Here is a 72,089-nt window from a genome sequence, read left to right on the forward strand (position 1 = left end):
TCTCACTGCCACTTTGCAGGAGGTTCAGTTTCCCCTAAGGAGAAGGGTTAAAGGGTGTGACCACCAGTTTGCTTTCTAGGCTGTTGTTTCTCCCACTCCTTCCCATACTGGGAATTCATTGCTTCTTTCAGGCACTCAACTACTTGTTCTGACTCCTAGTCAGGAATACTATTCTTTTGCTAGTCTCTTGCAATTGATTTAGAATAGGCCCAGGCTCTGCTCATGCCAAGAGGTAGATGCAAGAAGGTGACAAGAAGCTCAGATTTGTACCAAAGATCAATCATATAGCAATAAAATTTAACTGAAATTAGTAGTTGAATAATTTAGGGTTTGTAGCCACTAATTTTAGGTATTTATTTGTAACACAGATCTAGAATCATGGATTAGGAAGAGAATTGTGAAATAGATTCAATATAAGATGCAAAAGGCACCCCATAGACATAACAGAAGCTGAGAGTGTGAAGGAACTATTGGTACAGGTCCATCTAATATCTTAGAGTGTCCTTGGATAGCAGGCTGTTAGAATATCTAAAGGAGAAGGACTTCCCAGGCACGAGTGGTTCACACCTGTAATCCTAGCTACTCAGGAGGGTGAGATCTGAGCATTGTGATTCAAAGTCAGCCCAGGCAGAAAAAACTGCTGGAATCTTACCTCCAATAAACAATTCAGAAAAAGCCAGAAGTAGTGCTGTGCAAAAAGAGGCTCAGGGATAGTGCCCAGGCCCTGAGTTCAGGCTCCAGGAGCTGCAAAACAACAACAATGATCATAAAATAAAAGAAGGATTTAAAGATTTGTTATGGAATGAGGCTTATGTGTAATTGCTTAGGGAACCTAGGAGGAGACAATTTGGAACACAGTGATAAATACTCATTACCAATAAAGGATCCAAGGCAAATGCCAAATTCCTCTACTCAAAAACGTCCAAACTTATCTTTTCTTGTAATTGAGGAGAGGCTTCTTTTACAGGATTTCTTCTTATATAGGTAAAAGTCAGTTAATGAACCTCATCAGACTTTCCTGTCAAGATGTAATGCAGCTAACTCTATGGAACCTAATCAGGGCTAGGAAAGTACTGACATTTATACATTTGTCATAATTTTCCTTATAAATATATAACACTGTCAGGTCTAATGACAGACTTCCTATTTTAGAGTTGGAACATGCAACCTATTGAAGGAAATACACATGGATCTCTCAGAGCAATTTCTCTACCACAGAACCATTTCAGATTTCATCCTCATTACCCAAAGAGCAACACATGAAAGCGATGCCCATGGAGGTGGTTGTCTGGATTTTGAAGACTGTGATCTGCACATATATATTTATGAAAATATTATGTTTTTATACTAATGAATGTGTAAAATAGTATAGTAACAGATAAAGAATTGAACACCAAAGTGCACACACACACACTCAAATATAAGAATTTCTCTATATCCTTCCTATTTACCTATACAGACAGTACATGACTTTTTCTTGAATTGTCCTGCAAGTTCTTTATCTGACTCTGGTAGCTTCACATTCTCTGATCTCAAATTAGCCAGATGATATGTGTTCAACAACATTGCCTGGTACAGGCAAAAGTATCCACCTGACAGCCAGAGGAACTTGGATTTCAGAAATGCCATGAATAAATGTGAGGCATACCAGTAGTTTTGAAATTGAATAGATTACATATTTATTAGAAAGGCTGGAAGAAAACACTTCAGTGTAGGATGAAAGACTTGAAGAAAACTACAATTTAAATTATATATATAGCCAGCACCAGTGGCTCATGTCTGAAATCATGACTACTCAGGATGCTGAATCTAAGAGTCACAGTTCAAAGCCAGCCCAGGCAGAAATGTCCCCATGAGATTTTTATCTCCAAATAAACACTCAATAACTGAAAAGGGTACTGTGGCTCAAAGTTGTAGAGATCTAGGGGTGGGATGTAGCTCTGTTGCAAAACACTTGCTAGCAAGTGCAATGTCCTGGGTTTGATCTCCAGTACCAAAAAGAAAAGAAAAAATACAGTTAAAGCTGGGTGCTGGTGGCTCACACCTGTAATCCTAGCTAATAAGGAGTCTGAGATCTGAGGATAGTGGTTCAAAGCCAGCCTGGGCAGCAAATCAGTGAGACTCTTACCTCCAATAAACCAGCAGAGAACTGGAAGTGGCACTGTGGCTCAAGTGGTAGAGTGCTAGCCTTGAGCTCAAGAGCTGAGGGATAGTGTCCAGGCCCAGAGTTCAAGCCCTATGACCAACAAAGAAAATACAGTTAAAAAAAGTTGTAGAGAGCTAGCCTTGAGCAAAGAGCTCAGGCATAGTGCCCAAGCCCCAAGTTCAAGCTCCACAACCAACAATAAATAAAAATAATTAATAAATAAATTACATATAGTTTATTACAAACTCTGTACAGGGAAAATAGGATAGGACAAGTGGCAACAAATGACTACAAGTTACAAAGTGCCATGCCATTTTCTCACTCTGAGAAGATGAATGATTTATACCAAATTTCAAAACATACTGTAAGTTATACACAGGAAATGAAATAACCATGCATTTTACAGACAGTATTTTCAAATCAGTATCTTTTCATTTACACTAAAACACACTGCTTTCAAAATTGATTTGTTTTTGTTATTCCAACTCACTTACCAAGGAAGGAAAGGAAATGGAAATGGAAACATTCAAAACCAAAGAACCTCTGAATATACCAAGGCTCATGCCTGCTTGCTATTATTTCTTTGCTAGGAAATATAACAGGATGATATAGTCTACAGGTAAAGTAGAAGAACAAACTCTCCACTGAGGCTGCAGAATGACTGATGAGGATGGGTCATACAACCTTATCTAGGAAGTTTCACAAAGAGTTTGCTGTGGTAGGTTGAGTCTAGTAGATAAGTGTAGCCAATCTTAGAGAGGAAATTCATTGTAAAAGGCCATATAGAGATGAGGAGGATAACTTGAAGGTGAATATGTGATTAGAGGGCCTTGCTTTCTTGAAGATAGACGTTTTTCGAGTAGGTTTTATACTGTTGAAAATGAGACAGTTAAGGAAGGGATGCTTATTTTTTTTTAGGTCCAGGAATTAGAAATATTATAACATTATCTTTGAAAATTGATAGTAAAGTAAGTGTATTTACAATTTCTATTGCAACATATAGTTTTACCCAATAAATGGTTGTTTATTCTGAATGGGTTTAGAAATGAAACACCATAATATATTTGAACTCACAAAAATAATGACACACAACTTGCCATGCATGGAATTAAAAAATATGTAACAAGACTTATGTCTGAATTCCCAGCTGCTCGGGAGGCTGAGGTCTGAGGATAGCTGTTTGAAGCCAGCCCAGACAGAAAAAAAATGTGAGTCTCATACTACCAATTAGCCTCCAAAAAAAAAATAGTAGGAGATTGATGTGTGGATCAAGTGGTAGAGTACAAGACCTGAGCAATACGGCTCGGGGACAGCAACTGGGTCCTAGTTCAACCCTCAGTACTCATACAAAACAATAAATTATGTGACTAAGGCATGTGGTGCATATTAGAGTTCTCATTCCTTATGCCCTTCATAGTTTATATAACACAAAATTCAGTTTTGTACATGTATTAATTATAGTTACTATAGTAGTATCAATTATTATAAATATATTATATATATTACTTATACATTATATAACATTGATGATATTATAATATATTCCTACATTATTCATAGTAATTATAGTAATATCAGTAAAATCGTATATGTTTTAGAAAAGGGAATAAATTTTCTTTGGTATAACGAGGAAGTAACAGTCACAAAAATTATTCCTCTTGGATTTTATATATATATATATATATGTATATATATATAATTATTTCTTTTGCATTCAAGATACTGAATGATAAAAGCAAGTTTTCATATGCACTGGTGTGTCATTGGCATGGGATTGTTCTCCTAAAGTCTTTACTCCAGGCAGAATAAACAGTGGAAGCTTGAATGATTGCCATTCAGGAATTTCTTTAGAAAATGAACCAATCTTGTTTTGATTATTAACAAATTTGTACCCAATACCCTTTTCATTTATAAAATATTTTCATTCTATAGCAATTTTATTGCCATTATAACTATAATTAGAAAGATAATGTGGATGCATCTGCTCCATATCTCTTAAAAGGTAATGTGACATTCACAGAATATCCAGATAAGCATGATGGAAAACTGGACTTGAATTCTAGGTCTGCAACTGGTCAGTCTTAGGTAATTGGGAAATTTGGTTGGCATTGCCTGCCTAATTCTTTAGATAGATAGATAGATAGATAGATAGATAGATAGATAGATAGATAGATAGATAGATAGATATAGATATAATGTAGTATTGAATAAAAAGCACAGAATCTTTTCTCAAGTATGTATATTTACATTTTGAAAAGGTAATTTAAAAAGTGTAGCCATTATTGTGTATTTCTTTGAAAAAACGAGTGCATTTCAGGAGTATTTTCACTTCAGCTTCTATAAGAAGATGGGAAATTGTATCTTTTGTATGTTTGCCATGTGGTATTACATGTGTTTTCAAAAATACATACACATTTTAAATAATGGTATTTATTTCATAGGTCACAAACTGAATAATTGGAGTGGATGACCCTAATGTCTTATTTCAGTTGCCTGAATCAGACCGAAAAGAGTCTAAATTTCCTAGTTATGAACATTTCTTCATGCAAACTTAACAACATAGAATGGATTATGAAAGTATAGCCTTCACATACCTCTAAAGCTTTTATATATCTTAGAGTAATATGCACCTACACTAGTCAGCACTCATGAAACACTGATATATTATAATTGTGTTCATATCAGAAATATACTTTAGCTTAAAGTAAAATGAGATGGGTTGTATACTCAACCAAAGAGCAATGATCACCCACTGCAATTTTTCTCAGTGGGTAAACTCTCCCATGTATTTTACTGACTTAACTTCTATTTTGTGCTTTACCATTATTGGAGAGGTCCCATTGTGTCTACATAACAATGCTGTAACAGCCTGAGCTGCCTTTCAGTTGTACCTCCATTGTTGTGATCATGGTCAACTCTGCAGCTGTGAGCACATATTTAGTGGACACTTGATCTTGTCAAGCCCTGATTTAAAATCCAGCTTTCGCTTCTCATTGTCACAGTGTTAAAGATACCACTCCTCTAGATTTATTTTTTATCTTCTTGTATTTCAGACACTGCCTTAGATGTTAGATTTTGAAGTAGAATTTTTGTACATTTTTATTGTAAAAATACTGTCCAGAGGGGTTACAATTAAATGAACAAGGTAATGAGTACATTTCCTATCGAGCATTGTTGCCTCCTCCTTTGTTTTTCCCCTACCATCTCTTCCCTCTCACCTCCACAACTACTCCCTCCTCCCTGCCAGTTTTAAAGTTTATTTTCAATGTAGTGTCTACATCTCATTGTTACAATGGGTCTACCTGTATCCCTATTTAAGCATTTATTTAACATCATCTTATATGGTCATATGTACATAGCTTTTGACCTTTTTGCTTGTCCTAGAAAGAATTAGAAATTTTACTTTGCATTTGATCTGTTGAGGTGTTAGTGATGCCTGATGAACTGCATATATAATAATGTTAATAATGCGATGTTCTGGCATATATTTGTTTAATTTTTACAATTGAGGATGTAAATACACATCACTTACAAAACTGTTTTCATGCACTTTGGTAATACTTTATTGTGAACTTTCTAAATGCCAGGCATGGCAGCACATATTCAAAATCCCATCACTTCTGTAGCTGAGACAAGGCTGGAAAGTTCCAAGCCACCAGGACTATATAGCAAAAAGAGCAAAAGAACCTTCCAAAGGTTTTATTACATACTTTTTACACTTAGCCATTATGACCACCATAATGGAACTCCACTTCTTCACTAATGATTCACAGGATTACTGCTGATGATTGGTATCTTGCCAGGTGCTCATATATGTTTGTGTATCTTCTTTGATAAAGTGTGTTTCCACAGTTTGTATTGAGGAGTTCAGAATATCAGGTCGGTCCATAACCACAACTCTGGAACATCACAGATGATGGGATACCTTGCCAAAGAACTGAGAAATCACAGAGAGGAATAGGAAAGTGGGACACCAGGGGACCCAAAGGCTCACCACCAGTTTTTGGTGGTCCTGCTTAACAAACTTTTTATCCAGTTTAATATAGGGGTGTGGCTAAAGGTATTTGCACAAACTAGGTCATCAATCTATCTTGTGGTTACAACCACTAACAAGAGGTATACTTTGTATACATAGTGACAATTAACTATCTTACTGTTAGGGAGCAGAAGGGAGGAATACATACTTTAGCCATAAAATATCTCATCTCATCTCCAAGATCTTACTATTTTAGTATCCTAACAGCTGTATTTTAAACACACTTAAGGTAGTAACTTATAGCTCTATCTTGCCTTGACGATTTGACCTTTCCAGGGTACATGTCTCAGCCTTTTGAGTCTTGTTTAAGATGGCTTTCTAATCTTTTATCTCTTTCCAGATCTCACAGCTCAGCTCTAGAATCCCTCACAAGTACTCTTACAGTTGTATATTTTTGGAAAGGATTTTTTTCTAGGATAGGCTTCACTTTTTAAACTCTTAAGATTCCTTTTCTCTCCCTGTTCCTGTATCTCCCCCTTTGTGTGTGTGTTTGTGTGTAGGTTGTGAGTGTGTGTGTGGGGTGTAGTAATGAGATTTGACTTTGAGCCCTTGAACCCTTGGTGTTTACACTCATGCCTGATGCTTTACCATGTGAGCCAATGTTCCACTAGGCCTTTGACTGATCAATGGAACATCAATGTCTCATGGATTTGGCTACCCCAGCAAGCTGTGAGCCATGATCCTCCAATCTCAACCTCCTGGCCTTTTAGGAATAGGGATGAGCCACTGGCATCCAGATCTATTGCCAAGTGATTTTTGGTTTTGTATTGCTGTTGTTGTGTTCATCCAAAATCTGTAAGGAAAATAAATCATTTATCATCAGGACTATTCACATAAAATGTGCAGTGTTGAAAGATTAATTATGTTTGACATCCTGTATGATTTTTATCAGTTTACAGATACAGTATGTAATTTGAATTTTTGAATTCTATTGTTGGAAACAGTTGAGTCACATATATAATTTGATTGTTCTTGATTTGGTTTTATAATGTGTTATTTCAGAACAGAGTGTATTAAGGCTTAATTTTGCACTACTGAAACAAGACTTTTATGATTATTCAATGTCTTGTAAATTATAAGTTAATCATTTCTTGGCATCATGTGAGTGCCCGGTAGTTTCCTGTAGTCTTTCCAAGTGTTTTAGGACACAATGCCAGACACTTTTCTGAAAACATTTGAATTTACTGTTCTGACAAATATGTAAGATTGTACTTTATAATTCTCCTGGGATTTTCACTGTACTTCTCTGTACTCTCCAGTGATAAATTCATGTGACAGTTATGTTGATATTCTCCCGTGTTACATTCATCATTGCAACTTGGGAACTACTAGTATGCACTCCTGTACTTCAGTCCATTCACGCCTTGGCCTGCACCACTCTCACAGCAGAGAGCCATAGATTGGGAATATTTTCTTCGCTGTTTATCTTGGACATCTGTCTTTACTTTCTAGCAATGTATTAATTTAATTCACTCTCTAAAGTCTAAGAATGCCTTGAAAATGATTACTGTATTTCCATGGGTTTTTTCTTGTTATTTGGCTTCAGGGAAGAACTTAGGTCAAGCAGATTGCAAACAAGCCTCAATAAATGTTATTCATTAGATAATGTTAACTTCATGGTCTGACTGCCTCCTTCCTTTTCATTGTTTATTTTTCAATGTAGCCGTTTCTTGTAGAAAATATTTCTGTGCCTACTTAATATTAATTCCTACTGTAAGCAGTAATTAATTTTATTCCAACATCAATTCACAGTACCCTGTGAGTTTCTTCAGGATATTGTTTTAGGGTACTTCACATTCTTGGCTATCTTTTAACCATCAATGCATCCAATGATAAAGGCATATTGCTTAAATCATCATTTTGATCACTGAAAAGGAAACCATACTGCAATCTCAGTATATGGCAAACAATTTTCTGGTTTAAAGTTATTTTAGATTAAAATTGATGCTGCAAGAATGAACATTCTGTGTATAATTTAATATATTTTCCTATTTATTTTGTTTTAGTATAGGTTCCAATATAGAAGTATAAAGTTAAAGCATTGCTATTGCTTAGTTTAGATTAATATTTCCAAAAAGTTCAAGAAAATTTTCTATTTATTCACAATTTTCAGTCAACAGAGTGTCCATTATGACCAACGGAGAGAGTTTAAAATTGTTGTGTTCCTTAAAGTAGTTGCTGGGTAATCAAATCCAGTGCTTCATGTGTCAGTCTACTGTGTGCCTATGAGCCTGACGTGGCCTGTTGTTTTATTCTCACTCAATTAGAATAAAGAAAAATTTCAGTAGGAAGAAATCATTATTTGGTTAGTTTATCCAATATCTCTCTCACATATACAGAAATATAATTAATTCTACACTGGCTGAAAATGGTATTCTTGCATTATTTTTATTAGTAGTTGCTGTTTTTTTTATAGCCTCTCCCTTCCCACTCGAAGTCCTGCCTCTATCCTATCCCCTCTCACAAGTTCAACTTGACCCACTTCCAGTCAGCCCCTCTTTCGAAACCCTGTCCTGCTGCACCTGAAATCCCACCCCCAATTAACCTACACCCTAGTAGCCCTGCTATAAACTTTCAAAGCCCTGTTTGCAACCAGCCTCCTTCCTCAAGTCCCTGCTCTGCTACTTGGAAATCCCTCTTCCACTCCATCTACTCTCTTCTCTGCCCCAAAGAAACATATCGCCTCCCTCAATACCCAACTTGTTCCACCCAGACCCTCACCTCCATCCAGCTCCTCCCTTGAATCCCCACCCTTATCTCTGGATGCCCTGCCCCTAACTAACCTAGTCCCTCCAACCCCACCCTTCCCTTTCACCCTACTCTCAACCAGCCTTCTCCCTCAAGCTCCTTAGAGGCTCCAGGGAACATTTCTCCCCTTTGCCCTTCCCCCACCCCATAACTAGTCTACTCCTACAGCCCAGACAACCCATTCAAAGCCCTTCCCTGAACTACACTCCTCCCATGAAGCCCTGTCCTGCTACATCAAAATCCATCCGCCACCCTATATTTGCCCTTGAAGCCCTGCCTTGTTTCACTGGAAGCTACTGGCACAGCCCACCTCATCCTTGGAAAGCACTTCACCAGGTACTTCCCTACCTCCCCATCTTAAGTCCTGCCCTTCTCCCCCAATAATCCAACCCTCAGCTGAGCTCCTCATCCAACCCCTAGTTGGGGTTCTCTGTGGAATCCACACTCCACTCCACAGGATACCCTGCATATAATTATCCTAAACCCTTGTAGCCCTACCACCTTCTGAAAGCCCCACCTCCAACTAGCCTCATAGCTCCAAGCCCTGCCCTTCTCCACCAGAAAATCCCACCATCCTTGCTCGTTCTGGAAGGCCACATTGTTCCACTGGAAACCATTCCACCAGTTGGCCTCCTTCTGGAATGCTTACCAGGCTTGACTGGAAGCACCTGTCCATCCCTATTCTCTTCTTTGAAGGTTTGCCTTGCCCTACTGGAAACCCTGCCCACAGTAGGCTTGCTCCTTAGATATCCTGCCTCCTAACACTGAAGTCCCCAATCAATCTTACTCCATCTCTCCAAGTCTTGGCTGGCTTCACCGAAAACCCCACCCTAACTAGTCCTTTGGATCCTCAAAGCCCTGTCCTGACAAGGCTCATTCGTCCATTGCTGCCCCCTCCTGCTCTGCCAGAAATCCTTCCATCTTACCACATGCCAAAAAGTATGGGGTTTTCCACCCCAGAAATGCTGTCCTTTACTAGCCCAGTCCTTCATAACACTGACTTCCCTCTCAAAGCCACACCCCTCAATAAACCTCTCCCCATCAGCCCAGCCTTCCTCCACCAGAAAGCCTGCCTTCCACCAGCCTCTTCCCTCAAATTTCCCACCCTGCTCCACGGGAAATCCCATTCTACCTAACCCATGGAGGCCCACAGCGCTCCACCAGTAACCCCTCCTCTAAGTAAACTCTGTGAGAGCTTGAGGGGCCGGGAAGTCCTGCCCCATGCTGATTCCATCTTCATGCATGCCAGGCCACTTGGGGAAGAGGGGTCAAAGGGTGGCTTGGGGGACAGGCCACCAGATATAGCAAGAGGGGTTTCTGGGGAGGGGATGGAAAGAAGGAGATGCCGCAAGAGACACATGACAAGAGACATGGCTCCTGGAGCAGAGCAGTGCCCGGCTCTCCTCAGGCTTGATGGCCTGAGGAAGCTGGATCAAGGAGAGGTCTGGGAAATCCCAGGCTGTCAGAGAAGGCTGGAGAAGTCTGGGCAGGCAGGGAGACCTGGGGAAGCCCTAGCCAGCTGAGAGGACTGCACAGAGCTGAGAGGACTGTGAGGAGCAGGGAGGCCTGCAGAGAGCTGAGAGTCCTGTGAAATGCGGAGAGGACTACAGAGAGCACAGAGGCTTGTGAAGAGGTGGAGAGGCAGAGAGGCTTGCAAAGAGGCCAATGGAGAGTGGAGAGGCAAGGCTTGCAAGGAGGAGGAAAAAGGAAAACAACTTGCCCCCTGGAGGTTGCAGTTGCTCCTAATTCTAGTAACCTAGGACAGGGTTGCAGACACATTAGTAAAACACCTTTGACATCTTTAACTGTGCTTATGTGTATTTTCTCGCTCACAGGTCATTACATCTCCTCGCTTGCAGCCCCATTCTTCTCTTAGGACTGCAAACAACATCTTCCCCGGTAACCCTGCCATTTTCTACTGAACATGGGGCTATCTCTGAGCCTCCTTCCTAAAGCCTTGTCCTGTTCCACTGGAAACCCCACCCCTACAAATCCAATACTTCCTACCCCCTCCCAAATGTCTCAAAGCCCTACCCAGACTGGCCTCCATTCTCAAAACCCTGCCCTGCTCCACCACAGAGGCTGTGGCAAAGCAAGCTCCTTCCTGGAAAACTCGAGAGGTTGACTGGAAACCCCAAACCACCTCAAACACGAAGGTCTTATCTAGTAACTGTTTTATTCCAAATGTGATTTTAAGTTGGTATACAATTCATATTACTCAACACGATAAAACAGTTTTACAAAAAGGGAACATCCAAGTGTGATAGCTATTAGATGCCTTAGTCTAGTTTGGGGTTATGGTACCAGACAGATCCATATTGTGTGAAGGAATTACCTTTTATTGTAAAGCTTTCTTTGCAAGTATTATTAATGTTTCATAAGTGATCATTTTATTTCTAGAAAATTTATGCACATTTGTGCCCATTAACTTTAAGAATATTAGTTATTTTGGTTGAGGAAAGAGTATTAGTGTACAAAATCTGACTTTCAACTCATCTGTCTAATGAATAATTTCAGAGTTCCTTTCCATACTATGTACTGGAGTTTTAATAACAGAACTTCTCTAAATTCCAGAATGAACTTTCAGATTCTTCCTTCCACTAAGGTTCCCTTTGGGAAAAAAATGAATTGGGATTATACAGGTAAAATGTTAGAAATAAAAATGTATAATTATATAATTATATAGTTATATAATAACAGGTGAAGAACCACCCAATGTGCCTTTTATTTTCTAACAAAAGGAACTTAAGGATATTTAACTATAGACTTTCTGAAGGCTAGAAGACAAAAATATACGATATGACCTGTGTATTTCTGAAAACAAAACCAAAATAAGGAAAGACAATAATGAAGCAGAAGGGAATCAGGAACTTTGTATGTGTGATATATAACTGGAGATTGTAAGAAATACAATGAATCAGGTAAAAATACCTTTGGTCAAAATGTCTGTTTCATTGTAAATCTTACTTTTGTTAACCTCTGACTGAATATTTGTTTCAGCAGTGATATGCCCAGGAGCTGTGTGGTTAGGCAGTTTCATCATTGCAAGATCATCAGAATGACTGTCTCCCACACACTTTACCATACCTCCTAGATATGCAATCCTGTTGGTCCAACACTTTAAGCCCGACCTGTGTTTTATCAAAGTTCTGTATATGTATGTTATTGGTTTATTTAGGCTTTATTTTTATTTATTTAGATGTCTTCTGGTCCAGGAGGAGGCATCAATAACAGTTCGTTGGTGGTGAACACATGTATGTATCCTTGGCTGAAATCTGCTCTTGTTTTATCTAGTCTGCTCCTAGAAATAAATGATGACAATTATATCTAACATGGTATAGTGTCACTATTAACATCTATCACATGCTGACTATATGTTTTTTATATTTCTTTTTACCACTCTCTTTCTCTTTCTCCCTTCTTCCTTCCTTTCTTCCCTCCTTCCTTCTTTCCTTTGTTCCTATCCTCCTTCCCTCCTTCCTTATCTCCATTCCTTCCTTCCTTCCTTCCTTCTTCCTTTCTTTCTTTTCCTTCCTTCCTTCTTTCCTTTCTTTCTTTCTTTCTTTCTTTCTTTCTTTCTTTCTTTCTTTCTTTCTTTCTTTCTCTCTTTCTCTCTTTCTCTCTTTCTCTCTTTCTTTTTTTCTTTCTTTCTTTCTTTCTTTCTCTTTTAATTTTAATTTAGATATTTTGTTTGTTAGACAGGCATTCTACAAATAAGGACACATCAACAATCTTTTTCATTTACTAACTTTGCTCATACATTATCAGTTTTGTTGATGGCAAAACAGAGACTAGGCTAAGCTCATTCTTACCTTGGTCAGCCAGGTAGCTGGGATCACAAATGCATTCCAACCTGCCTGGCTTTAGGGAGATATGGAAATCTTATTACCTCCCTTCCCAGACTGATTCTGAATTGTGATCCTCTCAAATTCTACTTCTTCAGTTAATGATGTGACCTTCAATAGCCTGCCCTCTCTATAGGTGATCCAAATGAATGATTAAAGCAATAATAGTCTCTTTTTGCCAGTCTTGGGGCTTGAACTCTGGGTCTAGTCAATGTCTCTAGGCTGTTTTGGCTTGACACTTGATCCACAGTGACACTTCAGGTATTTTTCTGTGATTAATTTTGGAGATAAGAGTCACACAGACTTTCCTGCCCATGCTGGCTTTGAACCATGATCCTGGCATCTCTGCACCCCAAGTAACTCGGATTACAGGTGCAAACCACAGTTGCATGCCTGCAATTTGAGTTTAATCACTGGCATAAATAATAAAATAGTTTTTATGTTAAAATATAGGGTAAGATTGAAAATATAATTACACTAGTCAGATATTTTAGAAAGTATTTTTGTTTCACATTAGTAACTCATCTTTACCCCAATTAAGGGATTATTTTTCTGTTTGTCATCTTGTATGTCATTTGGAAAATTAAACTTCATGTCTTCCAAGTGGGATAAAGGATTATGAATGGCCTTATGTACCAGCTCACATCTATGATCACTATCAGAAATCAGAGATCAAGAGTATCACACTTTGGACATAATCTGGACAAAAGTTTACAAGTCCCAATCTGCACAAATCAGTGAAGCATGGTGACTCATGCCATTAATCTCAGCAACACAAGAGGCATAGGTAGGACTATCATGGTCCATGCATTGTCCACACAACAAAGAGATTTTAAGATAACCTAAAAGCACAAAAGGCAAGAGGTACCAAAAGATTAGAGTTATAAACAATAAATACATGTAAAATTAAATGCATATTTAAAATCATTAAGTTTAATTGGAAATTTGATTTCATACCTATTTCTTCACATTTTTGTTATTTATGGGGCTGAATTCTGGGCCTAGGTGCTATCCCCCAGCTCTTCAGCTCAAGGCACCTGCTCTACCTCTTGAGCCACAGCACCACTTTCTTTTTTTTCTGCTTATGTGGTGCTAAGGAATCGAACCCAGGGCTTCATGCATGCAAGGCAAGTACTCCACCACTGAACCACCTTCCCAGCCCCTATTTCTACACCTTTTATGTTTTCATTAGTTTGCCTTTCTGCTCTTGATTTCACTTCCACATATGATTACTCGATTCCTGGTGTTTATTTTATTGGACTATAAGTTTTTCTAATAAATTATATCATTTAATTTCTAATATGAATCTATCATATTTCACTTCTTAAAATTATGTACACCAAGTTTACCCAATTGTCTATTGTCTATTTATAGATTAATGCTGTCTTCCTCAGGTGAAAGAAAACATACATTCTTAGTTTCTCTTGGCTTAATCTAGTTTTCACCAGGTCCTACCATTTCCTTAAAATGATGCAATATCATCATTTCTAATAGATAAGTAAAATTCCATTGTGTATATATTCCACCTTATCCTGGTTTATTTTTCAATTGAGTGAAAATGTCTAAATGTCATTTCTTGTATTTGGTGTGATCCATCTCTCAATGTAGCATTTAAATTTGCATAACTTTTGTCTTTTTGTGTTTCCATGTGTTTTATGTTTTGCTTTTGATTTTTATTCTTTATGCCATTTCTGGCATTTGCATTAAGGGACTTGCACTCTCCTTTGACATTTTGCACTCAAAGCTGGCATTCTACTACTTGAGCCACAGTTCCGTTTCTGGATTATTGCTGGTTAAGTGGAGATGAGAGTCTTATGAACTTTCTGTCCAGCCTTGCTTCACACATCAGTTCTCAGATATGCACATTCAGAATATCTAAGACTATACACAAATGTCAGCCTCACCAGGGAGATTCTCTGTGTTTTACCTTATTCCTGTTATTTTACTGATATTAAGTAAATGGCAGCAACTTTTTATCATTTCCCTAATATTGTGCATGCAATCTATTCTGTAACAAAAAGTGCCTTTATTCATTCCTTGGCCTGATGGCTTACATTTTTATATATGTCATTATATAAATCATTAGTTCAATATGATACATAAATCTGCTTTTTTTTATTTCTGTCAGTTGTGGAGCCTGAACTCTGGGCCTGTGCACTATCCCTGATCTCTTCAGCAAAAGGCTAGCACTCTACCACTTGAGTCACAGCACCACTTCTGGCTTTTTCTGCTTATGTGGTGGTAGGGAATCGAACTCATGGCCTCATGCATGCAAGGCAAGCATTCTACCACTGAGCCACCTTCCCAGCCCCTACCTACCTACTTTGCATCGGTGGCTCAGGTCTGTATTACTAGCTACTCAAGAAGCTGAGATCTGAGGATCACAGTTCCAAGCCAGCCCAGTCAGAAAAGTCCATGAGACTCTTATCTCCAATAAACCACTCAGAAAACCAGAAGTGGCCCAGTTGCTCAAGTGGTAGAGTGCTAACCTTGAGCTGAAAAGCTGAAGGACAGTGTTCAGGCCCAGAGTTTAAGCCCCATGACTGACAAAAAAGTGGCCCACCATTGTAGAAAACTTTTCTAGAAGGACTTTTTTTTGGGGGGGGAGGTGCTAGTCCTAGAGCTTGAACTCAATGAACATAACATCTGGGCACTGTCTTGGAGCTGGTTTTGCTCAAAGTTACTAACCTACCACTTGAGCTACAGCTCTCTTTCCAGCTTTTTGGTGGTTAATTGGAGATAGGAATCTCATGGAATTTCCTGCTTGGACTGGCTTTGAATTGCAGTCCTCAAATCACAGCCTCCAAGGATTATAGGTGTAAGCCACCAGTGCCTGGCTTAGAAGGACTTCTTAAGAACTAAAAATAACATGAAGGCCTATGAACAGTGATTTCCTTTATTGGAATTCCAGGGTCTGAAAACCCCCAGACTTCTGCGTTCAGCTGTTTGTGAGTGCCCAGACCCCACACTGGTCACACATTAGTCAGACAGATGTGTGGAAAATGAGTCAAAGAAACTGGGCCTCCCTTTCCATAGCTCTTTTGAGATATAGTGGTCATTTTGCCTCTCTCATGAGAGTCTCATTAAGTCTGGTTCTTCAGATAGATAAGCCACTGTATAGAGAGCAAATTTCTTCTTAACTTTCATTTTATAGATGAGATTGCTACAAATTGGGAGGACCTCTATCACTACTACCTCATGTGTTCCCAGTGGGTAGTGGGTGCTATTCCTGGTCCCACTTTTAATTGACATGCTTTGTATATGAGGAAACTCCTATATAAATGTGGCTTTACTTGCTGGATTCTGGAGAAGCTTAGGAACAGGAAATTGTTTTGATTGTCATTCTGTACACAGGGTTTACTGTTCATCTGAAGACCTTGGAGAAGATGATCCTATTGGCTGGTTTGAGCTAGAAGAAGAGTGGGATGAAATAGATGTCCAACTGCAGCAGTGCCGAGTTGCCAAAGTAAGCATTAGTGAGCACAACCCTCGCATGTTCTACTCCTACCCTCTTCTTATTGTGTATACTCTGTGCTAATTGTAGGCCAGCCCTAAGTCAAAACAGAACCTCAGAGGTGGAATAATTCTCAAGGAGTCCCTTGAGAATGTAGTGGGAGAGACAGATATAATATGGCTGTGATAAAGGGATATTCAGGGGCAGTTGGAACCCACAGGAAGAAGATTCAAAACAGCCTTGAATGCACTAGGAAAAATGGTGTGGAGTAAATGGCTAGAAGTTAAGCCATCATCCTTGACTTGATTGAGATGTGTGGAAGAGTTCATCTTAGGCTGAGAAGCAAGTACACAGGCATATGTGCAAGAGATGTGTTTGCCTGGCAGTGAAAGAGACTGTCAAAGAGCTATCTGGCCACTTAATTTTTTTTAACTTCAAGTATCAATCTGAGGCTGAGACTTCAATAAGAGAATTAAGAACTATCTTCAAGGCTTTTTATGCAGTAAAATACTAGATTTGGAAAAGCCGTTAACGAAGGAACTTTTAAATAAAAAGCAATTTGTACAAAAATTGGGCTTTTAAATAGTCACAGTGGCTCATGCCTACAATGTTAGAAACTTGGGAAGGCTGAGATTGGGAGGATCACAGATGAAGATCAGCCTAGGCAAAATAAAGTTGACAAGATTTCATCTTGAGCAATAAAAAGCATCCTATATATACATTTTTCTAATTTGGGAAGGCGAAGGGAAAAAAACAAAATCCTTAAATAGAGATACAGGTTGACCAATTGTAACAATGAAATATACAAGATGAACTTTACAACCCCATGCAGGGGAGTGGGTGAATGGTAGGGGAAAATCAAAGAAGGGGATAACAATTCGATAAGAATGGTAATCATTACTTTTCTCATGTTACTGTAACCCCTCTGTACAGTATCTTTATATTATATATATATATATATTTTTTTTTTTTTAAAAAGACAGTATGTTGGAAATGAACTTTTAGACTTGGTCCGGGGAATTCAAGGGGCCAAGGGAAAGTGGGAGAAAAATGAGGGAGGGAGTAAAAATGTTCAACAAAAATGTACTCATTACCATATATATCTATATATCTGCAACCCCTCTGTATATTACCTTGCCAATAAAAGTAAATTAAAAAAAAATCTGGGCACCATAGTGCATACCTGTCATCCTAGCTGTGCGGGATTTGCAAATAAGTGAATTTTGGTATTGGCTAACTTGGGCAAAAGATGAGACTATAAAATATAAAAATTAGAAGAAAAAGATTGAGGTGTTTCTTTCTTGAGAAAAGAGCAAAGATAATTTATTGGAAAAAAAAGAGACAGTATAAAATAAATGTCAACTGGGCAATCATATGCAAAAGATTAAAAAAAAAAAGAAAATCTAGACCCAGATCTTATATACTTTATAACTCATAGCTCAAATTGATTATGACCTAAATATGAAACCTAAATCTAAAACTTTAAAAACATTTTTGTTGTTATTATAAAGGTGGTGTACAGGTGGGGGTACTGTTTCATAAGATGGATAATAGTACATTTCTTCCTGGACAGTCCTTTGTTCTCTCATAGTTTTTCCCTTCTGTACCCACCCAAAAGCTGTATGTATAGTTCATTTTCAACATGGTTTCTACTGTGTACCACTGCTGCATTGGTTCACTCCATGTCTCTCCATATTCTTTCCCGATCGACAGACCTGTTGGAACCATCTCTTCACTGTGATGGTAATTATTTACTGAAAGTGTGGATTCTTTCACTGAAGTCGATTACGATGAGATTTGTTACTTTTTATTTGTTCTGAATATTTCAATTTGAGTTTCCCAAATGTTTGTTGATAGATTTCTAAAACCTTTGTGCAAAATAGCTATCAAAGGACATGACCCTGTGCTCATTTCCAATCTGTATTGTATAAGCTTTTGTCTCACAAGTCACAGTTTAGTCTCCAGCTTTATGACTTGCCTACAAACAAATTATGAGAAAATTTTAAACAAATGCATAAGTAAAGTTGGCCAGGCGCTGGCGGCTCACTCCTGTAATCCTAGCTACTGAGGAGGTTGAGATCTGAGGATCGCAGTTCAAAGCCAGCCCAGGCAGGAAAGGCCATGAGACTTTTATCTCCAATAAACCACCACAAAACTGGAAGTGGCACGGTGGCTCAAGTGGTAGAGCACTAGCCTTTAGATGAAGAGCAGAGGGACAGTGCCCAGGCCCAGAGTTCAAGCCCCATGACAGACAAAAAAGAAAGAGGAGGAGGGCTGGGAAGGTGGCTCAGTGGTAGAGTGCTTTCCTTGCATGCATGAGGCCCTGGTTTCAATTCCTCAGCACCTCATAAGCAGAAAAAGCCAGAAGTGGCACTGTGGCTCAAGTGGCAGAATGCTAGTCTTGAGTTGAAGAGCTGAGGGACAGCACCCAGGCCGAGAGTTCAGGCCCCATGACTGCCAAAAAAAATAGTTGATAGTTGTCTCACCCCCAAGTGTACTCATTACTTACCTTCAATGATGATAAGCTTATCTTGTTTCATCTATAATATACCTCACCTACTCTTCTTCCTCCTTCCCAGTATTATTTTAGAGAAAGTATATGACCATTTTATTCATCAATACTTCAAAATATACCTGTAAAACAATATTACTAAGTTTTGTTTCTCCAGTTTTTTTTTTATTGCTCAGTTTTTAGATACTGTCATGTTACTCAGACTAAGTACTGGAGTAGAAGGGTGCTTTAAGTATTTACAAGTACTCTGTTAGCAAATGGAATATTGTCCCAATTCTTTGCATTCACCAGGTAGCTGATAAACTAATTTTTACTTCATCCTACACAAAAAAGTAGAGGGCACATGGCTTCTTGAATAACACTAGTGACTATTAATAGACCAACCCTGTGTCCTTTGTTTTTATCATCCCTTCAGAATGCTATGGTGAAGGTTTTGTTTTCCTTCTTATGCTAATGAATTGAACTTCACTAATATTTTACCTGACTAAGCCATTCTTTGTCCAGCATCCTTCTGTTCATGTGACCCACGCCCCTGTCTCCCTTACTGTCTCTGTCATGTTGGGTCTTCTTTTTTTTTTTTTTTTTTCTTTTGTTGGTTGTGGGTCCTGAACTCTGGGCCTAGGCACTGTCCCTCAGCTCTTCAGATCAAGGCTAGCGCTCTACCACTTGAGCCACATCCATTTCCAGCTTTTTCTGTGTATTGGTGCTGAGGAATTGAACCCAGGGCCTCATGCATACAAGGGAAGCACTCTACTCCCACTGAGCCACCTTCCTAGCCTTCATGTTGGGTCTTCTTGAACCTTCCATCAAATGCCTTGCACAGCATTAACTATTTGGTACATTTATTTTAAAACAGTAAGTTTCTTCAAAATTAACTGATTAACCCTGTCTGGAGGCCTGAATCCTATGTTTGTAAGCATAGTCTGTAAATCTACATTATAAAGGGAAATCTTTAACATTGTTTAAGCAACAGAAAGCTCACAAAAAAATTCTCTATCCCTGCCTTTGTCTCTTCCTCTGAAAGTGCATATCTTATAGAAGTCAGCTTCTTCAACTATTGGGTCAAACCTTCCAGAAGGAAAACTTGCAGATATTACTTTTGGGCATAAACTAAACTTATCTGCCAGTTTTGTTTAAGTAGTAGGTTCTTCCCTCTCCTGATACTGGACAAGGGTTTAGTTCACTGCCACAAAGTGGTCTGCTGAATCTGCTCTCCTCATACTTGGGACAAGTATGTGATGTTATTTCATGGTACCATATGTCTGTGGAGTGTCATGAAGTAAATTTTCTAAATGTCCTTTTCTTGGCTTTCTAGAAGAATATCACTGAGAAAGATCATAAGCAGTCCCTGCAGCTCACATTCCATTCACTGTGCACATATTTTAGGTAAGTTTGATTCTCTTCGATTATTGAATAATTCTAACCTCTGTAGTTATTTTTCTTTAATTAGTCCTTCCTTCTGTGCTTTTGGAGTAGTGCTTCTCCTACCCAGAATTTAGAGAGATTCTCGAGTTCCTACTAGGCATGAGAATGACTAAAATAGTGATAGACTGATACTTTTCTCAAAACCTTAATCCAAGGCCCTTATAAGACAAGGTAGTATTGAACCCAGTGAAAACTTCTTCAGACCTTCAGTCTCTAATTAAATATCAAAGACAAAAACTAAAACCAAAAGAGTTTGGGGTCCTCAGTCTTCCATTACAACAACTGAAAATGCAGAGTAGTAATGTGTAGAAAGAAACATTCCAGGAAGAGAGTATATGGAGACTTACAGTCACATCAGAAAAGCAGATGGGACTGTAGAGTTCCTTAATGGAGGCACAGACTCTTGAAGGAGGGAGGGAACTGAGCATCTGCTTACAAGATGGACTATCTGGTCTGGATGACAGATTTAGGGCTATTTGTATAAAATGCTTTCAGAATCAGTTAACGAAGATGATGATAGGTCCTGGAGGTGTTGCATGAAGAACATTTGAAGATACAGGGATTGTTAGCCTGGATTGTTGAGTTACCAGTCATGATATCAGATATATTGAACACTGATATCAAGGTAATTTATGTGTCTGTGCTTTTGGAAGGATATATGGACAGACCGTGGCATAGTCCTAGTTGTAACTACCATTTCTCTTCCTGACCCAGACCCCTATTTCATAGAACTGATGCTGACATCTCTCTGTGTTCTTTATTTGAACCTGACCAGGAAAAGCCTCTTCCTACAAACAGGTGTGAGTTTGTGTCCTTTCAGTGATAAAGATCCAGGTGGCCTTCTACTTATACCTGAGAAAAGTGACCTTGCTGGCATGAACACTGGTGAAGTCCTAGCTATCATGAATACCCTCCTTTGTGTGGCTGCTCGAGAGGTACATCCTGTTTTCTTCTCCATTCTTTACCTCATGCTTCTTTAAGAGTATTTGATAAGACAGTTACTGTAGGGTTTTTTTGGAGGGTGGGTGGGATTGATGGTACTGGGTTTGAAATCACTGCCTCATTCCTGCTAAGCAAGTGCTCTACCACCTGAGCTGTGCCTCCTAGCCCTTTTTACTCCTGTCATTTTGAGGATAGTGTCTCAGTTTTTGCATGGTCTGGACTGAGATCCTCCTGGTCCTGGTCTCCCAAGTAACTATAGTGGCAAGAGGTACACCCCAAGCTATCGTTTAAGGTAAGATGTAGTGAACTTTTTTCTGAGTGTTCCTTGAACTACAGCTGCGATTATAGCATGATCTACCATACCTGGCTACAGTCTTAACTTTTGTAGTATTGTTTTTGCCATCACATCAGTTTTCTCTCATATGTCTAGACTATTCTGCCCATCTCTGTGTCCTCCTTAAAATTCTCACTACAAGATCATTGATATGTGCTGTCTTTCCAGTTCACCACGGATCATTCTGATCTCCATTTTTATTTCTGCCATTTTCTATAATTTCTCTTTCTCTTGTAGCACATCTAAATCCTGCATATTCTTCAACCTCTAAAAACTTCTTCAAGCTCTTACCATTCTCAGTCAAAGCCACTGGGCGAAAACTTCAGGGTTCTCACAAGTTGATAGAAGCAGGAGCTCACCATGCTGGAACAACACTGAAACCTGGCTCTTCAACTGGGCCATTCAACTCTGAAATCTCACTGACTGTCCAAGAAAGTTTCCCATAATCCCTTACCACTGGGACATCAAGTAGTTGACCTTTCTTCCCTTTCTCTCATCTGTGATACAGAGGAAATTGCATATACAATTAAACTTTCTAGGCCAGAGATTATTGCAGCCACTGAATTATCTTCTTGTAAAAGCAAGCATTTATGGTTATAGGGAGGGAGATAGACAGAGTTACATTAGGAGAAAAAAAAGTAAAAATGGTCTAAATTACACCTAGTCTGAGCTTTTTTCTCATGTTTGTTAGTTCAACAATGCCTACCAATGCCTGCTGTGTGTGAGGCCCCACGTTAGGTACAGAGGATACAATGATAGAGGAACCCAAACAAATGTGTGATTACATAGTTTTGTGCATAATTCAGGCTGTCAAAGGATGAGCACTGGTCTAGGGAGAGGGAAGGAAACTAGGGAAAAGCATTTTGGAAAAGAATTGCTGATCTCAGGGAAGGACTTTGAATAGGCTTAAACAAGCAAAGAGGAAGTGAGAGACATTTCAAATGGAGGGAGGTACACCTACAGTGGGCCTGTGATAAATGGGAAGGAACAGGCTACTAAAAAGGGGATGATAATGGGTAGATTCTGAACACGAGGTATTCATGGTTTTAGTGACCTTAAGGTGGTAAGACCTAGTTGCGCTCTCAAGATAGAAATTGTGGCTAAATTGAGCTACAGAGCTGAGGGATAGCGCCCAGGCCCAGAGTTCAAGCCCCACAACCAGACCCAAAAAAAAGAAAGAAAGAAAGAAATTGTGGCTAAAGATTTGTAACCAGTAACGAACAGGAAGTCATGATTGGGGACTGCCTCACATCAGTCATGGGCATCTTGAGCAAATCTACAAGGAAGGTAACCAGGACAGTAGGAAGGAGTATCAGGAAGAAATTCTGGCAGAGAAAGGGAAAGAACTTAAAGAGGGCCAGAGTTTGCAGAGCCTGAGTTTCAGTGGAGGGGCTTTGCTCTCCAAGTGGTAACTGGGGAGTGATCCAATAGAGACAGTAGAATGGGACTGAAGGAAAAGCAAAGCCACAGCATGAAGGGACCATTTCAAAATGTGGTTCACATACAAAAGAATAGATATGGAGGGACAATAAGTGAAAACAACTCTCTGTAGTATCATTCTTCAGTGTGTGTTCACAGGTTCCTTGTTTTTCTTTCTAGTCATCCCTGTACAATGTGTTGGTTATTGCTTGGTTTTTTTTTTCACCTTGATAGCATACAATCTTCTGTGAAATATTTGATTTGTTTAACAATGTTTTTGAGTTTCATTCATGTGTTGTCATTTGTGTTCACTGGTGTACCACAATAGTCTCTTTATGACATACCGTAATTATCTGCTTAACTTGGAGAGGCATATGGGTTGATTCTAGTTTAGAGGAATTAATTACAGACAGTGCTAATATTAGCATATTTCATAGTTTTTTGTTTTGTTTTGTTTTGTTGGTTGTGGGGCTTGAACTCTGGGCTTGGGCGCTGTCCCTCAGCTCTTCAACTCAAGGCTAGCGCTCTAACATGTGAGCCACAGTGCCACTTCTGGTTTTCTGGTGGTTTATTGGAGATAAGAGTCTCACAGACTTTCCTGCCTGGGCTGGCTTTGAACCACAATTCTCAGATCTCAGCCTCCTGAGTAGGTAGGGTTATAGGTGTGAGCCACCAGCATTTGGCACTTCATAGTTCTTCTTGTTCTTCTTGTTCTTCTTGTTCTTGTTCTTCTTCTTCTTCTTCTTCTTCTTCTTCTTCTTCTTCTTCTTCTTCTTCTTCTTCTTCTTCTTCTTCTTCTTCTTCCTCTTCCTCCTCTTCCTCCTCTTCCTCCTCTTCCTCCTCTTCCTCTTCCTCCTCTTCCTCTTCTTCCTCTTCTTCCTCTTCTTCCTCTTCTTCCTCTTCCTCCTCCTCCTCTTCCTCCTCCTCCTCTTCCTCTTCTTCTTCTTCTTCTTCTTCTTCTTCTTCTTCTTCTTCTTCTTCTTCTTCTTCTTCTTCTTCTTCTTCTTCTTCTTCTTCTTCTTCTTCTTCTTCTTCTTCTTTTTTGTTGGTCATGGGGCTTGAACTCTGGGCTTGGGCACTGTTCCTGTGATCTTCAGCTCAAGGGGAGCACTACCACTTGAGCCACAGTGCCACTTCTGGTTTTCTGGTGATTTATTGGAGATAAGAGTCTAATGACTTTTCTGCCCAGGCTGGCTTTGAATTGCGATCTTCAGATCTCAGCCTCCTCAGTATCTAGGATTATAGGCCTGAGCCACTGATGCCTGGCTACTTATAATTCTTCTTCTTCTTCTTCTTTATTTTTTTTTTTGTATGTCGTTCATAGGGCCTGAACTCTGGGCCTGGGTGCTGTCCCTCAGCTCTTCAGCTGTAGACTAGCACTCTACCACTTGAGTCTCAACCCTACTTCCAGATTTTTTTGCTTATATGGTGCTGAGGAATCGAACTGAGGGCCTCAAGCATGCAAGGCAAGCACTCTACCACTGAGCCACCTTCCCAGTTCCAACTTCATAATTCTTATGTGACAGACCCTCTGGAGGTTAGATGCCCCTTCAGAGAAAGTCCAAAGAACAAAGATGACGAAGAGTTACAAAAAGATCATGAATTATTTTCAAGTAGGTTTTTAAAATAAAATAAAAAAGTGAGAAAATCCCATCTTCCCTTCCAATATATAGGCACAATTTTTTTTTTCAGGCACACAAAAAATTCAGACACAAATTGAATGGACAATTATAAAGTTTGGGCTCATTAGTATACAGGTTCATCTTCAACAGACATCTTTAAGCATTTTTAATGGTAGGAAGATTACAAGCTACTTGGCTACTTCTTTCATTTACATATTATAAATTCTGTAGTCATTTAGTCAATTCTCCTAACTTAAAATATTATGTTTTCTAAAAACATCCTCCTTATAGAGAGATTCCACACAGTGGTCCAATTTCAATCCTTTGTAAATTACGCTTTTAAAAATTAAAGGTTGGGCTGGGAATGTGGCTTTGTGCTAGAGTGCTTGCCTAGCATCCAGGAAGCCTGCGATTTGATTCCTCATTACCACATATATAGAAAAAGCCAGAAATGGTGGTGTGGCTCAAGTGGTAGAGTGCTAGCTATGAGCAAAAGAAGCTGTGGGACAGTGCCCAGGTCCTGAGTTCAAGCCCCAGGTTTGGCAAAAGTAAAAAATTTTTTAAAAATTAAAGGTTTCACCAGGTGCTAGATTACAGCTAATCAGATAGCTGAGATCCAAGCCAGTCTGGGCAGGAAAGAATATAATAATTTTTTTTTTTTGGATCTGGTCGTGGGGCCTGAACTCTGGGCCTGGGTGCTGTCCCTCAGCTCTTCAACTGAAGACTAGCGCTTTTTTCTTTTTGCTTATGTGGTGCTGAGGAATCGAACCCAGGGCCTCATGCATGCAAGGCAAGCACTCTACCACTGAGCCACCTTCCCAGCCCAGAATATAATAATTTTTTTATCTCCAATTAACCACATCTTTCCCCCCCCACTCCCCAGAAATGCCAGAAATAGAGATGTGGTTCAAGTAATAGAGCAGTAGTAGCCTCAAGCAAAAAAGCTGAGGGACAGCACTCAGGTCGTTAGCTCATGCTCCAGAACTGCCACCAAAAGAACAAATAAATGCTTCTGTTCTTTTTAGTGATATATATTTACCATTTAAAAACAATATGTAGCTCCTAGTTCTTCAAATACCTTGATACTGCTCTTTAGCCTGAAATTAGACATACTTTTCCAAAAATGAAGAGCTAACATTTAGTGAGATCACTGCATCCAGTCACACAATATCAGTGATATCACTAGCAATGCTGTTTTTGTTGTTGTTATTGTTGTTTAAACCTAGTAAAGAGGTCACATAACAATTTTTGATGTTTGAATTTATATTTTCATTTTCAAATGAATTGCTTGAAAATGTGATTTTCCTATTGTCCTTCAATGATGGATTATCTTTATTTTTTCCATATTTTATTATCAATTTATGGTACATGGTAGATTTATTTTGACATGTCCATATACTCATACAATGTGGGGGCTGGGAAGGTGGCTCAGTGGTAGAGTGCTTGCGTTGCATGCATGAGGCCCTGGATTTGATTCCTCAGCACCACATAAGCAGAAAAAGCCAGATGTGGCATTGTGGCACAAGAAGTAGAGAGCTAGCCTTGAGCTGAAGAGCTGAGGAACAGCACCCAGGCCCAGAGTGCAGGCCCTATGACTGACAAAAACAAAACAAAATAAAACTCATGCAATGTACCTTGATCAGACTCACACTTTCTTTTCAACTCTCCCTCAACTCTGCTAGCGAGAGATTTGATTGAAGACTCAGGATAAGGGCTCAGAGACAGAAGATTCATTACAAGAAAGAGATGAACAATAGGGTGGGCGTCTTGGGGTGCAGTAGATGTCTTGTGGAGCAAAAAGAATATTTATAGGTTCCACAAAACAGCAGAGCAATAGGGAAGTTTTCCTAAAACCATTTTTCTTGGTTCACTTCTGGATTGAATGCTCTTTCATAAATTTGCCCCATACACATAGGTTTTTGTTTTTGCTTTGCCAGTGACAGCTGCTTCTATAGAGATAGTTCCTGCCCAAGTTCTGGGAACACATTATTTGGACATTTCCTGTTTGTCTGTTTCTTTGTAGTGTGAGCTGTTGATGCTCAGTGAGCACCAGGGGAAGTTGGCTCTGTGGTCTTTTCTCTGTTCTGGTCTGTGCAAGGTAGCCTGCTCTCCCGGTGCCATTTGCAACTGAAGAGCACAGACTCTGGAGCCAAAGATCTTGCTGTGTACCTTATAGAAAAAATGTGAGTATCAATACACAATCCTGAAAACAGATAGTTATAACTCACGCATCAAGTATGTATATGGCTTATTTCAGTTCCGATCTATAGTTATTTCCGCTTTTGTTTTTGTTATTTGGAAGTTTTTGTTTTGTTGAGACAATATTTCACTATGTACCTGAGGTGTGCCCTGAACTCGTGACTCTCTTGTCTCAGCCTCTCAAGTGCTGAAGTTACAAGCCTGTGTCACCACCTTGTTCAGATTATTTTTGTTTTTTTTGACCCATTTCTGGGTCTAGAACCTAGGGCCTGAGTGCTATGGCTGAGCTTTATTGCCTAAGGCTATTGCTCTACTTGAGCCACAGCACCCCTTCCTGCCCTTTTCCTGGTTAATTGGAGATAGAGTCAAGTTGGCATAGAACTCAGCCTCCTGAGTAGATAGGATTGCATGCATGAGCCACCATGCCTAGCCTTTTTTTCTTTTCTTGGGGCGGTGGGGGGAAGGTGCTAGTGCTTGAACTTAGGGCCTAGGCACTTTCCTTTAGCTTTTTTGCTCAAGATGAGCACTCTGATGGAATTCTATGCCTCCATCAGAAAGAATGACATTTCCCCATTTGTTAGGAAATGGAAAGGTTTGGAAAAAATTATATTAAGTGAAGTAAGCCAGGCCCAAAGAAACATAGGTCCCATGGTTTCCCTTATTTGCAATATCTAGTATAGGTATGAGTCAAGCGGAAAAGGTCAGATAATGTGATGTTAGGAAAATGAACCCTTAAATATGTATTTTAATGTCTTCGTTTCTTTCATTCATGTGTTTCTAATGCATTTATAAGATTATTTCTTTGTTGCTTTGTATGTCCCTCCCCCACAGTGTAACCCCCGCTTTCACTATATTTGATGTCAGTATAACATGTGGAGGAGATGGGGACAAACAAGTCGTTTAAGGATTCGGGTGGACCTGTTGCAACAATGAGAAGTACAAAATGTCATGTCAAAACCAGCTTTACAATGTCGGTGTGGGTGGGGGGAGGGGGGTATGATTGGGTGGGGGGAAGGGGGGTGGCTGGGAAGGGAGGTGAAGGGTAAACAATGGAGGAGGCTGCAATGCTTGGTAAGAAATGTATGCATTATCCTGCCCATGTAATTGTAACCCCTCTGTACAGTATGTTCTCAAATAAAATAAAATAAAATTTTAAATTAAAAAAAAAAAAAAAGATGAGCACTCTGCCACTTGAGCCATAGTTCTACTTCTGGCCTTTTGCTTCTTAGCTACAGATAGAGTCTTCATGGACTTTCCTTCCTGGGCTGGCTTCAAACTTTGATCCTCAGATCTCAGCCTGCTGAGTAGCTAGGATTACAGTTATGAGCCATTAGCATTAGTGTTTTTATTTAGAATTTGGTCATTCTGCTGCCTAGTCATTCTCTTTGCAATCATACAGCACTCGTAAGTGATATTATTGCATGTCAGGGGAGTCTGCCATCTCTGTTAATCATCACCCTCAAAAGAAAGTCTGGAGCTTTTAAAAACTATAACTTTTATAAATCACTGAAAATATTGATACTTGTTTCCTGTAAATCGACAGAAAATTGTATGAAATCCAACAGACGGTGAGAAATTGACTATTTACTTCTGCCAAATTTGGTCTCAGCAATTATGACAAAATGCTTGGAGTTCTGGATCAAGCCACTTAGGCCTTGGGAGATCAGAACATTAATTCATGGACCCATTGTAAACTAAAGGAAAGGGAAGGCTAAGAGCTGACTCATTTGGTCAATTTTTCATATTTTTCCCTTTTCCTTCCCCTTTCCCTTTTCTTTTCCCCTTTTCCTTTTCCCTTTCCCTCTCCCTTTCTCTTTCACTCTTTCACAGTACTGGTATTTGAATTCAGGGCTTTGCTTGCTAAGCAGGTATAACTCAGCCACACCTCCTATTTTTACTTAACTTATTTTTCAAATAGAGTATTACATTTCTGTCTGGGCCAGCTTGGACTGCAATTTTCCTATTTGTATTCCCCAAATATCTGGAACTACAACTATATAATCATATGTTCAGATTTTTATTGGTTGAAATGAGGTCTCCCAAGATAAGTTCTCTTAAACTTCTTGTCTAGGCTGACCTTAAACTGTAGTCCTCCCAAGTAGCTAGGACTACAGGCATCACCACTTCTTTTTAGATAAGTTTTCACTGTGTAGCCCATGCTGGCCTTGAACTTGCTGTCTACCCAGGCTGCCCTTGAATTCTCAGTTCTTCCTCAGCCTTCTGAGTGCTGGGATCAAAGACATAACTTAGAGTGATATCTCCACTTCATTGAAAAGCAACAAAGACAAAAACTCACCTTAAACTTAACTATCACTCATATCAACTACTGAAATTTTCACTGCTTTTCCCTTTCAGAAGAAATTAGACTGACATTGTTCATTAGGATGATGCTTAATGGTTTTGTGATCTGCTGTTCCCTTCTCCCTGCGTTGGTAGTCAGCTTCTATAGCCCTCCCTAGCTTTGCCCTTGGTAATAATGTAGTAAATGATGTTCTTACCATATAAAATATTAACTACTTTATGTTTTGATAGATGTAAGACAGTTTCTGGCAAGCATGAGAGTGATTTTGGAATCCCTTTTGTCACAGAATAGTGGAAAACCGTAGTAGAAAAACTGTGTAATTCAGTGTTTTCCATGGCAGCTCATCAACTGGTAAGGAGAAGTGGCTATTTGCAATAAGCAGGGAAGGGAGTGGTGGAAATACCAGCATGTGCAGTGAATACTGAGTACTTCATCTTCCTTTAGGTCATCTTTCTCCTAGACTTCTGTTCTTTGGACTTTTCACACTGTACTCTCTTGAGAAAGTTGAAGAAGCTGTTGAAGAAGCTCTGCAATGACCCTGAAGGAGGACTGAGCAAGGTAACTTGAGTTGGCCCTGAACCTGTATTGCTTCCTCTCTTCAGAGAGATATGACTCTACCAAATAAAACATACTGGACTACAGATATATGCAAATAAATTGCCTCTAGAAGCTTTATTGGTATTTTTGCCAATAAGGATAGTAAATACCACCTTGATTTGTCATTAGCATTAGAAAGGAGGCAGAAAAGCTGTATAACTTATCTAATCATTTTAGAATATATTAAGTTACATAAAATCTATGTAAATAAAGTCTGAAAGATTTGTCTAGCCAGGTTCTTGTAGCTCATACCTGTAATACTAACTACTCAGGGTTGAGATCAGAGGATCTCAATTTGAAGCCAGTGTAGGCAGGAAAGCCTGTGAGACTCTTAGCTCCAAATAACCAGTTGGGGGGAGGGGGGCAGATGAGGAGGGGTAGGCTCGAGATGTGGCTCAATTGGTGGAGTGCTAGTCTTGAATGAAAAAGCCCAGGGACAGCACCAAGACCCTGAGTTCAATCCCCATGACAGGCACACACACAAAAAAATGAAGTCTAAAAGAGAAAATATACATGGAAAGACAAATAAGAAGGTTTGGTATTTAAAAGAATTATCTCCCATACTTAATTTTTATTATATAACATTTGTTCATAATCTTTTTGAGTTTCATAACTGCCTGATGGTAGTAGAAAGGGCATATACATTTAGCAGATCTTTTTTATTTTCTCATTTTGTTTTTTGGTGTAAAACTAGAACTCAAACTTAGTACCTGTTGCTTTGGCTCATTAGGTAGTGCACTACCAACCAACTAAACCATGCCTCCAACCCTGATGTTTTTGTTGGTTGTGGGGCTTAAACTGAGCCTGGGCATGGTGCCTGAGCTCTTCAGCTCAAAGCCAGTGCTCTACCATTTGAGCCACAGCATCTAATCCTAATCGGTTTCTTTGCCAGTATTGGTTCTTAAATTCTGGGCCTATTCCTTAGCTCCTTTTTCTCAAGACTAGCATTCTACCACTTGAGCTATTTCTGGCTTTTAATTGCAGATAAGACTTTCCTGACAAAGCTGACTTCAAACTGCAATCTTCAGATCTCAGCCTCCTGGGTAACTAGGATTAGAATCATGAGCTAAAAAGAAAACTTCCTTTATTTTTAAGAGGAAAAAAGAGTGGTCTTAGACATGCCAAGGTCCTAAGTAAAAATGTGAGCTCTTTAAACTTTTAATTCAGTGTTTTTCTCCAGTGGAATTCATACCAGTACTTATTTTTAAAAATAGTTCTGTCACTGCTAAAAGATAAAAGCATGAGTCCCTAAAGTATAACCCTAATGCACTTCTGCTGAGTGATAGATGTCTATTGACCAGCTTAGCCTGTGTAAAATTTCATCAGGGCTGTCAAAGCCTGTGATCTACAGCACTGATAGTCTATTGTGACAGTTGGTTCTGTAATAGTATCTGGAATTTTCTCCTACTCATTTGTCTGCCTAGCTGGATGTTGAGACCTGGCAGCAGGAACAGCCTGTGGTACTACATACATGGACCAAGAAATCTGCCCATAACTATGAAAATAACTGCCATGAAGTATCTGTCTTTGTTAGCCCAGGGGCAACCTATTTTGAAGTAGAATTTGATGAGAGGTGTGAAACCGAAAAGCGCTAAGACTTACATGTATTTTCTTCCAAGCAATAGTGGATCAAAAACAAGAGAAAGAATATAATAGAGATTATGCCTTCACAGGTATGATTATCTGGAATTTACAGATTCTAGAGTTAGGAAGACACACTGACATAAAACTTGGTACTTATAAGTGGCCTAAGGTAAGTCATATTCCCAAATCAAGGTAAATAAGTACTTCTGTAGCAATTCTTGTCCTTTTTCCAACTTTAGAGCTAAAGGTATGGTGTTTGGAAAAAGAAGGACTACCTAGGCTCTGCTGGCTCATGTTGATAATGTTCAAAATCCTAGCTACTCAGCAGGTTGATATCTGAGGAATAAGATTTAAAGCTAGCCTAGGTAGACAAATCTAAGAGAGCCTTATCTCAACCAGCAAAAAGCAAGAGTGGAGACTTGTTTTGAATGGTAGAATGACAGCCATGACCAAAATAGCTGAAAAAGACTCAAAGCTCTAAGTACAAACCTTAATACTGGCACATTTCTAGAATGTGTTATTAGATAGTTTTGACCATACATCAGGCTGTCAAGGGATGAACACAGGTTTAGGGAGAGGGAAGTCAACTAGGGAAAGGCATTTTAGAAAAGAAGTGCTGAGCTCAGGGCAGGACTTTGAATCAGCTTAAACAAGCAAAGAAGAAGGTAGAGACATTTCAAATGGAGGGCGGTACACCTACAGTGGGCCTGTGATGAAATGGGAAGGAACAGGTGACTAAAAAGGGGATGATAATGGGTAGATTCTGAACATGTGGTACTTGTGGTTTTAGTGGCCTTCAAGTGGTAAGACCTAGTTGCACTCTCAAGATAGACATTGTGGCTAAAGATTCGTAACCAGTAACGAACAGCAAGTCATGATTGGGGACTACCTCACATCACTCATGGGCATCTTGAGGAAATCTACAAGGAAGGTATCCAGGACAGTAGGAAGGAGTATCAGGAAGAAATTCTGGCAGAGAAAAGAGAAAGAACTTAAAGAAGGCCAGAGTTTGCAGAGCCTGGGGTTCAGTGGAGAGGCTTTGCTCTGCAGGTGGTAACTGGGGAGTGATCCAATAGAGACAGTAGAATGGGATTGAAGGAAAAGCAAAACCACAGCATGAAGGGACCATTTCAAAATGTGGTTCACATACAAAAGAATAAATATGGGGGTCTGGGAAAGTGGCTCAGTGGTAGAGTGCTTGCCTTGCATGCATGTGGCCCTGGGTTTGATTCCTCAGCACCACATAAGCAGAAAAAGCTGGAAGTGGTGCTGTGGCTCAAGTGGTAGAGCACTATCCTTGAGCTGAAGAGCTGAGGGACAGCGCCCAGGCCAGAGTTCAGGCCCCACAACCGGACCCAAAAAAACCCGAAACTGTACAGAGGTGTCACATTTCTGGGAGTAAATAATGAGTACATTTCCTAACAAGCATTGTTCCCTCCTCCCACCATCCCTTCCCTCCCACCTCCACAAATACACTCCCCTCCCCCTTCCCCTGCCTAAATTGTAAAGTTCATTTTTCAACAGAGTGTCTTGTGCATCTCATTGTTACAATGGGTTAACCTGTATCCCTATTTAACCATTTTGTATTTCCCTTCCCCTCGCCAAATTAGAGAAACGTATGCACAGGATGTTGGTTTACCAACTTCAAATACAATGAAAACAGGGGTTATAGCGTGGGGGAGGAACATATACAGAAACAAAAAAAATCACATCACACATCATAAGTACATTAGAAACAATAACAAGAAAGTAAACAAATACTTGTGTCCCTATCTTAGGGTTCATTTCCCTTAATATCATCTTATCTGCTCATATGCACATAGCTTTTGATGTATTCTGCTTATCACAGACATATATTAGTTATTGAAAATAAGGGAAACCATGGGACCTATGTTTCTTTGGACTTGTTTTACTTCACTTAATAAATTTTTTTCCCAAGACTTTCCAATTCCTAACAAATTGGGCGATACCATTCTTTCTGATGGAGGCATAGAATTCCATTGTGTATATATACCCATATTTTCTTGATCCATTCATCTACTGAGGGGCATCAGGGTTGGCTCTATATCAGCTATTGTAAATAATGCTGCAGTAAACATACTTGTGCTGGTAGTTTTAGTATGGTCTTGTTTGTGATCATTTGGGTAAATGCCCCAAAGTGGGATTGCTGGGTCATAGGAGAGCTTTATATGGAGTCTTTTGATGAGCCTCCATATTGCTTTCCAAAGTGGTTGAACAAGTTTACACTCCCACCAAGAATGCAGTAGAGTCCCTGTAGCCACATACTCTCCAGCATCTGTTGTTGCAAAAATGGAACATTTCACTAATTTGCGTGTCAGCCTTGCTCAGGGGCCATGCTAATCTCTGTATTGTTCCAATTTTAGCATATTTGCTGCCTAATTGAGCACAGAACATTTTTTATATGTAAAGTGTAATTGATTTTCTTAAACTAGACAATTCAAAAAAAGTAAGCTCAAAAGATTTCTTGTGAAATTTTAGAACCATGTATTTCTTTTTTTTAGCAATACAACAAACTGTTAGTACCATGTATTTCTTACATAAGCACACATTTAAGAAGAAAGTCAAGATTGGCATGTCAAAAACAAAATAATTCCAGATATTTGTTGTTCAAGAGATGTGTAGGAGGAGGAATTCAATTATTCTATACAAGGCACCTGTCATAATGAACACTGCAGCAAGTGTTAAGGTTTGTTAAAAGTGTTAAATGTATTTAATTTTGGGTATTTGCTTATATATGCCAAAATTAGGACTGTTTGGCAGGTCATAAACTTTTCTATAAAGTATTTAAGGTTTATGGTAGCAGACATATGGTACTAATTATGTACATTTCAGAGTTTATAGAAACATTACCAATAAGAAGTTGCAAAGTCTTTGCGTAAAGAAGCAGAGTGAAGAGTTAAGACTTTGTTAAGTACATAGTTTCTGTTAAATTTTTAGGGCTTCCTTACTTTACATGTTAGTGAGGAACAAATGATGATATAAGCCATATACAAATGATGAGATGAACCATAAAAAGTAATCTTCGTGGGTAACTTTAAAGACTACTCATAGCCTATAAAACTCTTTTTAAAGGGCTGGGAAGTTGGCTCAGTGGTAAAGCGCTTGCCTTGCGTGCTTGAGGTCCTGGGTTCGATTACTCAGCACCCATAAGCAAAAAAACAATCCAGAAGTGGTGCTGTGGCTCAAGTGGTAGAGAACTAGCCTTGAGCTGAAGAGCTGAGGGGCAGTGCCCAGACTCAGAGTTCAGGCCCACGACTGGACCCAAAATAAAAACCCAAACAAAATCCTCTGTTTGAACATCATAATCTTAGCCAGTTTTAAATGCACAGGAATATGAGAAAATAGTAAAATCTAATATGTAGAACACTTCAAATACTGAAAACACTGGTAATTGTTTTTTTAATTTTATTAATCATTAATATTTAATTTTCAGTTTTCTTTATTTGTTGCATTGTTTCCCTTTTTGTAATATAATACAACTTTTTATAAGTCGTCATCAGGAGGTACTTTGAGAAGCTTACTGGGATGGCCAAAGATTTTTTATAGGTGCATGTGAGTTTACAAAGAAGAAAATTAAGAACAAAATATTTATTAAAAAAATTATCAAGTACAGTCTGAATCAGGAGGGATGAAAAATGTCCACACTCAAAATCTTAGCCCTCATCTGAAGTGGTGGTATTACAGAGTTGAGACCACAAAAGTGAGAGACTGTTTTTGTGTTTTTTTTTAATATTTTATTTTATTTTATTTGAGAACATACTGTACAGAGGGGTTACAATTACATGGGCAGGATAATGCATACATTTCTTACCAAGCATTGCAACCTCCTCCTTTGTTTACCCTTCACCTCCCGTGTTTTTTGTTTTTGTCAGTCGTGAGGCTTGAACTCTGGGCCAGAGCGCTGTCCCTGCACTCTTCAGCTCAAGGCTGGCTCTCTACCCCTTGAGCCATGGCGCCACTCTGGTTTTCTAGTGGTTTATTAGAGATAAGTCTCACGGACTTTCCTGCCCAGGCTGGCTTTGAACTGTGATCCTCAGAACTCAGCCTCCTGCATAGCTAGGATTATAGTCGTGAGCTGCTGGCACCCAGCATTGTTTTGTTGATTTTTATTTTGTTGGTCATGGGGCTTGAACTCTGGGGCCTGGGTGCTGTCCCTCAGCTCAAGGCTAGCGCTACCACTTGAGCCTTCGTCTTTTTCTACTTCTGTGGTGCTGAGAAATCAAACCCAGGGCCTCATGCATTGCAAGGCAAGCACTCTACCATTGAGCCACCTTCCCAGCTCCTGAAAGACTGTGTTTTAAAAAATCATCTAAACAACATTTGCTTTCTGCTTTGGGTTATATAATGAAATATATGAATATCTTTTTATATTTTTGTGAATTGTCATACTTCTAAATTTATACTAACTTCAGCCACTTTATCCTTTTCAAAGTCATGAAATATCGCTGAGAAATTTCTTCTGGGAAAATTGTATTTGCACTTATAATTTCTTCTGAGTCATTTTTATTTTTATTTATTTTTTATTTTTTTATTGTGAAAAAACTGTACAGAGGGGTTACAATTACATGGGCAAGATAATGAGTACATTTCTTATCAAGCATTGTAGCCTCCTCCTTTGTTTCCCCTTCCCATTCCTTCCAAGCCTCCCCCCCTCACCCAGTACTCCCCCCAACCCCCCACCAAAGTTGTAAAGTTCATTTTCGACATGACAACTTGTACTTCTCATTGTTGCAATGGGTCCATCTGCATCCTTATTTAAACGACTTGTTTTTCCCCTTCCCCTCCACAAATTATACCGACATCAAATACAGTGAAAGCAGGTGTTATACTGTGGGGGAGGGACATACAAAGCAACAAAGAAATAATCATATAAATGAGTTAGAAACAAATGCATGAAAGAAAAAAAACATTTAAATACATATCTTAGGGTTCATTTTCCTAACATCACCTTATCTGACCTTTTATGCTTGACTCATACTTATACTAACTATTGCAAATGAGGGAAACCCTGGCACCTATGTTTCTTTGGGCTTGGCTTACTTCACTTAATATAATTTTTTCCAAGTTGTTCCAGGCCCATATCAAGCACTGAAATAGAAACAGCAATAAGAGACCTCCCATCTAAGAAAAGTCTAGGACCAGATGGTTTTACAGTGGAATTCTACAAGGCCTTCAAAGCAGAGCTCACACCAATACTCCTACAACTCTTCAATGAAATTGAAAGAGAAAGTTCACTACCGAACACATTCTATGAAGCCATCATAACCCTCATCCCAAAACCAGGCAGGGACTCATCATTTTTATTTTTTATCAAAATCATTTTATATTTTATGCCGATGGATTATCATACATCAAATACCTTCAAATGTACATGTAGAGTCTAAAGATAGCAGTATGAATATTCTCATACAGCTCTTGTTTATCTGTTATGTACTTTCAGTATTATGTTACTTCTCTCTTTCACCGTTTTTCATTCATAGTCTTTCTCTTTCATGCTCCATGTCTGCTACTTAGAATTTCTGCTGGTCTTTTGTCCTTCAGGATCCACTGGTTTTGTGGGAACATGATAGGGACCAACAGTTTCCCTTGCATTCTTTAAGAATTCTAAGAGTGACGTGATATTATTCTTTGCCATTCTAAATGGCAAAACAACAGATCTAGGAATTCCTTTTCACTTTTACTTCTATTATAAATTTTATCTCAAAGGAATCATTGGGATAGATAAGATATTTTATCTTGTGACTTAAAAGTTCTTTTTCTTTTACAATCAACCTTTTTCTTTGATTATCAGTAAGTAACTACATGTAATGAAAACAAAGCTATCCTATGGTAAGTAGACCGAAGTTGTTCACAGGGATGAAAAACAAGGTAATGGGGCAAGTGAGAACAAAGGATACCCATCATAGAGCACAGCTCCTCAGAGCAGTTTATCATGTACACTTTGTGAGAATGACAATGTGCTGGGAACTATTGATTAAATCACTGAACACTGATTTATATATATGTACATATATTTGCATATGTATATTTATTTATATATGCATATATGTATGCATATGCCCTTATATATGTACACACATATGTTACTATACACATAAATTCACACATACATATACACATGTATACATGCACACATGGAGAAAGACACATATTTACAGCCAACACAAGTTTCACTAGTTGTTGAATATGCCTTAGATGGAATATTTGAAACAAAATATGTTGAAAATGTATTTGTCTCTATTAGTTCTTTTACCACTCCTCTTATCTCTTAAAACTGGTAGGTTTTGACAGATTTGACTTGCAAAATGCAGTACAAGTCACTCAGAAATCTCAGTAAGTAAAGAACATATCGTGTTTCCCAGCTCCCTACAGAATGCTTGCTCTTATAGACATTCTCAACAACCAAAGTAGCAGGAAAATGCCCTGGTAAAAAAATAAAGTTATATATCTCATTGTTGCAATGGGTCCACCTATATCCCTAGTTAAACGATTTGTTTTTTCCCTTCCCCTCCAAAAATTATACCTACATCAATACAGTGAAAGCAGGGGTTATACCGTGGGGGAGGAACATACAAAGCAACATAGAAATCATCTTATAAATATGTTAGAAACAATTTCATGAAAGTCAAAAAACCAAAAAAATCATTTGAATACTTATCTTGGGGTTCATTCCCCTAACATAAACTTATCTGACCTTTTCTGCTTGACTCAGACATATACTAGTTATTGCAAATAAGGGAAACCATGGAACCTATGTTTCTTTGGGCCTGGCTTACTTCACTTAATATAATTTTTTCTAAGTTTTACCACTTCCTAACAAATGTGGCAATGTCATTCTTTCTGATGGAGGCATAGAATTCCATTGTGTATATATACCACAATTTCTTGATACATTCATCTACTGAGGGGCATCTGGGTTGGTTCCATATCTTAGCTATGGTAAATAATGCTGCAATAAACATAGTTGTGCTGGTAGTTTTAGTATGGTCTTGTTTGTGATCATTTGGGTAAATGCTCAAAAGTGGGATTTCTGGGTCATAAGGCAGCTCTATGTGGAGTCTTTTGAAGAACCTCCATACTGCTTTCCAAAGTGGTTAAACAAGTTTACACTCCCACCAACAATGTACAAAAGTACTCTTCTGTCAACATTCCCTCCAGCATCTTTTGTTATTAGAGTTCTTTATTATAACCATTCTAACTGGGGTGAGGTGGAATCTCAATGTTGTTTTGTCGAAAAATGAGCTTTACAACTTTGGTGGGTGGGGAGATGACCAGGTGTGGGTGGGAAGATGGGAAGGGATGGAAAGGGGAAAGAAAGAGGAGACAACTATGCTTGATAAGAAATGTACTCGTTATGTTGCCCATGTAACTGTAACTCCTCTGTACGGTATTCTCACAATAAAAATAATAAAATTATAAGGCTCTAAATGGCATCCTTCCTTGAGCTCTTTTCCAACAGCCAGCATCAATTCCCAAGCAGATGAAAGAGTCCTCAGAAGACTGGACCTCAGATCAACATTTAACCAACCCATTTGAAAAGTCCTATGAGAGAAATGCTGGCTGAGGTCTGGCTGATTTCCTGGCCAAGAAAATAAGAAAAGAAGAAAGTATTTTTAATGTATTAAAGTTTGAGAATAATTTGTAACTTGTCAATAAATGTGTAGAACACAACTATACCAACTGACAAAAAATGATGTGCTCTTGGACTTGGTGAGTGATTTTACATGTGTTTACATAAGTAGAATCAGCAAAAATCAAGCCAGCATTTCTTCATTTAAGATATGAAGAAAGGATACAGGTTGACCCATTGTAATAATGAACTGCACAAGACACTCTATCAAAGAGGGGGTGGAGGGATGAGTTGGGGAAGTGTGAAAAGAAGGGATGGTAGGGGAAAAACAAAGGAGAGGGTGCTCAATAAGAAATGTACTCATGCTGGGCGCTGGTGGCTCAGGCCTCTAATCCTAGCTACTCAGGAGGCTGAGATCTGAGGATCTGATTTAAAGCCAGACTGGGCAGGAAAGTGTGAGAAATTCTTTTTTTTTGGAGGGAGGGGTCCAGTTGTGGGGCCTGAACTCTGGGCTTGGGCGCTGTCCCTCAGCTCTTCAGCTCAAGGCTAGCACTGTACCACTTGAGCCACAGCGCCACTTCAGGCTTTTTTCTTTTTGCTTATGTGGTGCTGAGGAATTGAACCCAGGGCCTCAAGCATGCAAGGCAAGCGCTCTACCACTGAGCCACCTTCCCAGCCCCCAAGAAATTCTTATCTCCAATAAACCACCAAAAAACAGGAAGTGGCACTGTAGCTCAAGTGGTAGAGTGCTAGCCTTGAGCTGAAGAACTGAGGGACAGCACTCAGGCCCAGAGTCCAAGCCCTATGAACGACAATAGAGAAAAAACGAGAAATGTACTCATTACCTTACTTATGTAACTGTAACCCCTCAGTACAGTATCTTTACAATAAAAATATATATTAAAAAGATACAAGGAAAATTTCTGTACTTATAGGAAGTTGTATTTGTCACATCAGTAAGGTATTGGTTTTAGGACCAGAGGCATATTACACTTTGGATAGTCAAATTCTCTATGTGAACACAGCATATTACTTACATTAGAATCTGCCCACAACCTAGTACAGAGTAATTGCTATGAAAATTTTTACTACATTCTATGTTTGTAATGAAAAATAAAAGTATATGCACTATTAATAGATACAATTTTTTTCAGATAATTTTTGCCCACATTTTATGGATGGAATTGGGAGAGCAATTTTGAAAAGCACAAATTTCATCACCAAGACCGGTCTGCAAAACAAGGAGCTAATACAGCATCACTGAATAGTATGGAACTCCAAGGAGAAGTACTTGAATTGACAGTATCAGAAAGTGTAAGCACACAAGAACTTTTTAGAAATGCAGCTGCTAGATTTCTCATGGAGAGCTTTCATAACACTTTGTGAAACACCAAGTCAGAACCTCACTGAAGTGTAGATGGATTTCCCTCACCTTTCTGTCATGCTCAGTCATTATCAATCAACATATAGCTAATCTCTAATAATCCTCTAATAACAAAATATTGATGGAGTATATATATGCAGAAAACCTGGGAAGGCTAAATTTTTTCAATTAGGACAGTTTGTATTCTATGATCCAGCAGAGTGGAAACTAGGTAAGAATCCATTTACAGTCTTCTGAATAATTCTGCTTCTGACCACATCAGTTATTTATCCATACCTGTGCTGGAGTGAGCGCTTTTTAAAAGACTTTAATGATTTTAAATTTAAATTTAAATGTGGAATGAAATTAGTTTCAATAGTGCATTACATTAAGATATTTAGAAACAACTGAGAAACCTAAAGGTCTATAAGATTTTTTTGGAAGTGAAGAGATATTGGAATTTCTTTCTTTATATTTTAAGCAATTTGCAAAAAGAATTGGCAAATAAAATTTATATTTGCAGCAGACTTGACACTTATTAAATTTTGTATGGTAAAGAGCACAGCCTCAACAATATGTCAATGCTATCCTCTTATTTATCTTTAAAGGTTTATGCTTCTGGTCTCTTAATATTAAAACAAAACTTTTTAAATCTTTAGCTAGTAGTCCAAAGGGTTTTGCTTCATCATGTCAGTGTTGAATAGAGTGTATGTATGTATGTTGAATAGAGTGTATGTACACTTCAATGTACAATACATCTGGATCATTGTCAAACTTTCCACTTTTCTTCCTTCCCTTATCCCAACCCGACCTATCCCTTCAAGTTTTCTATTTATATTCTCACATATATGCAGAAGTAGGCCCTGAGAGGAGACTCGAGCTGGGACAGCTTCTTTCCAGGCTTTGCCTTTGTTTTGGGGATTTTAGGAAAAAAAAACCCTCTAAACAAGGTTAACTCGACCTTGGCTCCAACCAGCACAGTTCTTGGAATGGAAAGAATGCCTCTATGCTCCCCTCCCCTTAACAACCTAACCCACCTTGATTGTTCAGTGAAAGACTGACACATAAAACAGGTAGGTTGTAATCTGGCTCCAACTGGTGACACCACGTGCTTTATGGTAAACCCTGCCTTTTGCACATGCTTACAGTAAACTCCACCTATTGGCCATCTGTGTGTGGTCTGGTATGACCATACAATCCTTTGTGTGTGTTACGATCCCATTGGTCACCTGCGCATGACCAGGCTCGACCTCATGGATTTTGTCTTTAAAAACCAAAGAATGGGGGCCGCTCGGGGTCACAGTATCAGCTCCCGAGCCTGTGCTGAGGCCCTGGCTGATCAGTGTAGGAATCTCAATAAAGTTGCTTCCTTATTAACAACTTTGTTGCAGTGGAGTCTGTCACTCTGGAAGATTAGGTGGGCTTGCCTGCCCTGAGTAGGGGGTCTTCTTACTACATTTAATGGGGGCTTGTCCAGGATAGAGCTGAGGGGGATTGAAGTCCCTGGCCAGGAGGACAGTATGTGGGCACTTAGCTGTTGGAGAGAAGTTCCGAGAAAAGCCTTGAGGTAAGCACGGTGGACCTAGGTAGAGAAGGGAGAAGGCGCCAGAGTGAGGCCAAAAGTAGGGTGAGGCTGGACACAGCAGAGTCCCCTACGGCTGAGGAGTTCCAGGGATGCCTGGACCCCTCAATTCCACCAGTCCTAGCAGTCCTAGTTGGACGGGGGCTTGCTTAAAAAGTAACTTTTGGTTTTGGGATCCCTCCTCATTCTGTGTATAATTGTGTCTGTCTGTGTCTCATTTTGCTTTTGCTTTTGCTTGCCGTATTTGTAATTGGTTTTATTTTACAGAAAAAATATGGGGCAACGAGAGTCTGCTCCTGGGACACCCCTAAACTTTGTCCTAGTTCGTTTAAAACAAAAACAAAAACTGCTGGTTCTGCTTTGGTAACTTGCTTTTTTTTGTCAATTATGAAACTGCCACCGACCACCTGCAAGTGGCCCCATTTGCAAACACCATTTACTGAAAAGGCTATATTTTTTCCAATATAGTTCTTTAGCTCCCTTACTGAAAATTAGGTGGCTATAGGTCTGTGCGTTCATTTCTGGGTCTTTAGTCCTATTCCATCGGTCCTCAGGTCGGGTCTTGTGCCAGTACAAGCTCTTTGGATTTCTATGGTAGAGTAGAATTTGAGTTAGAGTTTGAGTAGAGTAGAGTTTTCTATGGTAGTAGAGTTTGAATTTTGGTATTTATCTTCCTCCAGCACTGTTCTTTCTACTCAGGATTTTTTTTTTTTTTTTTTTTTGCTATTCAGAGACTTTTATTGTTCCATATGAATTTTTAGATTGCCTCTTCTATTTCATTGGAGAATGAGGTTGCAATTTTAATAGGTATCTCATTGAATTTGTACTTAGCCTTTGACAGTATTGTCATTTTCACGATGTAATCCTCCCAATCCAGGAGCATGGGAGGTTTTTCCCCTTGCTTAGTTCTGCTTTAATTTCCTTTCTCAGGTTTTAAAGATTTTGTCATAGAGCTCCTTCACCTCGTTTGTTAAGTTCATTCCTACTATTTTATTTTTTGTGGAACTATTATAAAAGGGGGTGTTTTCCTAATTTCAACCGTGTTCTTCTCATTATTGGCATACAGGAAAGTCATTGATTTATAGGGTTAATTTTATTCCCTGCTCCTTTGCCAAAGTTTCTGATCAGCTCAAGTAACTTGGGAGGGAAGTCCATGGGATTCTTTAAATACAAGATCATGTCATCTGCAAAGAGGGAGAGCTTTACACATTCTTCCTTATTTGGGTCCCCTTTATGTCTGCATCTTGTCTTACTGCTGTAGCTAGGCATTCTAATACTAGTTTAAAGAGGAGTGGGGAGAGTCGACACTCTTGTCTCATTCCTGAATTTAGAGGAAATGGCCTTAATATTTCACCATTAAGTATAATGCTGGCTGCAGGTTTGTCATATATAGCCTTTATTATTTTGATGTATGTTCCACGGATTCATAGTTTTTCCAAAACCTTCATCATAAAGGGGTGTTGGATCTTGTCAAATGTTTTTTTTGCATCTATTGAGATAACTATGTTGTTCTGATCCTTGCTCTTGTTAATGTGATGAATTATATTGCTTTGCATATATTGAGCCAGATTTGCATCCCTGAAATGAATCCTGTTTGATCATGGTGTATGATTCTTTTCATGACTTGTTGAAGTCGATTGGCGAAGATTTTGTTGAGAAGTTTTCTGTCAATAATCATCAAAAAATAGGTCTATAGTTCTCTTTTTCGATGAGTCCCTGCCTGGTTTGGGGATGAGGGTTATGCTGGTTTCATAAAAAGAGTGTGATAGTGAATTTTTGCTTTGAATTTCATTAAAGAGGTGGAGAAGTATTGGTGTGAGTTTTGCTTTGAAGTCCTTGTAGAATTGAGCTGTAAATCCATCCAGTCCTGGACTTTTCTTGGGTGGGAGGTCTCTTATTGCTGCTCTATTTCCATGCTTCATATGGGTCTGTTGTTTTAAATCATCTTGGTTAAGTTTGGGCATGTCAATATTTGCTAGAAACTAGTCCGTATCTTTTAGATTCTCAAACTTATTAGTATAAAGGTTTGAGAAGTATCCCCTTATATATTATGAATCTTGGCTGTTTCTGTAGTTATATTTCCACTGTCCTCTCTTGAGTTTGTTTATGTGAATGTGTTCTCCTTTTTTCCATTCCATAGGATTTGTTAAGGGTCTGTCAATTTTATTTTTTGAAGAGCCATCTTTTTGTTTTGTTAATTCTTTCTATAGTTCTTTTTTGTACTCTAATTCATTTAATTCGGATTTAATTTTATTTGCTTCCATCTACTGGATTGGGGTTTGGCTTGTTTTTCTTTTTTCAAAGAGCTTTAGTTGCCTCATTAAATTGTTGGTTTCAGATTTTTCCAATTTGGTAATGTGCAAACTCAGAGCTATAAACTTGCTTCTGAATACTGCCTTTGCTGTGTCCTAGAGGAGTTGGTAATTTGTGTGATCATTTTTTTTTGAATATCATGAACATTTGAATTTCCTTTCTAATCTCTTCCATGACCCACTGGTGGTTCAAAATTGTGCTGTTCAGCCTCTATGTGTTACAGTATTTACTTTGGTGGCTTTTGGTATTGAATTATAATTTTATTCCCTTGTGGTCTGAGAGAATGCAGGGTATAATTTCAATGTTTCTGAATTTGGACAGATTTGCTTTGTGGCCTAAATATGGTTCATGTTCCATGTGTTGCTGAGAAGAAGGTGTACTCTGTTTGGGCTGGGTCAAATATTCGGTAAATGTTGGTTAGGACTAGTTGATCTATGCAGATTTTAAGATCTGTAGTTTATCTGGTGAGTTTTTGCTGGGTGGATCTATTTAGTGGGGATAGTAGTGTAGTAAAATCCCCCACAATTAATGTCTTTGGATCTATGTGAGATTTGAGGGAAAGTAGCATTTCTTGTATAAATTTTGGTGCTCCATTATATGGTGAGTACATGTTTTAAATCATAATATCCACCTGAAGGAGAGTTTCCTTAATTAGTATGCAGTGACCTTCTTTGTCATTTCTCATTGATTTTAATTTAAAGTCTATTTTATCTGACATTAGTATAGTAACTCCCCCCTCTTTATGGGGGCCATTTGCTTGATATATTTTATTCCAGCCTTTCACTTTCAGAATGTTTATTTTTGTGGGCAAGTTGTGTCTTTTGAATACAGCAGATAAAAGGATCTTGCTTTTTGATCCAACTGGACAATCTATGATGCTTAACTGGAGAGTTAAAACCATTAATATTATGAGTTAGGACTGAGAGGTGTTTGTCTGTCCCTGCCTTTTTATACATTTTATACATTTTTTATACATTTTTGTACCTTGGCTTTCTTGTTGTGATCATGTACGTGTTTTGTACTATTTATAATGTATGTATATCATACATAATATATGTAATACATACTATATCTGTAAATATGTATAAGAAATGTATATATGTTTATATATATATGCCAGGAATTATGGAAAAACCATTAGTGCATTTCATGTGTGCAGCAGCTTGATGAGAGCTGATTTCATTTTACAAATCATTGAGAAGCCAAGGAACCTCCTCTATGCACACAGAATAATAAACAGTAGGGCCAGTTTTCAAGCCCAGAGGCTGGATCCTCAACTACTATACCACCTTGTCAACCAATGCCAATCTAAACAAAGGAGTGGAAAGAAGGGTGCAGCTGTAAGGGATGCAGCTGGTGTTTAATGCAGGTATAAATCAAGGTGTAGACTAAATATGACACTCTTTCCCACTATGTTTCTCCTCCCACCAACTCCTACTTCTCAGGAATTAGGTAGTGATTCTTGCATTCAAACCTGCTCTGGAACTGGAGCAAGTGTCAGGCTTGACCACATGCCCAGGAAAAGAATAAAGACTGGACTTTTTTCCCACGCCGCCATCCCCACCCCCTTGCCCTCTGGCTATTCCCTTTCATACAGGTAATTTCTGTATGAAAGGTAATTCCTGTATGGGTAATTCTCAGCAGCAAAGCTAGAGGGCAGTCAAGTTCCTCCTGGCAAACCACCAATGGGCATGTATAGCTTTGAAGCCTCTGCCTGGCAAAGAGGTTAGGTTTTAGCTTTATGACAAAAATCAGCATGTTAACATTTTGAAGTGTTTGACATTGAGGAAGCATTTACTTCTGTTTAACCCGACACTTCCCAAAATTATTTGAACACAACACACTCATTTTGTGATTCTTCCTGAATTGGACAGGATTATTCAGCACAGCCTAAGTGGAATGCCCCGAGGAACCTATACTTCCTGCTTCCTGGTGGCCATCCAATGGAATTCCTGGAGTTCTGAAGCAGAGAGGCCTCCATTGTGTAATGGACAAACCCTACAGACCTAGCCCACCTCAAGAAAGCAGGTGATCTCCTTTGGTTGACCTTGTATCTAGTAACTGGCGCCAAGATGGGCCTCCCTCCTTCCACCCCACTCTTCCTTTCTTTTTTATATTTTAAAAGTGCCAAAATACACAGATGATCAAGTCAGAACCCACCCATATCCTCCCATATCTAAAGAAGTTACAATGCTCCATATTATATAAATGCTTCACAAGTAGTATTTTTGTTATTTAGGAAACCCTGAGAAAAAGAAATGCATGTACAGTTTCCTGACAGATCAAATCACTCTCTTAAATATATGTGATCCAAAGTGAGTTGAATTCATGGATATAGAACTTGTACATGAAGGAGCTAAATGTTTTATCAGAATATTAAAATCAGGTGTATTTTCTATGTATTTGAAACTTATAATGGGACTGTAAGCTGAGTACATCTAACAAATTATACACACCAGGAAAATAAACAGTCTCACAAGAACTACATGACACTGCAAGAGTTGACACCTGAGATTTGCAGAATCAAAGTCTGCAACTTAAATGGCAAGAAATCTTAAAGTTAATTAATTTTCAAAGGTGAGTCTTAAGGTAAGTTTTAGAAGAGAGATGGGAAATGCTTAGCTATGTCCGAGTTCAATATTGAAAGAAACAAATTCAAAGAGGCACCACCTCCAATACTTTGGGACAGCAATCAGCAAGACTTAAAAAACAATGGTTGGTTGCTTTATTCTTTCTCATGAGTCACCCAAATGAAAAGACATATTCAGTTTACAAAATGCAAAAGAAAACCTATTAAAATGTTACAGAATTGTTTGTAATGTCCAGCTCACTTGATGATATAAAGAAAATTATTTTAACTCTATAAAGACAGGAGTTCTTATATTAAGCCTAGCGATAAACTCCTGAACTATTAAAGGACTATGCTAACTAAATCCAGAGACATTTAAAATGCTCATAATCATATTGCTGTTGCTTTCATCAAGAGGAAAGTAAGTCATCTTGAAAACATGCAAATTTCTGAAAATAATTTTTCTTTCACATTTTACAAACTGGCAAACTTTCCATAATCTGTGTGTGTGTGTGTGTGTGTGTGTGTGTGTGTGTGTGTGTGTGTGTGTGTGTGTGTGTGTGTACAGAGACTCAAATGCAAAAACACAAGGCCTAAGGTTATCTATTGGCTTTTTCCCTCAAGATTGGCACTGTACCCACTTGAGCCACATCTCCATTTCTGGCTTTTTGCTGGTTAACTGTAGAAAAGATTCTCAGATTTTCCTTTCGAGGCTGACTGAATCTAATTCATCTGATCATAGCCTCCTTCATAGTTAAGATTAAAGACATGAGCCACTGGTGCCTTGCCATAATCTCTTTATACACAGACACTGAGACATTTGAAATTGTTGAGTAAGAATCTTTACTACAAGGCACTACTTTTCTTTTAACTTTTCATACTGCAAATGTACCTTGCTGGATTGATTTTTGTTTGAACCTGATATTTTTTACACATTTCACATTGCTTTTGTCAGGGTTAAATAGGAAATAGACTTGATTAGATACATTAAAAAGTCTTAAAAATCTCATGGTCTTTCCTGCCCAGACTGGCTTTGAACCATGATCCTCAGTTCTCAGCCTCCTGAGTAGCTAGGATTACAGGCATGAGCCACTAGCACCCAGCTGAAAATTACTGCTTTAAAAAAATGGCAAAACTATTTTTGACAAATATAATGAAGAAATGTGGCCCCATTGGGAAGAAGCCCCTTTGCCTCCAACCATTGTCCCATTCGTTGTAAGTGGATCCAACTACAGTATTGAAACCCACCTATGTAGACTAGACTGAAGTGCACAATAATTGCTGTTACTCTAATCAACCATTTTGGGATGCCACAAGCACTCTGCTCTGCCCAGTGCCTTTCCGTTCCCTTCACTCTATATCCTGGGTTTAGGCCCCAGGTCCAATCTTCTCAAAAAGTCATGGGCTCTTGTTAAATTAGTCATTGCAAGGGATTTCATGCTTTGCTGGATTTATATTTCATGCCTGGAAAATACACCAATGGTGTATTTGTAGGTGGTCACCTGACTCAAAATTGGAGTACTGTTTCTGTGAAAGCTAATAGCAAAATCAACAGTTACCAGAACTTTTCTGCACCCCTCTTCTGGTACCTGATGGAGAACCAAGGCTTCCTCTAACCATCTGGTACTCTTTGGTCTTCAAGATGCTTAAGCAGCCGTCCAGTGCTCCTCCTCTGCTTTCCCAATAGATGTAACCACCATTCTCAGGACTGGAAATGTCTAATGATGAGTATGCCACCAGCTAACCCAAGTGGTTTATCCCAAAGCTAAAGGTTTTAAGTCTTGATGTAACTTATTTTCATGTATGGAAACAGAACAATGAAAATGCTGAAATTTTTGGAAGACAAGGGAATTGAATCTCATGGAATGAGAGTTATATCTGGTCTGAAGATGATTGGATATATATATATATATATATATATATATATATATATATATATATATATATATATATATATATATATATATATATAGCTCGGCTAGGTGAGAATTCAAAGGCAAGAAAGTGCAAGGCTCTGATTTCCAAAACTGGTATTTGTAGGGGTGCAAAGAGCTATTTTTGGAGCTGCAAGAATTATATGTGTTGGGTATCATTTCAAATCTAATTCATAATTTAAAAGTTATATTTTATCCAGTATTATGAGCTGTTTTACCTTGTGGGATCAACTTGCAACAAGAAAGTGTGATCTATCATCTTCTACTTATTTGACTGTCTGCCTGGATGTCATCTACATATTTTGCAATCACTTAAACTAAGAACATGAACTCATGTTTGCTTGCTCACAGCTGACACTCTTCCAAATGAATCAGGCCTCCATTCTGTACTTTGATTAGTTAACTACAGATAGAGTTTTGTGGACTTGGTTTTAGGAGTTTCTTCAAACCATGATTCTCCAGTTCTCATCCTTCTGAGGTAAGATTATAGGAATGGGACAATGGTGGAAGGCAAAGGGGCTTCTTTCTGATGAGGCCACAATTGTTTATTTGTCAGTAATATTTGCTATGTTTAAAAAACCCAGTAATTTCCAGCTGGATGCCAGTGGCTCAAGCCTGTAATACTAGCTACTCAGAAGGCTGAGAACAGAGGATCATGGTTCAAAGCCAGTCTGTGCAGGAAAGTCCATGAGACTCTTATCTCCATTAAACCACCCGAAAACAGGTGCTGTGGCTCAAGGGACAGAATGCTAATTTTGAGCTGAAGAACTGAGGGACAATGTCGACCCAGAGTTCAAGCTCCATGACAAACAAACATTAATTTTCAAATGCAAGATTATAGTGATGGAGAACTAGTCTTGAAAAGAAAGTTCAGGACAGCACCTTGGACCTCATTTCAAACCTCAGGACATACAAACAGGGACACACAGGCATAACTTAAAAGGCATAAACACTATGCAACCCTTCTCAGGACACAAGGCTCTTTTACATAGCTGCTGACTGTTGCTCTCATATACAAGCATCCAAAGAATTTTTTTTTCTTTTATTATACAGTCTTGGTGATTTGTTTGAATAATCAATTCAAGGTTGGAAACCATACAACATAGAAGATCTCATTGAAATAAACAGATGGATACACACCTGTAATACTTTCATTCAGGTGTTGGTAGGAAGCCTGGAGGTATGACTCAACTGTGGCTGGCACAGCAAGACCTATGGCAGAATAATACTGAAACATCAAAAATGAATGAAAGAATGAAAGAAAAAATACATTTATTGTCATAGTCTGAAACCTTATGGCCCTCACAATTGTCCTGATCATGATAAGCATCAAATAAAGTGTTTTTCTTATGGCACACAATGAAACTGGTATACTGATGGCAAGGAGCCTAGCATGGCTGACCTGAGGCTGAGCAATCTGAAATAAGCCAGTACTCTTACTCCTGCAGGAACACTCTGGTGGCAAACCAAACCAGTCATTGTTCAAAGTAGCTTGGCATATAGCTTATGTAAGCACACTTACCTTTCTGGGCCATTTAATTCACAGCCTGCAATTGCTGAGAAACTGTCACAAATCTCTAATTTTCTTAAGTTGTTCACTTCCCTGAACATGCCCTTTGCAGAATTACTTCTTCCTAGAAATTTATTCCATACCACTATCTCTCTCCCCATCTAAACTTGCTTACAAATATTTTCACAGAAAAAATAGAGAGACCCACACAAAGTTAGGAGGGAATCTGGTGAAGATCTCCAAGTCAGCAAACACCCCCCACAAACTGGAATCCCTACCCCCAGGGTGAGTACAGGGAAGGAGCGAACTCAGCGATATTGCCATTACAGTTGCCAGAAATTGGCACAACCCGGTAAACCCCCAAAGTCAGCCCGTGCCTGCAGTGCTGACAGGATACTCATGTGCCCCTGCCAACCTGACACAAGGACCCCAGGAAACCACAGTCACAGCCAATCCATTGTTCTATGCTCTATGGGCCAACTGCACTGCACTGCCAACTAGGCACTCTGCTGGGACCTGCTCCCTCCCTGCTGCCACCCTGCACAGACCCCAGGCTCTCACAGCTGCTGCACCACAAAGCTGCTGCTGCCATCTCTGCTGACAGACCTAGCAGCCACCCCCAAGGCTGCCCACCACTGCCCACCACCTCCCACTGCCTCTGCTGCACATCAGCACTACCCCCCACACCCCAAAACAGCCTACTGCACCAACCTCCACTCAGTCCTGCCACACCAGGACTTGCCACACTACCACAGAGGAGACCCTTGAGATTCAGCAGAGACAACCCCCCACCTGGACCTGCCAACACCCAGACCTTCTGACTGAGAACCTGCCAACTCCATCTGTTTTTCTTTTTTAGTACTCTCTTTTTTTAATTGTGAAAATACCATACAGGAGGTTACAATTACATGGGCAAGATAATGAGTACATTTCTTACCAAGCATTGTTGTCTACTCTTTTGTTTTCCCTTCCCATCCCTTCACATCTCCCCCTTACTCTGTCCCCCTACCTACCCACCCCCCTCCACCTCATCACAGTTGTAAAGTTCATTTTTCGACATAAAGATTTGTACATCTCATTGTTGCATTGGGTCCAGCTGTATCCTTATTTAAACAATTTGTTTTTTTTATTTTAAACTTATTTTTTATTGTGAAAATACTGTACAGAGGGATTACAATTAGATGGTCAAGATAATGAATGAGTACATTTCTAATCAAGCATTGTAGCCTCCTCCTTTGTTTCCCCTTCCCATCCCTTCCCAGCCCCGAAGAGAACTTGGGTAAAATGATAGTAGAGGGAAAAGAACAGCTTGGGGGAGGGGCATATGTAGTAAGATGAGAATAAAGACCTTGTTACCAAGTGTAAGAGGTGGAAAAGGATTTGAAGAAAGGTTATGTAGGGAGAAGCTTACAGATTGAGATGAAGGTGAGAAAAAGAAGTGTATTTGGAAACTTGCTGAGATTAGAGAAAGATTTTTCAAATATTATTAGAGAGTCACTTAATCTAAGTTAACTCCTGTAATAATTATTTACAAACGAAGAAGGAGGCCTTTGTGTACAGAACTAGGCAGGGTAGCTCTGATGGAGTAGTAGTATAATGTGGAGGGAGAGGAGAAAGGGAGAATTAGAGGAAAATAAAGAAGAAAATCTGACAAATTAGCAGATCAGAAAGTGGAAGAAGAAACCAAATAATAATGAAAAATAGAAGCTTTAAGTGGAATAGCAAATCCTAAATCACAATACACTTAAATAACACACTTAAATAGCATGTAGAAATAAAAACAAACAACAAACGATCAGACATAAAAACTAACAAATCAACAAAAACGAGAATAAAAACTAAAGAATTGTTTTTTTGGGAGTTCTTTAGGGGAGCTTTAGTCTCCCCATAGTCCTCAGAGCAGATTCTTGATAGAACCTTGGATGTCTTGCTGTAGTCAACTTTCCTTGTGGCTTGTTTGGAAGTAGATGGCCTTTTCATGGGAGAAGGTGCTTGCTATCTAGAGTTCCACTCTCAGGCTTGGTGGCAGGGAGTTTTGGGGGTTTCAGGTTTGTAGACTGCTATCATAGGCCTGCAACAGTGTCCCAGACTTTTCCAGGTAGCCAGACCAGCCTTAGGAACAAAGCTTATGTCCGTGTTCTGTTCTGGTATGATCCCTTCTTTTTGGAAGTGGATTTGGGTCAGAGGGCTTTGGGGTCCCACATGGAATTGCTACCCCCAGAGATTGGTCCCAGTTGGGTTACTCAAGAGGTCTGTAGCTGGTGTTGTGCTGTGTCAGAAAAGACTTGGAAAAAAAATTATATTAAGTGAAGAAAGCCAGGCCCCCAAAAACATAGGTTCCATGAGTTCCCTTATTTGCAATAACTAGTATATGTCTGAGACAAGCAGTAAAGGTCAGATAAATTAATGTTAGGTGAAATGAACCCCAAGATAAGGATTCAAATGTTTTTGCTTTCATGCAATTGTTTCTAACATATTTATAAGATGATTTCTTTGTTGCTTTGTGTGTCCCTTGCCCAAGGTATAACCCCTGCTTTCACTGTATTTGATGGTATAATTTGTGAAGGAGAAGGGAAAAAATTGTATTTAATGGCGAAAAACTAAAGCCATTCCTTCTTAACTCAGGAACAAGAAAAGGATGTCCACTCCCTCCACTTCTCTTCAATCTAGTATTAGAATGCCTAGCTACAGCAATAAGACAAGATGCAAACATAAAGGGAATCCAAATAGTGAAAGAAGAAATAAAACTCTCCCTCTTTGTAGATGACATGATCTTGTATTTAAAGAATCCCATAGACTCCACTCCCAAATTACTCAAGCTGATTCAAAACTTTGGCAAAATAGCAGGGTAGAAAATTAACCCCCCCCCAAATCAATGGCTTTTCTGTATGCCAACAATGAGAAAAGTGTGGCTGAAATTAGGAAAGCAACTCCATTTGTAATAGTTCCACAAAAAATAAAATACCTAGAAATTAACTTAACCAAGAAGTGAAGGACCTCTATGATGAAAACTTTAAAAACTTGAAAAAGGAAATCAAAACAGAACTTAGAAAATGGCAAAACCTCCCATGCTCCTGGATTGGAAAGATTAACATCGTGAAAATGGCAATACTTCCCAAGGCTAGCTACAAATTCAATGTGAAACCTATCAAAATTCCACCCTCATTCTTCAAGGAAATAGAAGAGACAATCAAAAATTCATATGGAACAATAAAAGACCACGAATAGCAAAAACACTCCTCAATGGAAAGAACACTGCTGGAGGAATATCAATACCAAATTTCAAACTCTAATATAAAGCCATAGTAATCAAAACAGCTTGGTACTGGCACAAGAACAGACCACAGAACCAATGGAATAGAATTGAAATCCCAGAAATGAACTTGCAGACCTATAGCCATCTAATCTTCGATAAGAGAGCTAAAAAAATAGAATGGAAGAAAGACAGCCTCTTCAGTAAATGGTGCTGGCAAAATTGGTTAACTACTTGTAGAAAACTAAAGCTAGATCCTTATATATCACCCTGCACCAGAATCAACTCCAAATGGATCAAAGACTTCCAAGTCAAAGCAGACACCCTGAAAACATTACAGGATGGAACAGGAGAAACCCTAGGTCTCCTTGGCACAGGCCAAAATTTTCTTAAAGAGACTCAGAAACACAGCAAATCAAAGAAAGGTTGGACAAATGGGATAGCATGAGATTGCAGAGCTTCTGCATGGCAAAGGACATAGCTAGCAAGATCAATAGAAAGCCCACGGATTGGGAGAAGATCTTCACTAGTCATACAATGGACAAGGGTCTCATATCTAAAATATACTTGGAACTCAAAAAATTAAATCCCCCAACAACAAATCTGCAAAGAAAAAAACTGCCCAATAAATAAGTGGGCTAATGACTTAAAGATAAACTTCTCTGAAGAAGAAAGGATGGCCAATAGACACATGAAGAAATGCTCAACCTCCCTAGCCATAAAAGAAATGCAAATAAAAACAACATTGAGATACCACCTCACCCCAGTTAGAATGGAAAAAATCAAGAACTCTAATAACAACAGATGCTGGAGGGGATGTGGACAGAAGTGTACTTTACTTCATTGTTGGTGGGAGTGTAAACTTGTTGAACCACTTTGGAAAGTAGTATGGAGGTTCCTCAAAAGACTCCACATAGAGCTCCCCTATGACCCAGCAATCCCACTTTTGGGCATTTACACAAATGTTTACAAACAAGACCACACTTAAGCTACCAGCACAACTATGTTTATTGCAGCATTATTTACTATAGCTAAGATATGGAACCAACCCAGATGCCCCTCAGTAGATGAATGTATCAAGAAAATGTGTTATATATGCACAATGGAATTCTATGCCTCCATCAGAAAGGATGACATTGCCCCATTTGTTAGGAAATGGAAAAACTTGGAAAAAATTATATTAAGTGAAGTAAGCCAAGCCCAAAGAAACATAGATCCCATGATTTCCCTTATTTGCAATATCTAGTATATGTCTGAGTCAAGCAGAAAAGGTCAGATAAGGTGATGTTAGGAAAATGAACCCTAAGGTATGTAATTTAAATGTTTTTTTTATTTCATGCATTTCTTTCTAACACAATTATAAGATTACTTCTTTGTTGCTTTGTATATCCCTCCCCCACTGTATAACCCCTCATTTCACTGTATTTGATGCCGGTATAATTTGTGGAGGGGAAGGGGAAAACCAGTCGTTTAAATAAGGATACAGGTGGACCTGTTGCAACAATGAGAAGTATAAGTTGTCATGTCAAAAATGAACTTTACAACTTGGGGGGGGGGAGGATTGGGTGTGGGGGGAAAGGATGGGAAGGGATGGGAAGGGTAAACAAAGGAGGAGGCTACAATTCTTGATAAGAAATGTACTCACTATCTTGCCCATGTAATTGTACCCCTCTGTACAGTATTTTCACAATAAAAAAAATAAACAAAAAGACAATTAGGTAAACATTAAAAAAAGGAAGACAAGGGATATAAGAGAGAAGGTAAGTTATTTCAAACCATGTTTGCACATTTAGAAAATTATAACAATAGAACCTCTCATAGAATTAATACATGCTAATTCAAAATTGAATTTAAATGTAAAAAATAAACTACAAAAATCTAAAATCACTGAGAACAGATAATTGTAGGTTTATATGTTCAGTAAATTACAATCAAAAAGAAGACATTCTGCCTCTCTACATGATAGCAGTTATACTCAGAAGGGATGGATAGACAAGCAATATTAAGAAAATTCAGAATATAAATGGCATGAACTTGTGTAGGATAGGACTAACATCTGAGCTACTTGCTCTAGGAGTTCATAATTATGGTAATATACTAAGAACTGTGGAGCTGCAACTTTTTGCAAGCGTACACGTGTTTGTGAGCCAGTGCCAAGGGCTGAAATCAGAGCCTCACATTCTTACTCATCATTTCCTTCTGCTATATTTAGAGTGGTTATTTTTATTGTTGTACAGAGGGATGACAATCACATAAGTCAGTAATGAGTATATTTCTTTTTGAACAGTGTCACCTCTTTCCTCATTTTCTCCCAGTTTTTTTTTCCTTAATTTACAACTCTGCCATTTGAGCACTTTACTTTGGTGTTTGATTGGAATAAGGGTCTCTAGGATTTGTCTTCTCTGTGCTGGCTTCCAATTGGGATCTTCAGATCTCAACCTCCAGTACATCTAGAACTGGTTATGAACCACCCCTGCCCAGGAACTGCACATTTTTATGTATCTCTCTTGATGACAATTATCATCTAAGTACAGCAGACACAGAAAATAAATTTAAGTGCACTGATTTGCAAAATAATTTTCCTGCAGGGCTGAAAAAAATGTCTCAGTGGTAGAGTGCTTGCCTCGCATGCATGAGGCCCTGGGTTCAAATCCTCAGCACCACATAAGCAGAATAAGCCAGAAGTGACACTGTGGCTCAAATGGTAGAGTGCTAGCCTTGAGATGAAGGATTGAGGGACAGCATCCTCGACCAGAGTTCGGGCCCCACCTGACAAAAACAAACAAGTAAACAAAAAAAAAACCCTGCTAAATCTATTCAGGTTGCTGAAAAACTATACTATTACAGAAAGGAGAAAACAGAAATTTGTGGTGAACACTCAGGAATTTGGCTGAGTTTCCCAGCAATAGTATATAATACCTGGTTGAGCTTGGCAAAGTTCAAAATCTATTTTCTCTTCTCAGTTGCACAAATAATTAGGGAATAATTTGAATTATGCCAATTATTTGGTTGTTATGAAGAATCAATAATTCGAGATATAAAAATTTCCTTGATCTGTGACTTAATATTGTAATTCAGATTATGCAGTTAATTAATATCTGAATTGTCTGCTTTTGAGCATTTTTCCCCTTTAAAATGCAACCACCATTTCTCTAATACAAACTCCTGTAAGCTTCCTCAAGGGCTCTGTGAAATTTAGTTATATTTTCAAAATTATAAATCATTTCTGTCAAGATTAGCATGTCTAGGCAAACAATCTAGTACAAAGAGATAAAATTTTAATTTTTAGAAGAATAAATACTATCCAAGAGGAAGAATGCCCTTGTTAAATGAAAATACATCTACACATAGGCACTTATAATGGCATTTAGGACAAGATTTGACTTTTGAATGCAAAAAGATAAAGTGCCAAACAACAGAGATATGTTCAGTATTTTACAGAGATATGTTCAGTATTTTCTTTGTATAGTGTCAATGTTTATGTTTATATGTAAATCTTACTATTTAATAAAAATAAATTTTTAACTGCTTGAAAAAAAAGAAAGAACAGCAATAAGAAGGGTTATAGAAAGTGAAGTAAAATGTCTTCAAAGAAGAATGGAGGAGGCCGAAGAAAGAATATTGGAGGCTGAAGACAGTTTAGACTCCATAGAGACAGAGCACACAATTATTCATAATAAAACTAAGAAGTATGACAGATCACTGCAGGAAATACAGGATACATTCAGAAAGCCTAATTTAAGAATAATAGGTATAAAGAGGGCCTGGAGAGGGAAGCCAATGGATTAGGAAATATATTCAGCAAAATCCTAGCGAGAAATTCCCAAATATACAAAAGGACAGACCCCTCAAAATACAAGAAGCTTTTAGAACCCCAAATAGACCACACCAGAACAGATCATCCCACCACCGCATTATAATCCGTACAGGCTCAATAGCCACTAAAGGAAAAATACTTAAAGCTGTCAGGGAGAAGAGAACCATCACATATAAAGATAACACAATCAGAATCACCTCACTTCTCAGCAGACACCATAAAAGCAAGAATGGCCTGAAATATGTAATCACAACAAGAACAGCCAAGGCCCAGCTTTCCACCTAACTATGGATAAAAAGTAAGAACAAACACCTTTGAATCCTAAACCTTAATATTAATGGTCTTAACTCTCCAATGAAGCGACATAGATTGTCCAGTTGGATCAAAAAAAAGCAAGATCTATCTGCTGTCTTCAAGAAACACACTTTGCCCACAAAAATAAACATATTCTGAAATTGAAAGGCTGGAATAAAATATATCAGGCAAATGGCCCACATAAACAGGCAGGAGTTATAATCCTAATATCACAGAAAATGCACTTCAAATCAATGAGAACTGATAAAGAAGATCACTACATACTAATTAAGGGATCTCTCCTTCAGGAGGATATTACGATTCTAATGTCTACTCACTAAATAATAGAGCACCCAAATTTATCCAAGAAACACTACTTTTCCTCAAATCTCACATAGACCCCAAAACATTAATTGTTGGAGATTTTAACACACCACTATCCCCACTAGATAGATCAACCCAGCAAAAACTCAACAGAGAAACATAAGATCTCAAAATCTGTATAGAGCAACTAGACTTAACAGACATTTACTGAACATTTCACACAGCAGCAGCAGATTACACCTTCTTCTCAGCAACACATGGAACATTCTCCAAAATACACCATATTCTAGGCCACAAAGCAAATCTGTCCAAATTCAGAAACATTGAAATTATGCCCTGCAATCTCTCAGACCACAAGCGAAGAAAATTAGAACTCAATACCAAAAGCCACCAAAGAAAGTTCTATAATACATGGAGGCTGAAAAACACCCTGTCGAACCACCAGTAGTTCATGGAAGAGATTAGAAAGGAAATTCAAATGTTCATGATATTTAACAAAAATGAACACAGAAACTATTAGCTCCTCTGGGGTACAGCAAAGGCAGTACTCAGAGGCAAGTTTATAGCTCTGAGTTCCTATATTAACAAATTGGAAAGACCTGAAACCAACAATTCAATTAGGAACCTAAAGCTCTTTGAAAAAGAACAACAAACTACCCCCAATCCAGTAGATGGAAACAAATAATTAACATTATTTGTTAATTAAATGAATGACTCTGAGAAAACTAAAAAATTAACAAAAGAAAGATTGGGTCCTTGAAAAAAATTAATAATATTGACACACCCTTAGCAAAACCTTATGAGAAAAAAGAGAACACACCCAAACAGACAAACTCAGAGATGAGAATGGAAACATCACCACAGAAACAGCCAAGATTCAGAATATATTAAGGGGATATGTCTCAAACCTTTCTGTTAATAAGTTTGAGAATCTGAATGATATGGACAAATTTCTAGCAAATATTGACATGCCCAAGCTAAACCAAGCTGATTTAAACCAACTTTACAGACCCATACCAAGCATTGAAATAGAAGCAGCAATAAAAGACCTCCCACCCACGAGAAGCCCAGGACCTGATGGATTTAGAGCTGAATTCTACAAGTCCTTCAAAGAAAACCTCACACTAATACTCCTCTATCTCTTCAATGAAATTGAAAGCAAAAAATTAATTACCACACTCTTTTTATGAAGCCAGCCTAACCCTCATCCCCAAACCAGGCAGGGACTCATCAAAGGAGAACTATAGAACCATTTCTATGATTATTGATGCAAAACTTCTTCACAAATTATTGGCCAATAGACTTCAACAACTCATCAAGTAAATCATACACCATGATCAAACAGGATTCATTTCAGGGATGCAAAGCTAGTTCAATATATGCAAAAAGATTAATATAATTCATCACATCAAGAAAAAGGATAAGAACCTTATGATTATCTCAATAGATGCAGAAAAAGCATTTCACAAGATCCAACACTCCTTTATGATAAAGGCTCTGGAAAAACTAGGAATCCATGGAACATTCCTTAATATAATAAAGGCTGTATATAACAAACTTATAGCCAGAATTATACTTAATGGCAAAAAGTTAAAGCCATTTCTTCTAAATTCAGGAATAAGACAAGGTGTCCACACTCCCACTCCTCTTCAACCTAGTATTAGAATGCCTAGCTACAGCAGTAAGAAAAGATGCAGACATAAAGGGGATCCAAATAGGGAAGGGTAAAGTAAAACTCTCTCTTGGCAGATGACATGATATTGTATTTCTAAAACCCCATGGAATCCACTCCCAAGTTACATAAGGTGATTGGAATCTTTGGCAAAGTAACAGGGTACATAAGTAACTCTCAGAAATCAATGCCATTCTTGTATGCCAATAATGAGAACAACGAGGCTGAAATTAGGAAAGCAACCCCTTTTGTAATAGCCCCACAAAAAATAAAATACTTAGGAGTTAACAAAAGAGTTAAAGGACCTGTATGATGAAAACTTTAAAAACCTGAAAAAGGAAATTAAAGGAGAACTAAGCAATTGGAAAAACCTCCCATGTTCTTGGATTAGGAAGATTGTGAAAAGGCTATACTGCCAAAGGCTATCTACAAATTCAATGCAATACCTTTCAACATTACAACCACATCTTCAGTGAAATACAAGAAGCAACCAAAAATTTATATGGAATACTAAAAGACCCCAAATAGCAAAAACAATCCTTAGTAGAACAGTGCTGGAGGAATATCAGTTCCAAATTTCAAACTCTACTATGATGCCACAGTAATCCAAACAGCTAGGTACTGGCACAAGAACAGACCTGAGGACAAATGGAATAGGACTGAAGAAATGAACCCACAGACTATAGCCACCTAATCTTTGACAAGGGAGCTAAAGAAATAGAAGTGAAGAAAGATAGCCTTTTCAGTAAATAGTGCTGGAAAAATTGGTTAAACACTTGTAGAAAACTAAAACTAGATCCATGTATATCACTCTGCATCAGAATCAACTCCAAATGGATCAAAGGCAGACTATGTGTTTCTAACGCATTTATAAGATTATCTCTTTGTTGCTTTGTATGTCCCTCCCCCACAGTGTAACCCCCGCTTTCACTTTATTTGATGTCAGTATAACATGTGGAGGAGATGGGGACAAACAAGTTGTTTAAGGATTCAGGTGGACCTGTTGCAACAAGGAGAATTACAAAATGTCATGTCAAAGCAAGCTTTACAATGTCGGTGTGGGGGGGGAGGGGGGTATGATTGGGTGGGGGGGAGAGGGGAGGCTGGGAAGGGAGGTGAAGGGTAAACAAAGGAGGAGGCTGCAATGCTTGGTAAGAAATGTATGCATTATCCTGCCAATGTAATTGTAACCCCTCTGTACAGTATGCTCTCAAATAAAATAAAATAAAATTTAAATTAAAAAAAAATAAAGGCAGACTTCCTGAAAACATTACAGCAAGGAATAGGAAAATCCCTAATGCTCCTTGGCACAGGCTTACATTTTTAAATAGATAACCAGAAACAAACCAAATCAAAGAAAGATTGGACAAATGGGATTGCTTGAAACTGCAGAGCTTCTGCAAGGCAAAGGACACAGCTGACAAGATCAAAAGAAAGCCCACAGACTGGGAGAAGATCTTCACTAGCCATACAGCAGACAAGGGTCTCATATCTAAAATATACATATAACTCAAAAAACTAAATCCCCCAACAACAAATCCTCAACGAAACAACTGCCTGATTAACAAATGGGCTACAGACATAAAGAAAGAATTCTCTGAAAAGGAAATAAGAATGGCTAATAGACACATGAAGAAATGCTCAACCTCTCTAGTCATAAAAGAAATGCACATCAAGACAATGCTGAGATTCCAACTCACCCCAGCTAGAATGACTATAATCAAGAAATCTAGTAATAACAAATGCTGGAGGGGATGTGGACAAAAGGGAACCCTATTGCATTGTTACATATATTACATACAATATATGCAATATATTACATATGTTATATTATATATTATATGTAATATACATATACATATATATATATATATATATATATATAATTTGGGAGGGAGAAGGGATATTGCAGAACGCTTCAGTGGGGATTCAGGCTCATCCATGGTGATGATGAGATGTACAGGACACTATGTTGAAAATGACCTTTACAATGTGGGGTGGGTGGGGGTGGGAGGAGTTGGGGAGGTGTGGAGGAAAGTGATGGTAGGGGGAAAACAAATGAGGAGGTAGCAATGCTTGCTACAAAATGTACTTGTTACCCTACTCATGTAAGTGTAACCATTCCATACATTTTTTACTATATATATATATATATATATATATATATATATATATTCAAAAAACATGTTGCAAAGCCTGTAGGGACTGGACAAGTTTGTGGTTAGACATTTCTCTTAATATTGCTTTCCCAAGTTTAGGAACCAAAGGGGGTGGTCTATCATAAATTATTTTGAAGGGAGTTCTTTAACATAATGGATGCATCTTGCTTGAAGGAGAGCAAAGGAGAGGAAGCTTACCCAGTCATGGCCAGTGTCTGTAATTAATATGTTTCCTTTACGGTCTTATTCATTCTTTCTACCTGCCCTGACCTCTGAGGTGTATAAATACAATGTAACTTCCCATTTATTCCTAGGGCCTTAGGTAATAATTCAGTAACTTGGGCTGTGAAGGCCAGGCCATTGGTCAGTCCCCACTGCTAAGGGTAAGCCAAAGCTAGGAATTCTTTCATGCTGTAATTTTTAGGTGTTACCTTAGCAGTTTCATTTTTTGGGAGGAATGCCTTAACCCTGCCTGAAAAAGTGACCACTAGTAGTCAGAGATACCAATAACCATACTTTCCAGGTTTTCCTTCTGTGAAGTCCACTTCCCCAAATTTACCAAGTGAGGTTCTTCACATATACACCCTCTCCATGTAAATGCCTCAGCATTTACATGCTGGCAACTTTCTACATATATTACATATGCTTGTCAGGCTGAGGCTCCACTAGTTTTCAAGATAGTTTGAGGCAGTGGCCTAGGGCAATTTACCAGGTGACATAACCAGATATAAGCAGTCAGAAGGCTTGAGCCTGTAACCATTTTTCACAAGTTCAGTCTGCACATTTGCAAACTTGTTACCACTGTTTTTGCTTATTCCTTTCATCTTAGCATGTTCCTCCCTCTTCAGTTTGACCAGGCCAGGGGGCCATGATGATTAACTGGGCCAGTGGATAATTGGGGCCCTGCTGGTTATTACGGTATCTCCATTGTGAACTAATAGCAATTGAAATTAGAGGTGTTATTTTGAGATTACAAACTCATGACATCGCAAACCCATTGCAACCTCATCATCACTGTGACATCAAAAAAAATTGTGAAATCACATTACCATTGTGACACCACAATCACATTGTAACATCTCAAACATATTGTGACCTCTTAGAAACTTTGAAAATACATATGAGCTTTGTAACATCACAGTCCCTTTGTCTACCCATATCCTCATTGTGAACTAATGGCAATTGAGACCAGACATAACATTGTGACATCACAAACTCTCCAGTGTGACATATCATTGTCATTATGACACCATAAGCTCAATTTGACATCACAATATGACAATGACATCATAGCATTATGACATTACATTGTCATTGTGGCATCATATACAAACTGTGAATGCCTATTCTGGGATTTATTTATATTTCAAATATGTCCTATGGGTTCATATCAGAAACCTATTGTGATCTCATAGCCATTGTGACATCACAATCCATTTGTCATGTCACATTGCCATTATGATATTACTAACATACTGTGACTTCACAAAAATGTTTTGTCCTCATAAATTTGTAACATGTTACCATTTTGATATCTGAGGCACTTTGTGAGCACATAAATTGTTTTCGACCTCATAATTTTTAAGGTATGACATGTGATATCAGAAATCCACTGTGACATGACCATTGTGTCACCATACTGCCAGATGTCATGACCATAATGTCACATTGTGACACCACCAACCTCTTAGTACTTCATCACTGTTGTGACAGCAAATAACTTTGGAGACATCACAGTCCCTGTGTGAACTCATATACTCATTTTGAACAAATGAGAATTGAGTTCCAGCATTCCATTTTGACATCACCAACCCACTGAGACAACACAAAAGTATTGTGACATTAACACTAGTGTGGCATTCTCAACTAATTGTGACATCAAACATTATTTTGAAATGATATTGTGACATCACTATGCCATCATGATATCACTGTCCCATTGTGTTTTCAAAAATCTAGTATGAGCTTATAACATTTTAGAAAATTCTTGCTGTTTGGGACTTCAAGCTCCTTCTGTGAATGTGTATTCTAACTGTAAACTACTAGCAATTAAAATTGGACATATTGTGATATTACAATTCATTATGACATCAGAAACCCATTGTGACCTCATCACCACTGTGACATCACAAAACAATTTCAGATCAAGAATGCCATTGTGACTCACCAAACCATTGGGACAGCACAAACCTATTGTGATGGCATCACCAACTAATTGTGACATCAATGATCATGACATGTCTATGATGTCACAATGACAATGTGATGTCTTAATGCTATGATGTCATTATATTTTCTGAAACCACAATGAAGGGTTGAACCACTGGTGATGATTTCCCAAAGGGTATGTGGTGTTACAATTGCATCTCTGATCTCAATTGTCATTAGTTCACAATGAGGATATGTGTATAGAAAGGAAAGGAACTGTGATGTCACAAAGGCCATTTTTTCAAAGGTGCTAAGATGTCATAATAATTTTGGACTGTCACAGTGTCGATGAAGTCAGAATGGGATTGTGATGTCACAACTAGTTTCTAGTTTCACAATAACATTGCAATTTCAATTGCTTCTAGTTCAAAATGAGGATACAAGTTCACAAAGGAGCTTGAAGCTCCAAATCCCTTGAGTTTTGTAAAATGTTATGAGGTCATACGAGGTTTTTTAAAACACAATGGGACAACTATATCACAATGGCAATGTGATGTTACACTATCATATCATAATAATGTTTTTGTCACAGTTATTTGGTGATTCAATAATAGTGATGAGGTAATAGTTTTGTGATGTCACAATGGGTTGGTAATGCCACAATGGCATGCCAAATCACAATTGTCATTAACTCACAATGAATATATGAGATCACAAAAGGACAGTGATATCTACAACATCATGTGTTGTCACAAATGTTCTTAATTCCTAAGCGGTATTAGATTTCACAATGTGACACAATAGTCATGTCTGGCAGTATCATATCACAGTGGTCATGATGTCACAGTGGATTTGTAATATCACATCACACCTGAAATATTTTGAAATCACAAAAAGATTATGAGCTCACAAAGAGCCACAGATATAACAATGGCTGCATGGCAAAAAATTACAGAGGCAAGACAGGTTGGTGATCTCAAAGTGGGTTAGTGATATCACCATGGCAATATGATGTCACAAAGGGATTTTGATGATGACAAAGGTTATGAGGTCACAGGTTTCCGCTATCAACACACATGCCACATTTGAATTAGAATGAAATCACAGAATAGGCACTGCCAATGTATCTATGGCATCACAATGTCAATCTGATGTTATAATGCTATGATGTAATTGTAGTTTGGTGATATTACAATGAGCTGATGGTGTCATAATGACAGTGTCATGTCATACTGGTGATAATGTCATAGAGGGTTTGTGATGTTACAATGGCATGTCTGTTCTCAATTGTCCTGAGTTCATGATGATATGGGTACACAAAGCAATTGTGATGTTACAAACGCCATGTGCTTTTTCAAAGGTGTTAAGAGGTCAAAATAAGTTTGGCTTGTCACAATGTAATCATGATGTCACATTAGCAATGTGATGTCACAATGTTTTTTGATGTCACAGAGGTAATGAGGTAACTTGGGTTTGTGATATCAAAAAGAGTTTTTAATATCACAATATGTCCAATATCAATTGCTACTATTTCACTATGAGGATAGGCGTTAATGAGGAACTTGAAATCCCAAAGGTCATGAATTTTCTAAAATGTTATGAGGTCATAATCAAATTGTGAAAACTCAATGGGACAGTGATATCACAATGGCAATGTGATGTCAAAATATCATGGCTTAACAATGTTTTGATGTCACAATTGGGTGGTGATGCCATACTGGTGATGAAGTTACAATGGTTTTGTGATGTCACAATGGGTTGGTGATGTCACTATGGCATGCCGGATCTCAATTTTCATTGTTTTAATGAGTATATGAAATCACAAGGGAACTGTGATATCTCCAAAGGCATGTGTTGTCACAAATATTCTGCAGTCCTAACAGGTTTGTGATGTCACAGTACTTTAGTGATATAACAATGGCAACGTGATATCACAATGGGTTTGTGATTCCACAGTGCTTGTGAAGTCACAATGGATTATTGATGTCACAATGGGTTTGTAATATCCCAATCACACCCAAATTCAAATGCTAGTAGTTCACAATGAGGATAGGAGTACACAGCTAAATCTTGAAATCCCAAAGGCAATACATTTTCTAAATTATTGTGAAGTCATAATTGGTTTGTGAAAACCCAATGGGACAGCGATATCACAATGGCAATGTGATGTCACAATATCATGCCATAATAATGTTTTGATATCACAATTGGTTATGCCATACTGGTGGTGTAACAATGTTTGTGAAATCACAATCAGTTGGTGATGTCACAATGGAATGGCAGACCTCATTTACATTAATTCACAATGAGTATATGAGTTCAAAAAGAGACTTTGAAGTCTCCAAAGGCATGTGCTTTCATAAAAGTGATGAAGTCCTTACAGGTGTGGGATGTCACCATGTGACACTATACTCATGAAACCTAGCAGTGTGATGTCACAATGGTCATGATGTCACAGTTTCTGATATCATGTCATACTTGACATATAATGAGGTCAAAAAACTGATTATGAGCTAACAGAGGTTTAAGATATAACAATGGCAGCAGCAGGTCAAAAATATATGAGAACAGGATAGATTTGTGATGTCACAGTGGATTAGTGTTATCACAATGGCAATGTGATGTCACACTGGATATGAAGTGACAATGGGTTTCTGATGTCAAAATTCATGCCACTTTTGAAATAGATTGAAGTCACAGAATAGGAATTCACAATGTGTCTAGGACATCACAATGACAAAGTGATGTCAAATGGCTATGATGTCATTGTAGATTGGTGATGTCACAATGAGCTTGTGTCATAAAGACAATGGGATGACAATTGACCTGATGTCCCAAGGGGTGTGTGATGTTACATTTTCATGTGCACATCTCAACTGTTAGTTCACAATGAGGATACGGGTACACAAAGGAAGTGGGATATCACAAAGACCATGTGTTTATTTTTTTTAAAGATGCTAACAAGTCATAATAGATTTGTCATTTCACAATGTGATTGTGATGTCACAATGGCAATGTCATGTCCCAATTGGTTTGTTATGTCACAATGGTGATGAGGTTACTTTTGGTTTGTGATGTCACAACGATTATAATATCACACTCACATGTCAAAATTCAATTGCTACTAGTTCACAATGAGTACACACTGTAGGCGCTTCAGGTTATGAGGTCCTATTATACGTTTTTGGAAAAAGATAGGACAGTGGTATTACAATACAATGTGATGTCACTATATCAAGACATAATAATGTTTTGATGTCACATTTAGTTGATGGTGCCATAATATTGATGAGGTTAAAATAGGTGTATATCACAATTTTCTGGAAATATCACAATTACATTCGGGATATCAATTGTCTTTAACTCAGATTGAGTATATGAGTTCACAAAGGGACTGTGATGTCTCCAAAGGCATATGTTGTGACAAATGTGACGTCCTAAAAGGTTTGTGATGTCACAATGTGATACAATGTCAGGATATCTGGCAGTGTGATGTCTCTGTGGTCTGAGGTCACTGTTGATTTCTGATATCACATTTCATACTTGAAGTATCATGAGGTCAAACACAGATTATGAGTTCACAAAATTCCTGATACCACAATGAATGCATGACACAAAAATTATGAGGACAGGACCAATTTGTGATGTCAGAGTGGGTTAATGATATCACAATAACAATGTGATATTACAAAGGGATTGTGATGTCACAAAGCTAATGGGGTCACAATGCGTTTCTGACATCAACCAACATGCCACATTTGAGACAGAATGGAATTACAGAATAAGCATTCACAATGTTTCTAGGATATCACAATGACAATGTGATGTCAAAATACAGATATAATTGTAGCTTTGTGACATTTTCTTTAATAATTCATCTATAGAGGGGCAACTGGGTTGGTTGTATATATTAACTATGGTGATTAATGCTGCGATAAAACATAGTTGTGTTGGTAGATTTCTTATGGCCTTGTTTCTGATTCTTTGGGTAAATGCTCAAAAGTGGGATGCTGGGTCAAAGGGGAGCTCTATGTGGATCTGTTGAGGGATCTTCTTACTGCTTTCCAGTATGAAGTTTCCACTCCCAGCAACAAAGAAGTACAGTTCCCTTTTGGACACATTCCCAACAGCATCTGTTATTATTAGATTTTTTTTTTATTTTGTTGGTCATGTGGCCTGAACTATTGGACTGGGTGCTGTCCCTCAGGTCTTCAGCTGAAGGCTAGCGCTCTACCATTTGAACCACAGAACCACTTCCAACTTTTTGTGCTTATGTGGTGCTGAGGAATTGAACTCAGGGCCTCATGCATGCAAGGCAAACACTCTACCACTGAGCCACCTTCCCAGCCACCAGATTTCTTGATTGTAGCCATTCTAACAGGGGTGAGGTGGAATCTCATTTTTTTGGAAGAACAAAGGAAAGGCTTACTGCCAGTAAGGGGACAGGCAAGTCCCCATCTTACCAGGTAAGAGGAAGTGAGAAGTGCTGGCTACTGTTTCAGGTGACCTTTTACTAAGCCCATGTAGTAGAGGCAGTAATGATCAGCCCCTACCCCCTTTCCCTGAGAGATCACGTTGATGGTTTTTTTATATTATTTTAATAGAGTTAGAAATTATATAAATTATTGTTTAGTATTTTCTTTTATTGTATATATTTTTATTGTAAAGATACTCTATAGAGGGATCATTATTACATGAGTAAGTTAATGAATATATTTCTTATTGAACATTGTTACCACCCCCTTTGTTTTTCTCCTACAATCCCTTCCCTCCCCACCTCCTCAACTCTTCCATCTCCCCTAAGTTCGTTTTCTACATAGTGTCTTATACATATCATTGTTACAATGGGTCAACTTGTATCCTCATTTAAGCATTTTGTCATTTCCCTTTCCCTCCCCAAACTAGAAAAATGTATATACAAGACGCAGGGCACTAAAAACATTGACAACAGTAGATATTCCATGGGGTAAAATATTCATAAGAAACTATCAGCACACTATAAATACATTAAAAACAATAGCAAGGAAGATAAAACCACTTGTGTCCTTATCTTGGGGTTCACTTCGCTAGTATCATCTTATATGGTCATATGTACATCTTATGTGGTCATATGTACCTTTTCTGCTTGTTCTAGACAAATACTAGTAATTGCAATAACGGAAACCATGGGATCTCTGTTTATTTGGGCCTGTCTTACATCCCTTAATATAAATTATTCCAAGCCTTTCCATTTCATAACAAATGGGGCCGAGTCATTCTTTCTGATGGAGGTATAGAATTCCATTGTATATGTATTATGAGGTCAAACTATGTAAAAAGACAACTGAACAGTGATATCACAATGGCAGTGTGATGTCAAAATATCATGTTATAATAACGATTTGATGTCACAATTAATTGGTGAGGCCATACTGGTCATAATAGGATTGTAATGACACAAAGGGTTGGTGTTGTCACAATGGCATGATGGGTCTCAATTTTCTTTAATTCACAATGAGTATATGTGTTCACAAAGGTACTGTGGTGTCTCCAACGGTATGTGTTGTCTCAAATGTTCTCAAGTCCTAACTGGTTTCTATTTTCATAATGTAACACAATGGTCATGATATCTGGCAGTGTGATGTCATAATGTTCAAGATGTCACAGTGGATTTTTGATATCACATGTCATATTTGAAATATTATGAGGCTAATACCAGAATATTAGCTCATAAAGGGCCTAAGATGCCAAAACGGATGCATGTTGCAAAATTTATGAGTACAGGACAGGTTTTTGATGCCACATGGTTTAGTGATATCACAATGACAATGTGATGTCACAAAGTGATTGTGATGTCACAATGGTTATGAGTTCAAAATGGGTTTCTGATATCAAGCCACACACTTTTTACAGATAACCTCTTTGCTTTTGCTTGTTCCTAAATGTAGAAAAGACCGTCTCTTGGTTTCCTACCACGATTTCACAAACATGAAAAGTGAGATCTCCTCAGAGACTCAGGTTCTTTTTTTGGTGGGGGGGAGGTCCAGTCTTGGGGCCTGAACTCTGAGCCTGGGCACTGTCCCTCAGCTCTTCAGCTCAATGCTAGCGCTCTACCAATTGAGCCACAGAGACACTTCTGGCTTTTTTCTTTTTGCTTATGTAGTGCTTTTTGCTTATGTAGGGACTCAGTTTCTTGTATAAAATATATTTCTAGTTTTAAAGATTCTTCAAGTGAGTAACTTCATAATTTCCTTAAGTTTAATGAAAAGGAAGACAGAAAAGTTATTGGTGAAGTCTCAAGATCAAAGCAGTGGTAGATCAAATTAAGTGTAGAGAATTTGAAAAGGTAAATCAGAGATAGTTAGGAGGTCTAATCTTATTCAAGTGATCTTTGATCAAGTCAGCCAAACCTTAGATGAATTAAGACTGTCTGACCTGTTCATGCCTTTCTGGCCACTATTGTCCTTCCCTAGACTCTTGGATTTCCCCCCTCTATGTTAGTACTATTTTTGTTTTCTACTGCTGCCTTTGGTTTGCTAAACTCTTGAGAAAATTATTTTCCAGGACCTCTTCAGTGTTTCCCTTTCTGTTAATTCTTTCCCTTCTTAAAAAGTAGTCCTGAATTCTCTTGTGATATTATTCTCCTGTGTATTTCCCTACTTTCTTAACTAAGTCCTAAGAAAACATTTAGTGTCCTTTATTCCTCATCCTCTATTACCTTTTCATCAGTTTCTATCTGAGGTCTGGCTCCTCAGAAGCAGACTCTAGAACATGGATTCAAATGCAAATAGCTTACATGGAAAATGATCCCAGGTCATACAATAGGAGTGGCACAACAGTGAGCTAGGAAGAAGGCAGCCATTGATGGCATGCAGTCAGCATCATTTTTATGCTGATGATTTTCAAATATTTGTCTCCAGCTTGTATCTATGCTTCAGAGTCCAAATTCACAAATCTTCTGAAACCCAACTGCTACAAACATTGGCATAAGGAAAACATTCAAGGCCTACCACTCCTAATCCCTGAATATGTTTTTTTTTTTTTTTTTTTTGTCGGCCGTGGGGCTTGAACTCTGGGCCTGGGCGCTGTCCCTCAGCTCTTCAGCTCAAGGCGAGCGCTCTACCACTTGAGCTACAGCGCCACTTCCGGTTTTCTGGTGGTTTATTGGAGATAGGAGTCTCACGGTATCTCCTGCCCGGGCTGGCTTTGAACCACGATCCTCAGATCTCAGCCTCCTGAGTAGCTAGGATTACAGGCGTGAGCCACCAGCGCCCGGCCCCTGAATATGTTGACATTGAGTAAGTTACTTCTCCAAGTTCCAGGCAATGCTTATGCAAGAACAGGGACAATAACAGTGCCATCAGTATAAATGTCTTAATTATGAAATGAGGTTGTTTATGTTAAGTAGTAAGAAGAGTGCCTATTACACTGGAAGCAGTAAGTACTCACTCAGGATCTGCCATTACTGGTGTTATGATAACTTTCTCCACAAACCAATTTCTTTTCTTACTTTTTTTTTTTTAATTTTTTTTTATTGTAAAGATACTATACAGAGGGTTACAGTTACATGAGTGAGGTAATGAGTACACTTCCACTTCCTCTTGAACATTGTTACCCCCTCCATTGTTTTCCCCCTACCATCCCCTCCCTCCCTCCCTTCCCCAAGGTTCTTTTTTTTTTTTTTTTTGATTGTGATTAAGTGATTACTTAATTTCCGGAAATTCACAGTATTGTGGAATAATGATGCTCATTTAAAGTCACAAGTTCATTCTAACTTTCCTGGAGCAAATTGTCTATCACAGTCTGTAATATATAACGGTGCTCATATGTTATATACCATATATGTGATCAGCAGCATGGGGATATTTAGTAGTGGTTCAACCTGATGAGTGGGAGTTCTTTGTTTCTTAAGTCCTGTTAGTTTTGTCATATCACCTAACATTTTGGATTCATCATCCACTTATCAGGGAGACCATGTACTGTTTGTCTCTTCGTTCTTGGCTTACCTCGCTCAACATGATTCCTTCTAGCTCCATCCATTTTCCTGCAAATGCCATTATTTTGTCATTTCTAATGGCTGCATAATATTCCATTGTGTATAGATACCACAATTTTTGGATCCATTCATCTGTGGTGGGGCATCTAGGTTGTTTCAATATCCTAGCTATTGTGAACAGTGCTGCAATAAACATGGAGGTTCACGTGTCCTTGTATATTGGTTCCTGTTGTTCAGGGTAGATGCCTAGAAGTGGTATGACTGGGTCGTAAGGGAGGTCAATCTTTAGCTTTCTAAGGACCCTCCAGACTGCTTTCCAAAGTGGTTGTATGAGTGTACATTCCCACCAGCAGTGTAATAGCGTTCCTCGTTCTCCACATCCCCTCCAGCATTTGTCGTTGGCTGATTTGTGGATGTGGG

At 38.5% G+C, this 72,089-nt stretch overlaps 1 protein-coding gene, 2 long non-coding RNA genes and 1 other non-coding gene across 4 annotated transcripts; 3 read left to right on the forward strand and 1 right to left on the reverse strand.

The window, feature by feature from the left end:
- The first annotated feature begins 3,304 nt into the window (after window positions 1-3,304).
- Window positions 3,305-21,146, forward strand: LOC138826275 (zinc finger ZZ-type and EF-hand domain-containing protein 1-like). Its single transcript, XM_070021400.1, has 5 exons — window positions 3,305-3,354; window positions 12,130-12,184; window positions 16,130-16,241; window positions 20,057-20,127; window positions 20,987-21,146. Coding segments are annotated over exons 2-5 (345 nt in total). The 5' UTR covers window positions 3,305-3,354; window positions 12,130-12,182.
- A 184-nt stretch (window positions 21,147-21,330) lies between these two features.
- Window positions 21,331-27,643, forward strand: LOC138826277 (uncharacterized). Its single transcript, XR_011371616.1, has 3 exons — window positions 21,331-21,400; window positions 26,507-26,666; window positions 27,514-27,643. It is a non-coding gene; the product is annotated as an uncharacterized lncRNA (long non-coding RNA).
- A 1,577-nt stretch (window positions 27,644-29,220) lies between these two features.
- LOC138826276 (uncharacterized) lies at window positions 29,221-40,059 on the forward strand. The gene is made up of 3 exons (XR_011371615.1): window positions 29,221-29,335; window positions 29,429-29,542; window positions 39,911-40,059. It is a non-coding gene; the product is annotated as an uncharacterized lncRNA (long non-coding RNA).
- LOC138826278 (U6 spliceosomal RNA) lies at window positions 33,470-33,573 on the reverse strand. The gene has a single exon (XR_011371617.1). It is a non-coding gene; the product is annotated as a U6 spliceosomal RNA (small nuclear RNA).
- Window positions 40,060-72,089: the final 32,030 nt, after the last annotated feature.

The sequence above is a fragment of the Dipodomys merriami genome, unplaced genomic scaffold, assembly GCF_024711535.1.
Source record: "Dipodomys merriami isolate MVZ:Mamm:240054 unplaced genomic scaffold, mDipMer1.0.p SCAF_1404, whole genome shotgun sequence".
Lineage (NCBI taxonomy): Eukaryota > Metazoa > Chordata > Mammalia > Rodentia > Heteromyidae > Dipodomys > Dipodomys merriami.

Coding starts and splice junctions, on each gene's coding strand:
- LOC138826275 (XM_070021400.1), top strand. Junction 16,242..20,056: donor AGCAGTGCCGAGTTGCCAAA/GTAAGCATTAGT, acceptor TTGGCTTTCTAG/AAGAATATCACTGAGAAAGA. Junction 20,128..20,986: donor TCACTGTGCACATATTTTAG/GTAAGTTTGATT, acceptor GTGTCCTTTCAG/TGATAAAGATCCAGGTGGCC.